This window comes from Taurulus bubalis (assembly GCF_910589615.1).
Source record: "Taurulus bubalis genome assembly, chromosome: 9".
In the NCBI taxonomy this organism is placed as follows: domain Eukaryota; kingdom Metazoa; phylum Chordata; class Actinopteri; order Perciformes; family Cottidae; genus Taurulus; species Taurulus bubalis.
The window spans coordinates 15,735,336-15,807,424 of NC_136597.1; the positions used below are offsets into that span (position 1 = coordinate 15,735,336).

The window sequence follows — 72,089 nt, forward strand, 5'->3', positions numbered from 1 at the left end:
AGAATTATTGCATTTTTCTGTATTTTCCTCTAATTTCATAGCCCAAACAATTACTCAATATAAATAATGGGCAGATGCATTGTATCTGCCTGTTAATTTGATATGAAGGCTCTTTGATTTCAAGTATAACAATAGTTTATGAATAAACCCCATCTAATAACATCAACTCTTTCAGGTTGAAAGGTTCCTGAGGACAAAATCTCAGCGGGAGTCCAGCAGTCTATAACAATATTTTCTGGGGTGGTCTCTCACTTGGAAAAAGTTTTGCAGTAACCTCTCCTGCCTGCCTGCTCGGCCTGGGGGAAGCTGTCAGGCTGTGTGAGCTCTGGAGTTTACTCTGCTTCACAGACCAATGAGCTGCGGAGCTGGGCGGGCTTCCAGGCGTGGAAAGGGCAAAAAACAATAATACACAAGAGCTCAGCGACAACTTGTCGAGCTCTGCCACCGAGCCCAGTGCAGACTATACAGCAGAGTCTCATATCCAGGGCTTTATTTTCATTGTGGCAACACGTATTTGTTTTAAAAAAACAAACTAAAAACTATAACAAATGAACGTCTGACTGCAGTCATAACTGTGGGACTTAACTGATTTACGGAGCACTGCTCTGGGAAAGACCATTTGGAGAGACTAAATTATCTTGGTCTAATCTAATGGACCATAAAGCAATAAAACAGTCTCCTGATTCAGAGCAGTCGAATAATTTGCTTGATAGCTTGTTCATTAATTTATTCCCGTTTGGAAAACGAGCTAAAAACAGCCTCTTTCTTCTTCTTCTTCTTCTTTTTTTTTATACATAAAATGACTGACAATAGTCGCCAATACTCTAAATAATGAGTTTCAGATGTTATGTATGTTTAGAAAAGCAGAGAAAACGGCAAGCTTCTAAAGCTCAGGTCATAATCTCGAATCTGTCATATGGGAACTTTAATACCGTTTGGGGTTTTCGGGAGATTACGCTTTGGTAAACAAGTAGACATGCACAATTGAAAATAGCCTCAGCCTCTCCTTTCTCATAACAAATTGTACTCAGGGCTTACAGGGGAATTTAATGAAATCCTTTCATTCATCAAAGCCCATTGAATTTGCCTGTTATGATCATAATTAATAAAGCTTAGCCCTCCACTGTATAACAACCGCAATCATTTATCAGTCACCAACGCTTCTGTCGAAGTGATCTGAGTTGCCGGACAGTTTAAACTTTACTTTTTATCTGACAAAAGAGAAGAACAAACAGCATTTCCAAAATCGGGATTTTACAGTTCACGGAGTTGGGAGGCGATTCAAGAAAATGAAAATATAGCTGAGAAAACACACACAAGCTCCAAAGTTCAACACGATCATTGTGCCTACCTTCAGGTTCTGGTAGCCTTCGAGGGTCCGGATGGCAGTGTCAGTGAGTTTGACGTGATAAAGAGTTTGATTCGGGTTGTTTTTGTTGATTTGGCCACAGGAGAGCCCATACCGATGCTCCTGTCTCAGCGCTGCCATTTCTACAACTGAAGACTATTGGCGACATACTGCCTGCTACGTCACGGAGGAGAGAGGCTGTGGGCGGGGCTCACAGACACATACACACAAACACGCACACGCATACGCATACACACACGCGCAGTCACACAAACACGCACGCACGCACACGCACGCACGCACGCACACACATAATAAGTACGAAATAAACGAAACTATTTAACTTTCGCTTCCAAGACACACTCGTTGGTTATTTGTGCCCTCTGAGTTTTCTTTTTATTTATCTTTGTTCAGAGAGTATTTAAATCGTCTTTTATCTATTTCTGGTCCAAGTTGCAATCCAAGTCCAAGCAGTGTTTGGTAAATACACTCCATGTGTTTCCGCAGCACACACAAGAGGAAGTATTAAATCACCTGCATGAAAATGTATGAGAGATAAATTGATGCCACTTTGGAAACAACACTCCGATTTATTTGTTTGTGCAGAGAAACTTTGTGTTTTAAATGTAATTTAACCAAAACCAATTAAACACTTTATATATTACTGAAAGATGTCAGTGGTGGAAGAAGTGGAAAAAGGTATCTTTTTAATAAAAAGGCTCTATTACATGTAACAAAACATTTGTTAAAGGGGTATTCACAAGACAACTTTTAGTATCAAAAGTGCAAAGTGCTTATTATATTATCTAAATGTATTTTCATCATTGATTTAGCTCCCGATTACTTTCTCAATTGATGAGATCACAAATGATTTGATTCTTGTCTTTAAGATGTAAAAAAAACATCACACACAACTTCCCAGAGTCAAAAGAGACAATGCAATATGTCTTGCTTTCTCTTATTAGCAGTTCACAACCTAAAGATATTCAGTTGACTTTTTTTTTAAAGACAGCACATCTTCACATTTTAGAAATTTCTATGGATCTTTTTTTATTTTACATTTTTGCTTGAAATATTACTAAAATTATGAATCAATGTAATTAGAATAATGTGTAAACAGCATTTTAGTGTTTTAGACAAGTATGCATACACTGTATTTTACTTTTAAATGTAGGGGGAAAGAACTAAAAAACAAACAGTTTAATAAAAGTACTCAAGTATGGTAAAAGTATCCGCTTTACTTGCGGTTTGTGAATTATTTTTCTGTCAGGGAAATTGAAAGACAAATATGGATTTGGGATTAATTTAATCCCTGATGGACAACATGCTGTGGCTGTGGATTAAAGAGTAGCCTCACAGTCAGTAATGCAGTGTTCATTTACAATATTGCTCGGGGGATGTTTTTTGTCTAAATTAGTCTACTGCTTCACAGAGACATGACAGACAAATACTTGATATAATGTGTCAAGGTTTGATATTTTTATAATTTCCTTTAGTAAAACGTGCAGTGAGGAATAACTGCAGTGGTGCTCCAATGTAACAACTGTGTAACATTTTTCTTCTACTAATGCCTTAATAACAGTCTTGTGACACTTCAATCAATGTCTCAATCCCATTTTCACCCTGTGAACAAGTGGATGTTTTTAGGTAACACATCTGGCTTTGGGGCCAGATGACTTCAGATTTTAGATTAATGTATGTGCTTAATTATGGGATACAACTCATTAGAAGTTCCAAACATAAATCTCCCTTTTCCTCCTCCCGCAATTTTTACACTTTAAAAAACGTGTATTTAATCCGTAATCTAGTGCCAGTTTTACAGCCTGCAGGTTATTAGTGTGGTGGCACTTCCTAAAAAGTGAAAATAAAAATCTCCCAACATAACTCAAAGCAAATTATGTTTGAGTTTATATTTCCTGAGATCCTATTGGTCGACTGCATTCATGGAAACTGCGTTGTGGGGCACGACGGTGAAGTCATTAAGAAGCTTACAGACGTTCTGGCAGATTAGGTTTTTCTCTTCTAATCCTGCAGATTACCAATGCACAAGCCTGCCGGCTGGGAGTGATTTGTTGCGCTGCACAGTTTCTTTACATTGATCATTTTTGGTTGCCGCCACATCACAGGACTATTTAGACTAAGGTGGACAAAAGCAGAAGTGAGAAGAGATCAAGGTGCAACAGAACGGCAGAAACTACGAAGCTGCAGGCGAGATACAGTTTATTTTAAAATCTGTAGATGAAGGCAGGGTTTAGGCATGCCTTCTGAGTTGGATTTAATGAAACACAACATGGATTTTTACATCATGGAGATATTCTTTTTGTTTTGACAGTGAAGGTGGCAGAAGTTGGTTTACAACAGAACTACTAACCTTCACCAAGTGGAGCATTGGCTCGGACAAGGAGGATCATCACTTTTGGAGGCTATTGCAGGTGGTGTCCATCGCTCTCTGCAGTGAAATGGAGACAGAGCCAAGTTGTGAAGACCATCAACACCCTGCAGTGCCTGAGGTAAGAGAGGCCATTTCCAAGCTAGCTTCTGGGGATAGTCACACCGAGCTACCTTGTGGGCCTGCAGAGGAAGGCAAGGAGCTGGGTGGGATAGAGCTGGCTGAAACAGAGAGCTGTGCAGGTGAGAGTAAAAGCGCCGAGGTAAAAACCCCCTCTGATCCCAAGAAAAGTGGAGACACAGGATGCAAAGAGCGAAGGAAACTGAGAAAAACCAACAGCTGGAAGATGGTGAGATTTCAAGAGCCATCAACAGAGGATGATGTGGTGGAGAGAGACAGCTTAGCAGAGAGTCTCTTTCCAGAATATGTGATGACCGAGTGGACTTCCTCCACCTTTGAGGAGCTGTTTGTGGCAGACGATTGGCAGGAGATCACAGGTGAGGATGCATCATTGAAGTGGGTAAAGACACAGACTTGGATTTAGTAGCGAAGCTTGCATAGTAGCTAGTGCTTCTTTTTTAATAAAATCTAACCTTTATATTTGATTTTGGATGAAAACCAGAAAAGAAGTAAAATGCCCAAAATGTGACTGAAGTCAAGCTTGACATGTTTGTGGTCGTTTTTCTGAGGTTTGTTGATTTTTACCACCAACATACAGCTTAACCCTGCTTCCTCCTGCATGACCTTCACTTCTTTTCTCACGCAGAGGACCGGCTGTTGAGAAAGAAGGTGGTGGAGTTCGGGGCCCCGCACACTCTGAGCCCCACCTGGGGCCAAGCGGTTACTGTGAAGATGCAGTGTGTCCTGGAGGACCGCACTGTGGTGGAGAAGGACTGCAAGCTGCTCTTTGTTATTGGAGAGGGAGATGTAAACCAGGTAAACCCCTTAGTTTTCTCGGACAGTGTAGTTGATTGTGTCACACCAATAGTGACTGTGAACAATAGTGACTGTGAAAATAAGAGTCTGCAGACGAATCTCCATTAACATATTTTGGTATCTGAAGCGTTCTGGTTTCCTTTTGTAGACAAAGTACTATTGACCAATCAGGTTCGAGCAGCCTTTGGTTGAATGCAGGTTAACAATGTGTTTGGAAAGCAAAAGAGGCAGAACGCAGTGGGCGTATGATCTTGGAACTCATCGGCTATCGTCTAATGGTTCGATTTTTAATTTTTCTATGATTAGCTAGTAAACTGGCTACTTGTGAAACAATCCGGTCGTACAGGTCATGTCTCAACTATAACTCCAGTTTCTTATCTCAAGTTGCTAATCACACTTTAAACAACAAGCATAGCTCGTAAAAGTAAGTCTTTGCTGTAAATTATGTCATCCATTAGCTTGTGGACTGCTGTTCTGAAGCGTACCCTGTTGTATAATCTGTTTTACTCTTATAGAACCATAACCTACCAAATGGACATGTTGTATTGGAGAAGACTTGAAACTACAGAATAAGACAAACAAGTGGGAAGTAGGGTCATTTTTTTATAGACTTCTATACGGTTTGACTTTTTTTTTTGCAACCAGAGAAGTTGCCCCTGATGGTCAATTGAAATAATGCAAATTTAGGGCACTTCTCCAATGACTTCACTTTTCAGACTAGGAGGTTGCCTAGGTACAACAGTGCTTCGAGCCAAATGCTAACATTCACATGCTAACATTGCAATGACAATGCTAACACGCTGATGTAAGCAGGTGCAATGTTTAGCATGTTCGCCATCTTAACTTAGCGTGGTAGCATGCTAACATTTGCTAGTTAGTACAGAAAGTGCATGTTGGGAATGTTATTAACAACATGTCGACCTCATGGTGGTATAGCTGAAAAGTTAGAGGATCACCAACATCATTATGATTGATCTTGTGGGAACCACAAATATATGCACCACATGTTATGATGGTTCAATAGTTGTTGAGGTATTCAGTCTGAACCAACTGACCTACACTGTCGTCATTAGAGCTAGCAGGGCTAAAGAGATGGTCCACATGCTTGAATATTTTTTATTAATCAATAAAGGACATAGAAAAGCACAAAACAAAGTGTTTGGTATAATTCTGTAAAAAGCTATGTCAGTCCTCTCAGTAACATGTTGTGTTTTGACACCTGTAGGCCCTGGAGGAGTGTGTCATGTCCATGCAGAAGGGTGAGATCACATTACTCCTGGCAGATTCACTGTATGCATATGGACTTCTGGGAAGGTAAGGATTTTCCAGTTATTGTTGTTTAATGGTGAACTGTTGAATTAATTAAGGAGCAGGTTGAAGCAGAAACCAGACATGGTCAGTTATAGGTTTCTGTATTCAAGTTGGCTTCTTGTACCTGTTGCTGTGTGGGCAGCCTGCTTAACCAGGGGTAGCGGGGTTAATGAACCATAAACAGGAGCAGATGGCTACCTCCAAACACCATTCACAGGCAGCCTATCAATGACGTGCTTGTAACCTCACAACCTATGGGAGGACACCACTTATATTATGGCCAATGGCTCAGGTTTATGACCTTTACGCCATTAAAGAGCCAGTATAAACACAGAGGAGATTGGTGTCACTGAAGAAAACCCATTGTTTATAGTTTAATGTTTACTTTAGATAACCTGAACACGTGAGAAGGGGACATTAATGTATAACAGTGATTTGATCAGATTGCGTATACTAACATATCCAGGAAAATATTAGTTTTTTCAAAAAGGCAAATGTGTTAAATGTGATATAATTGGTTTACTGGTTTGTAATGTTGGAGCAAATTAATTTCTTTAGTTATCGCTATTAAAATACTTTTTAAGCAAATGGTAATATTCTGTATGTTAAGCTCTTTCATAAACAACAGAATTGTAGCCAATAATTTAATTCTGAAAGTGAATAGATATATATTTCATATCAGTGTTTGTGTAAGCCCACACCCATTAGAGTAAATTAAACATAGATACTTCTAACTTGGAGTCATGTGAGCTCTGTGAGTAAACAGCACAACATGTTGTAAATATAAAACGCCAGGGAAAAATACAATAATAAAGAATCTACTGGCTGACGTTTGCTGTGCGTCCATTCAGCTGCATTTAGGACATGCTGTGAAGCGTCGCTGTACAGAAGAGTAATGCATAAAAACAAACATGCACCCAGATTTATCATGTGGCTGTAAAAGCCATAAAAGGGTGAAGGATTCAGAGCTAAATTCATAATTGGAATCCATTTTTACAGGCTGAGAGTAAAACACAGTCCATTTGAACGTTGTTGACAACATAATGTGCAAATGTGCTGAACATTGTGTTGTGAAAGTGTGTTAGTGTGTACTATACTGTTTCAGTCTCCTGTGTGTGAGGTCCTGTTAAGGGGATGATGGGACATGGGGTGTGCGAGGTGAGAGCGAGGAGTCTCTTAGGTGTTGTCTAGACTCTCGCCCTCTGTTGTGTGTTAGACAAGGAGTCAGAGAAAAAGACGGAGGCCACGGGAGGTTAGTTAATGATTGTTTTGATGCAGCTGATTAGGGTTGTGTGCTGTGGAGTCAGATTTAGCCGAACCAGAAGGTAGACAATCAGAGCTTCATGCCGACTGCTTAAACTTGATTCTGTTACAGAGGTTGCTGGTGACTCTGAATGTTATTTTCACTGGTCACTGGAATTAAATGCATTTGTTAATGATTTGATATGGCGAGTGGAAAAATCAAAAACATACGTAATAATACAGCATGTTACAAACTCAACTAAACTCCAAGATAAAAACAGGTAATCCGATGGAAACCTTTTGGGACATAGATTTATTTTCTTTCTTGCCGATAATTAGATGAGAAAATCAATACCACGTTCATGTCTGTATGCTAGCTTAGCTTAGCATAATGAGTGGAAACGGCCTACAAGCACATCTACTAATGTTGTATCTTGTTTGTTTAATCTTGTTCAATATATTATATATTGAACAAGATTAAACAAACAAGATCTACAAATACAAATTGTGTTATACATATTATAATACCTATAAAACCACATTTTTTATTTGTATTAGAGTTATCTGCAAACCTATTTATTTTCTCTGAGCAGCTAAAACAGTGTTTACACTTTGATTTTTGTTAAGATTTAACAGAGGTGCCATTAGCAGAATTTGTTACCTTTGGACCGAGTTAGTCTTGCTCTTTCCCGCTGTCTCCAGTCCTTTAAGTTAAGATAGGTTGACGGGCTGCTGGCTGTAGGTTAATTTACCATAAAGACATGAGACAGGTATGGATCTTTTCATCTAACTCATGGAGAGAACGTGTTTTTCCCATAATGTCACTGAGCTACCTTTTCAATCATGGCATGCTGCCAGACCTGCTTCTTGAAGTTAATTTAAAACATATCTAATGAAACAATTATTTGAGCAAATAAGCTGACGCATATAAGTATCTCGAGCATAAACAGACATCATGTTTCAGGGTAGATTTGACAGCCACAGCGTGCCTGTGCTGTAAAATCAGAGACAATGAGGGAAAATCTCATTAGCTTCTCTGTTTTCTCTGGCATAGGCATTGATTGAACTCTCTCAGTCGCACAGTGGAGTGGTCTGTAGCTCGGTGTGTGGGTGATGGGCTGAGCGGCAACTCCTTAAAAATGTGACTACAAAGACAATAAGTCCCCAGAAAAGTCTGGAGCTTTTACCTGATTGATTACCACAGAAAAGCTTGTCGGGACTCAATCGACAGTAAGAATCTCTGACGAGTTTCCTGTGACATTAAAGCCTTTTAAAGTGGAGAGGTGACGAAAGACATCACACTCGCCTTTTCGAGGGAACCGCAGCACACGTCATAGCTATTCCCCAACTGAGGCATGCACAAGCTGCCTCCCCTCAGCAGACAAGTTAATATTAGAGAGCAGTGGTGGCTAACATCTTTTGATTTCTGGACAGACCCCACTCATAAACACTCATGAACCCTCCAGGTCGTCTGCCTCATCAGCTCTGCACTACCACAAAGTCATCAACATTTAGTGTCAATGGCAGATGCTTTATATTGTGAATAATGTGTTTCTAGCCGTATGTGAAACGCCACACAAGCCATTTAAAGACCTGAAATGGTGTGCCGTTGGGATTGCTTTGGCCGGCTGTCAGCAAACATAAACAGAGGCTTAAATCCCACTGCTGGCAGCGAAGGTGTTGGTGTACTTTAAATCTTGGCACAAATGAGAACTACCTCAGTGGCACATGTTGAACTGAAGTTGATTTGACCACTGGGATGTGTCGTTGTTAAATTACTAGTTTTACCCAGGCCCAGATGTACTGTGTCAGCCAGTTAATCCTTCTACTGTTGCATTCATGTGTCACAATGAGATTGGGTCAAATGTATGAATAAACCTGAAGTTTAGCCAAGGCTCCATTTAGTATAAATCAACCACAAATGACGTATTGGTAAATTGAAACGAACACAAATGAAATAAAAGGTAAAGCAGAGTATTGTACAATAAGACATCAACATATGTGAATTGGACAATTTGCTCCATAGTCTATTAGTAACATCTACAGAAAGAACTGTACGGGACCCAAAATGAAATCCTGGTGTATACCACAAGGAGTAAAACAGGTAATTAATTACTAGTGACTGTGAAAACAAGGCCACAGGAAGAGCTCCAGGCTTTGAAGCAAATTCTACATGGTGACCAAATCGTAGAATTTCCGTGTCCGTCACATGATGCCAAAAACACTTTGCCCCATAGCATTACATGGGGCACCAACAGATCTGTGTTTGCCTCCAACTTCCTCCGCCACCCCATTTGGAGGTGTCGTGAACGTCGTGTGGGTAGATGAAACCAGACTGGGTTAGATTTGTATGAAGTATTAATATTTTTTTGCTAGCAGAACTTATTTACACAGACACCATATTTAGTATTACAAATATTATTTGCCTATGGCGTTCAGAAATGTAAGTGGCAATATCTTGTGAGTGTCACTGAGACTGAGAAAAGTCTCAAACAAAGTACATTTCCTTCTGATTTGTCTGTCTGGAAAATGCCATTATTGTGTCAGAATTATTTGAAGATATGTGGCTTGTGACAAATGGTACAAATTGTCAGAATTCATGCTCATTTTCATTTCACCCTTCAGAGTTATTAGACTCAATGGTCCGGTAGTCTTTAAGGAGCACGGTAGTAGAAAAAACCCACGTGACATAGATTCAGGAAACTGACTCTCAGGACCGTCTCCTTTCTGAATCGTCTGAGTGAACCACAACATGCAGGTATAGATAATCACATACTAAGCAAACAAAAATTAATAGAAAAGTAGAGACACTTTGGAGACACACCAGATGGCAATTATTGCCAGTTTCGGAACAAACACGCCCTGATGTGGGAGGAGAGAGAGAGGAATCTCCCTCTCTTTGACCCCAGGCAAGGTGGGTCTGATGGCTGTTCGAGCCTTGATTACTTCAGGCTTACTGATGTGGCAGAACAGTGGCAGGTTGGAGCAAGTTACGTGAAGCTTTATAGTTCATGGGAAAATACTCTAACAGTTCAATGATTGGCAGTTATTGCATAATATTCATCATCTGTTAGTAGGCAGTAAAGTTTAATGTGATCTTGTGGATTTTGTCTTTTGTCTGACTGCCAGGCTATCGTAGTGTGCAGGTAAATGTGGTCTGATGTTTAAAATAGTGTACGTGTAAATACATCCAGATGTGTACTTGATTTCGTGATTTGGTTTGGTTTATTGTCAATAAGAGTAGATTGACATTTGTTACTAACCACAAAGTACAGCTGATACTGATGGAAATGCCATTAGATCCAGCTTTCCAGCTTTTTTGATGAAGCTAGAGGAAATGTAATTTGTGGTGCCTGAGGAAAAGCCATGGGATCAATACCCCAGAAGGATTAATCCTCTGGGGAACATGAATGTCTTTACAAACTTTAAAGGCAATCTATCCAACGGTTGTTGAGATATAGTTACAACCAAAGAGATGAGCAAACTCAAAAATGTTGTTTCAGGAAGCAGACAATGTACAACATATGTTTTACAATTGTACAGTTAATACAAATTAGCATGACAGAACACAAATAGTGTTTCCCAATCATTATATTGGACAATGTTTTCATCCAGACTGGAATGTCGTAAGGGCAATTATATTCAGTCTGCATCAAAACTAATTGTTAAATAAAACATATTACATTGGAATTTGTGTGCAAGCGTTATTTTGTTACACACACAGTATTAAATATTTACCCTGAACTAATAGGTAACATTATTATTAACTAGTGAAGCGTCTTCCAGTGAATGTGCTCAAGGGGAAGCTTTGTTGACACTCTTGAAGAAGTTGGCAAGTGTGGAAGTCTCTCTCCTCAGCGGCACACCCGTATCCTGCAGGGAATGCAGTTGAAAAAGGCAACAGTGACATTTGTCAGGGCAGAAAGGCACGCAGGCTGAGAGATTCACAGAGCAAAGAGGCATTGTGAGACTGTGTTAAGCTGGAAATGTGATCAATGGGATCAAGACTGCTGATGAGTAAGGATACTTATAGGCTGAGGTTGAAAAGTATGATTAATGCCAAAGTGATTTACTTGACAGAAGTTTGGGCGATCTATATTTGTCATTATTGTGTATTCTTCCTCTACTGTGCACCATTCTCTCCTCTTATCACCCAATTGTAACACGATACAGCAAAGAACGGCAAAAAGCAAAGTTCTGCTTTTCATTACATGGATCACTCGCCAGCAGACAGGTACAGTGACTCACTCGCCACAGAATCGTACTGGTGTCTGTCATTTTAATGCACTTGAGCCATCCTCCCCTGTCTCCAAATACGTAAGCATGTTGTCCACACATAAAATCTTCGAGGCGAAGCTCATCTCTGTGCTGGTGGTAGTGTGAGTCACTCTGCATCACCACCTGGGTCAAATGAAAAATGTGACCTTTGAGAACTGCGGAAAACACACTGATGACTCTGAAGCCTTCTTCCCCACATTGCTGTTTCCTCTCTTTATGCAACTTTACTGTTTTGGAGTAAGTATTTGTCATCAATCACGAATTCAAGCAACAGCTTGTCGCATGGTCATGTGACCTAAACAAGTTTGACTGTAGCTTTTGGCCTCTGTGTGTCTCTTTCCCGACACAGCAGGCTGACAAGAAACCACACCCAGATCTCACACTCCAGAAGCAGGCCGGCAAGCAGCGACAGCTGTAGCACGCTCCAGATCAAATCAGGTTTAGGCTCTCATTGCTCTCCTGTTTGCCAAAACCACTGCCACATTAGTTTGGAGCTTCATGTGTTGACCTAAAGCTTTAAAGAAATGTATGAATTACATCTGATCTTTGTTTTAAATTCTGAAAACTAGATGGTAGGTTGTTTTGGCATCGCAGCATTATTTCGCCACTAAGACCGATGTTTGAACTGTGCATGTCCCTCATCTAATCTCCCTGGATGTTTACCTTTTTCCCTTACTGCTAGCTTATCTTTCTCATCGACACAGCCTCGGTCATATTACAGCACTGTCCTCAGTTATATCTACTTCTGCTTTCCGTGGTCAGGGGGTATTTAGCGGGACAGTAAATCTCCTCAACTTAAATGTGCTTTTATTGATTTTAAGGTAGTTAGTGTATTTTTAAGAGAAGATAACATTTTACTGTTAGAGTAAAGTGGATAACCACTACACTGGTTCGAGCTCTGTATGCGTGGTTTTTTAATTTGACATTTATTTTTGTCACTCTTTGGATCACCAAATTACCTTTTACATTGCAGTACTTGTCCTTTACACACGATGTTTGATTTTATTCAAATTAAACCCCTCAATATTGCCAATATACCGCAGTTAAATGTAAACACCCCACTACATAAAGCAACAGATGAGAGCGAGCAGGACATCAGTCAGCGTAATCCCCCATTGGGATTAACATGGCAACAAAAACAACAAAGCATTTCCTCAGTCCCCCCGTACACTGACACCTTTTCACCTGCCAGACGTGAGCTTCATCACAAGACTTTTGTTGGCTTCCCACCTGCGAAGCCAATAACTTGACCCTTTCTCCAGTTCTTTTATTTTAGTTGTAAACAAACACAAGTTACACTTACATTCAGTACATGTGTGCTTGAGGCCAAGTGTTTAATAATGCATTTCCTTCCTCTTAAAGCAGTTGCAGAGACAATTTTTGAAGTATTGTGAATACATTTAGTTACATATGTGTTTACTAGCTAGCCCTCTCCTGCTTCACTCTACCTCTTTGTTTCTTTACACACACATTTAGTGTCCCCCTCAGGATGATTTTCACTTATTTTGTCCTAGCCCCATCATCAAGCCTAATATTTTGGTTTATGACCAGGTCTAAAGCTTTCCCAAAAGTGTGCCTTGAGGCCAATTTGTACACTTGCGTCACACCCCTCTGTACGACAACAACAGCTACAGACACTTTTGCCTTCAACATGTTGTATGAGTTAGTTTGTTTCAAGCATAGACCGGCCTTGACTCTCCTGTTTTATTTATGTACCTATGGCTTTGTATTCATAGCTGCTTTCAATCCCCCTCGTCATTGCTCAAAAACAGAAGCTGCGTCTGGCAATCTTTGACTTCCAGGACCACCCAGTCCCACTCGTCATTTGTGGCTCCACAACATCACTTCTTATTATGATTTTTTAAATTCTTGGATACACATTTCAAACTACAAAAGAATGCAACTTTCTGCTACATGAGCTTAGGGAGACTGTCTGGGCAACTCGTGAACCCAATTCATAATTTTTTCCCAGTGGAATTGGAGCAGATGGGATAGTAGTGTGGGAAGACACAGTGATGCACTGTGAACACACATGCAGTTTAAAAAAGTCTGCATTGATGCTAAATGTATCATGTAATAAGTAGTGACAACTCTGTATCTGAGAAAATAAGCGTATGTGTCTGTACAGCAGTGTGATGCCGCTACTGTGGAGGGATGTGAGGCGGCGGGTGCTGCCTGCAAGCCAGAGGAAGGATATCTGTAACAAGTGGCACTGTGTGTGTGTGTGTGTGTGTGTGTGTGTGTGTGTGTGTGTGCGTGTGCGTGTGCGTGTGCGTGCGTGTGTGTGTGAACGTGTTTGTGTTAGGCTGATGAAGAGGTACCGTCAGTGGGGACGTGGCGTGTGAGTCATCTCACAGAGACGTCACTGCTCCGTCATCAGTCGTCTGCAGCAGTCTAGCACACACACACACACACACACACACACACACACACACACACACACACACACACACACACACACACGCACACACACAAAGCTTTCAAAATATTCCTCTCAAAGTTAATGGCTGGCAGACTCCCACTGACGTCCTCACTGGAAAAAAAAAAGAAATGTGCAGCAATTAAGCTGAAGTGATTTACTAAGTATATTCCATTATATATGAAACCATCTCAGTTGTTTCATAGCACTAATGGGATTAGGTGCACTGTGGTTATGTTTCACATTGTCATTCCAGATGGAGGGAAGGACAATACATGTAAGCTCATGTATAGCAAAAGACGGCATTATCTACCAGAAAACAAATCGGTTTGTAAATAAAACCAGAGCAAAAACAGAAAGAAATGTCTTGTAAATGGGCTGCTTGTTTTTGCTTTCAAAGCTCTCCATAATGAGAGTGACCTATGCCATTGCTACTGGCTATGGACAAGTAAAATCAAGCCTGTTCTTAAGACATGTGGCTCTTTAAGAAGACTGGTACTCCAGGGCTCATTGCACTGCTTAGCTATCACAGAGAGAGACTAAAGGATCGTGCTAATGGCCCTGCTACATATGCTTTACTCGGCCGGCAGACGCCGCCTGGTCCTCCGTGACATCCTGACTAATAAGTCAGGAGTTCAGTGGGCTGCTATTGATTCACATGCCGCACAGGAGGTAAAGCCGGCTGCTGCTGAAAGGAAGCTGGATCTTTATTGGTTAGATAACAAACACACACACAGAGGCAGTCCTATTTCTCGTGTACAGCGATATGACAGTGAATGATAATGATGGTGTTTTTGTTTGATGTACACACCGTCAGAAAGTCAACATGTGCACATAATGTACGTCCTTGTAAATTACTCCTCACATATGTCCGACATGAAGGCCAGGTGTGTCTGTACAGGCGCAAATGCTGCTTTAAAGCTACATCTCATTAAATTACCAGTCAGGGAGGCGCTGTCTGTTGTGTGCTCAATTTGCAAAACAATATCTGAGACACAGTGACATTTTCTCGGTGGGAGTTATCTGGTTTCGGCACATGCATATGTGACAGCTTGGTCTTAGAAGGGAAATTAATTTCTGATCGATATCTCGTTATGACATTTATTCCTCGACCTGAATGTAATAAACAAAGCAATGAGCAGCTCGTGATCACAAACGTTAATGTTCAAAACTCTGCAACCTCAGAGGGAGGAAAACAGCAACCTTGTAGGATGATAAGGAATGCATGTTTAATGCCAAAATCTAATTTCTGTGGGAAAAATATATTTTTGATCTGAGTGCAAATTAAATTGCTCATCTGAACAGAAAGCACAAAATAATGTTCAGGGATTCATTTGTCCGCTGAAGTCGACAGACATTTTGTGTGAAGTATAAACGTAATGGAAGAGGAATGACTTTCATCTTTCAAAGAGCAGGATTTTTGGCTCCTCGCTCAGAATTTGTAGGAACTTAAAGCTTTGAAGTTCACAAGTGAAACCTAAAACTGGCAGAGATTCAGTTTATGTAATCAGTAGACATAACGTCTGTGCAAAGAAAGATCCGAGCTGTCATGGCCGTTCACTACAGCTTCACATTTACCTCGCTAAGAATCCATTCAAACTAAACCTCCCTCTAAACCTCCGGCTGCATGAGAAACGGCCACTTGACCGCACCGTGCACACCTCAGAGGCATCTGCTTGTTCGTATTGATTGATTATGGATTTAGAGTCAATCCCAGGATAAGATATCTTCCACAGTTAACAGCGAGGCTGGTATTCTAGATAATGACCTCAGGTGATGTGTTTCTGTGTAAGACAGATTGCTTTCATCCAACATAATGCAGACCATAAAGCTTTGATCTTTTGTTTTTTGAGGAAGTATTCATCTTGATTCTGCCACAGATCAGAGCCCAAACCTGTGAGAGATTTCAGATCGTTGCATGAGGTAGAAACTGAAACTTTTCCTTCTCACCTGTGAGTCAGGGTAAAGCTTTTGTTTTGTTTAAACACTTTTAACTACCCTCAATCATTCAATCACTAACTTTTTCACTGCAGTGAGGTGGAGCTCACAGTTGATATCACTCTAATTAAATTGATAAATTAGCTCTTAGATTTTAATTGAGTTGAGACAAGACTTGAATACATGATAAAAACAAGCTTGATCTGATGGATAAACATTTGTATCATTCATCGCACTGGAGATTTTTCAGATGAGTTGGTGGAGACAAAATCTGAGCTAAAATCTGATCTGTTTAATCAAACACATGCAAGCATGTTTTCCTTGTGGATTATTTTTTACCATAAGCGAAGTGCCTCTAATATTTGCCTCGCAATTATCGTGAAAAAGATAAATTGCTGCTCTGGTAGCTCTCCAGAGTTATTGTCTCATAATATTATAAACTGCGTTGTAAGGTTTTGGTGCCTGATGATGTTATTGGTCTTCCAACTGGACTTCCTGAATCATATTGCTTCATCTCACTGATACCTGAAGCAACACGCCCCTGCCAACACAGCACCGTGTGTTGTTCTAACACAGGCTGCTTTTGTTCTGAATGCAGAGCACTCTGTATGCAATTGTAAGCCGTAATGACTTGTCACTGAACCAAAAGTGATACTTATCTATGCTCTCTTCAGAGCCACAAAACCAGTATAAGTTTCACTTTAACTTCCGTTTCATGTCAGAAAATATTCTAAATATAGCATATACACTTAAACTGATATAGATTTTTTTCCACAGCAATGCATTACTTTGCTCCCGTGATGGTACTTCTCTCTGTTTCTCCAAACACCATCTATTGTGGGTACCACACTGACTATGGACCACATACAACTCCACTTCAAGACACATGAACTGTCCCTTTAATGGTGTTCTCACATGTTTTCTTTACTCACACCTTCATGTTTCAAATAGTCCCATTTACACACTGGTACTGGCTTTTACCCTGCCTACTGCAGATAACTATTGTACGTTAAAGCTGGTTAAAGTCGTGTGACCAACGAGTCTCTCTGAAATGGACTGGAAACTGCACATCCCTGCTATTTAAACAGCCACTATATACCCTGCAGGTAGGCCAGGGCTGAGATTGGATTCATTTTAACAGGCTAAGGAAACCTGCTGTAGATTATATGGGGACTTTTGAGGAGCTCAGCAGCCAGGATGTAGGCAGGAGCTGCCCTTGATCCCTGCGAGCACAGTTTCATTGGTTCATTGCCGGAGGAGGAAATAAAGACAAAAAGGAGAGCAGAGCACATGCAGCAGGCACAGCTAAAAGGTCTTACACTGTTAGTTTCTAGATATTCCACTGTACCAGGCTATTTTTGCTGCAAATTAACTGGAATGGCAGCAAGCGAGAAAAAACAGCTGTGACGTCTCATCAATGCCTGGATTAAAGCTAAGCTCCTTTGCACGACTGTATTGGTCCTGTGTGTCCATCCAAGAGTCAAAACAGACACAACACTGAACGTCAGCAGCAGACCTGTTTTTCTCTGCTGTAAAAAAATAAACAACCTCATAAATCCTCTTGGATTTAGTATTATCATACAAGCTGCACACCACATTTATCACAGTATATTAATGCACAATCTGAGGTTGTAACCATAGAAACCAGTTTGAGGTGCATCACTGGCCTTTCCATCATTTGAAAGCGTGACGTCAAAGTGACCACAGTTTTCCCTCTGTGGGAGTTTTTCCTTTCATTCAGAGCGACGAGGGGCATGCTTGACAGATAACAGGGTGAGTCATCAGCACCATCATACACCTTGATGAGGAAGTTTGCTAAGCCACAACACATGGATCAAATTCATCTGTAATGAACGCATATCTTCCCGTGACACAGGACGGAACAGCTTCTTGTCCTTATCACCACATTCATACAAACGAGGGAAGATGAGGGAAACATTCCCTCTTTTAATGGGAACTGTTCAGTCAGTCATAATGTGAAAAATAAAACCACGCCACACAAACGTCAGACAATATAAGCTTGGTGGGCCTCGTGAATGTAGATTAAATGTAGATTTGTTTAATCTCTGTAGTTTGTTATTGAAAGTTGTGGAAGTAGGTCACAGTGAAATGTGAAAGAAAATACACCTGACGGTACGAGTTTTGAGGGTGTATATAAAACAATATTGTATTTTAAATTACTATATATATCATTATTATATTATATCATTTCTCACATTTTTCCAGCAGTATAAAGAGGTCCGGTGTTGTGCTCATTGACAATTAAAATTGAAGAAACAATAAAGTAAATCGCAGGTTTGTAGGCAGGATTAAAAAAATTATGACTTCCTGTGCCATAGCCAAGATCAATAGAGACTAAAAACATTCACAAAAATTGTCACAAAGGTGAGATCCACAAGTTGACTTTCAGAAATAACAGAGACTCAGATGCAGACAGCAAATGTCTCGTATATTCAGCCCTCAGGCTTCGTCCTCCTGCTGAAGGCTCAGAGCCTCGAAAAAAACCTTTGTGTCTCTTCTCACTGACCTTTTCTCTGGTTTGGGTCACGAGACAACTGTCAAGGTAATTTGGTTGGAAACTGAGGAAAAATCACCCCAGTGCTTTCAACCTACAATACCAACTCACAGCTCACTGTGATTTGATCATTCTAAATGCAATATTATTGCAGGGGAATGTGGGGTTTCTAAACTGTCTAATTAATCAAACACAATGTTAGAGTAGTGTAGTTGGTCTGTGCAGCATTTCGGTCAACATTGTAATATCTTGGCTTGTGTTTGATTAATTTTTGTGAAATGTTGTAGATGTTAGTGTTCCTCAGAGGATGAATCCTATGATGACTTTGCTGATGCCTAGACTTTTCATGTAGTAGCATCAGATGGTTGACATTTTTGGTTCAAACTGAAATATCTCAACAACTATTAAATGGTACACACATTCATGTCACCCTCAGGATGAGTTGGAATGATTACTAAGAAGTGTCCAATACAACTGATCAATCCATCGTGATACATCTCATCTCATTATGGTTGCTAGACAACAAATTGACACATTTTTTAAATACACTTTGCTGCGTGACATAGGACCAAGGCTTGTTTACCCTAAATATCAGTGGCGGGCCGTCAGGGCCTGCTAAGACTTCTCTGCTGGCCTAAACAGAATCACAAAGGTATAGCTATTTCATCATTTTAATTAAATTTTTTGTAATTAAATTATATTATATCAATTTTATAATGTAATTGTTTTTCACAAATAAACATGAATGTTAAGGGTTTTAAACTGGTTTTAAGTTTTCTCTCATCTATTATAATTATTTTTCCCTTTTAGCTTATTTTTTATTAGCGCCGAACAGCATCCCGTCATGCGCGTATTTATGTATACGATATCAGACAGCAGGCCTAAGTATAAAATGCACGGCCCACCACTGCTAAATATCAATACACTTTAATCAGAATCAGTTTTATTGGCCACAGTTCACAAACCAAGAATTTGACTGGTTATTTTTTGCTGACATTGTATATAGACAGAAATAGAAATCCGTACTGTTTCAGTAATGCAATTGAGCAAATATGCTGCAATAAATATTACAAATAATATCTTATTTGATATCAATCATGAACATGTGATTAACAAATGTTTGCATGCTAACAATTTTGCTAAACTTAAACATGTTGGCATTGTGATCTTGTTAGCATGCTGATGTTAGCCTTTAGCTCAAAGCACCAGTGATGCATAAATCCATCGTTATGCAATTTTGTGTTTTGAGTGAATGAGTCTCTTTAAGAGCAGCAGAAAGAGGCTGGTAGGAGGCTGGTTCTGCAGCGCAGTGTTAGGGAAAAGGTGGACCCGGGCTTAAGTTGCAGGTTCAGGTTTCACTGGGATCTTGTGGAGGTAACTCACCCTGCTGACCAGCCTCTGCTTCCTGTTTGCACTAATAAGGCCCTGGGGGCTCATTGGCTGAGCTCAGCGCAGCAGCACACTGGTGTGGCGCTAATCACCAATGACCCACATGACACTGTAAACCTCATAGATCTGTTAGCGCACTGCATTCTCAGATTGCTTTCGACAGCTCGACAAGTCATACCCATTTTTTTTAAAGCTTGTGAAGGATGCTCAACTCTCAGTGATTCACATTATTTCTCATTGTTCTGTATACTGTGATGGTATTCTGCTCACTGCGTGTGCATTAGCTACTGAGCTTAATGAAATAATGCTGCAAAGGTCACCTGTTGATTCCTGCATGTGAAGAATTGTCAGGCAGTGAGCAGGCAGTGTGTGTGTGTGTGTGTGTGTGTGTGTGTGTGTGTGTGTGTGTGTGTGTGTGTGTGTGTGTGTGTGTGTGTGTGTGTCTGACTTGTGTTTCCCTTGCAGGATAACACATTATTTGGGATTCATGAAGTTTTGATGTGACACATTAGGATTGAGCAGTTAGCACCGAAGCAGCTGCGCTTGCATTGATGAATAAGAAATGACTCATCACTTCTCATCTAATGTATCCTGATCTGTGTGAGTCATGAGCAATGAAGTGGGTGTTTCCTTTGCATGAAAAAAAAAAAAGTTATTATCTAATGATGATAATGAGAAAGGGTTTTTGCTGCTGAGTTACAATTTACAAAGCACGCACTGTCCCGATTTCAGACACCGATTATAAAACTGTATTTGGGACTTTTTCCGGGAACTGACATACTAGAGAGCCAGGTTTCTCATTCCATTGCATCTGCTCTGGTTAAGACATCAAGCTCAGTATAAACATGTTTCAAAGCGCAGACATTTAGTTTGCATTATTCAGAAACTTAAAAAAGAAGTGGGTCTAGAGGTGAATTCTCAGAAGTCCATATCAGTATAGCAGGCACTGTGTGTGATTGTTATACGTTGTTACTTAACACGCAGCCCTCAGAATATTGTGTAATATTTTCCGATAAGGGGAGAGAAAAGCATGCAAGGACAACACATTGCTACAGTATGTCCATGTGCTGCACAGGCTGTGCAGTGGATCATTTGGTGATGGTGTCACATTCTTAGTACGCCAGCAAAACGAATGACATGAGCAGACTAATCGGCAGCGTCAGGCCCGTTTTTGAAAGACTATTACCTGGTGCGACCCGAGCCACGCAGGCTGTATGTTCTTTATAAATGGATCAACTGTCTTCTTCTGTGCTGCTGTGTAACGCCTGTTACACAACGCGTCTTTGATTCTTCCTAAACATGCAGCTTAAAACAAGTCGGCAGGACTACATGCTTCTGTCAAAAATGGTTCTGATCAGCTTCTAAAAGACCTGCGTCTACTTATTGATGGCCCTAAATGCGAGTGTCTCTGAACACTACTTCCTCCGGCTCAGGTTTCTGAGGCCTCGGCTCAGCTGCTGGTTTCACACTCCTGTGACAGTGGACAAGGTCTCCAGAGAGGAGAGTAGAAAGGGTAATCTGATCCCACAGTCTCACAGTAACTGGGGATACAACTAATTCTGTTCGACAGACATAAATTGTTTCATTGACACAACCAGTATGAATAATTCATGCCCTGGCACAACTCCCAGTACTATCACACTCAAACAGTCACTGGGCAGGTCTGCAGCGGGCTGAACTTCCTTTTGCAGGATTCTTGATGAGTTCATTAAACTTACAGGATCCACTTTAATAGTGGATGTTGCTTTTTATAGTTAAAATTGTTATGTTTTATTACAGTGTAAAAACAACTAATCAGGTTTCTGTTTTTAAACACGAAACATGCAATATTTTGTAATTGTTTTTCTCTTTTTTTACAATCAATAATGTAGGCCAATTAAAAATCAGCAAAAATCTACTCACGGCCAGTCCATTGAATTAATCATCTCACTGACTCTTTCTCTCGCACACACACACACACACACACACACACACACACACACACACACACACACACACACACACACACACACACACACACACACCTTTGGAACCAGAGCCTTCACAGAGTAACTGATAATGGACCATTGTGTGCCATGTGGTCACAGGAGCCAGATGATTGAAAACCAAATTAACTTTCCTTCTGAGTGACTCTCGAGTAAGCTGAAGCCTTCGCCGGCTCACACCGGTTCATACCGATTTCAAATTTGTGTCTGCTTTAAATGAGCCGGAGTCACTCAGACGTCTTTTATAGGTGTTGATTTTAAGGTGTGAGTGAACTGTTGGATACGGTGAAATGTAATAAATACAGGGAGCAACTAAAAAATACACAAGTGTACTTACAGTTTGCACTTTGTATTCTGATCTCTTAGTTTTTGATACAAACCACAGCAGATGCATCTATATGGCCACCTTTAAACACAATATTGTATGATGAGCACAATTATCAAATTTCATGCACAAGTTACAAAGCCGTGAGTTTCTTCTGCAGGATGTTGACCAGCTTGTTTCTGCTTTTCTTGAAGCTGGCAGCGATCAGATTGATTTCCTGATTGTTTTAAATAATCTTTTAAGATCTTAACTCTTTTACTCTTTGCCCTGTGGGATATTGATTATGTGTGGTTGTTGTTTTTGTCTTTGTTTACATGCAGGGAGCCTGATATTCCAGCCTGGGCTCCTTTACTCTACCAGCTCCAGCTGCTGGATGTCAGAGAGAAGCAGGATCCGTTGACTCTGCCCATCGCAGACTGCATCCGCATTGGCAACCAGAAACGAGAGCGAGGAAACTTTCATTTCCAGAGGGAAGAATACAGCATGGCTGTCAGAGCCTATTCTATGGCTCTGGATGTGCTAACCACACGCAGAGGTAATCGCCAAAAACTGAATTTATTCATAGAAAATATTTCCATACTGTCGTCTGTACCAGCAATGTGTTGTAGTAATAGATATGAGCATTATCTTCACAGAAAAAAAGGGGGAAATGGAAATAGAAAACAGATAAAAATGAACACACACATTCATTAGAAATATTCAAATGCAGGATCTGATAGAGACCTTAAACACAACATGTCTACATCAATCTGAGCCCATAATGACATAACAGTTTAGTGATCTCCTGCAGTCTGCCAACACACTAATCACACCGTCACCATGCAGAGCCACATCTATCTGAGCCCGGCACCATGATAAATGTTTTTGCTTAATTCTTTTTTGCATAATCAAAGCTAATCAACGTTCATATTATTTCCACCTCCTTAATCGTTCTAATCATTGACGAGGCAGGGGGGGCCCGAGAGAGAAATGTGACTGAACAATGAGGAGAAAAACATGGATTGCTTCATAATGCATCAATGACAGTGAACCAGAGAGTGAACTCACTGTGGCACTGAAGAGAGGAGTTTATCGGGGCATCGAGATCGCGTAATTAGTGGATGAGAAGATCACCAGAAAAATAATAACAACAATAATAAAGCAGAAATATCAACATTTTAACTCTTTTTGGGTCATTTTGGGCCCATCAGACTTATTTTACAAATACAATTCATGGCACGTGGAAATTATAAATCACTCTAATTGATTAACCTGTAATCAAAGGCAACTAAACATGCACTCACATAAACATTAGACTTCTAAACACTCCTAAACACTCAATCGACTTAGCAATGTATAATAATAGTTATAAGCAACCATAAATATATTGCATTACAAAAAACACCTTATAAAACATAATGACTATTTAATGACTGTCAAGTATCATAATGTTTTTTTATGTTATAATAATTTTATAATGCATTAAAAGTGAAAAATATAATTAAATCTATGCAAGAACAACATGCAAAACGTTGTAAAACTAATTTATTTAAGGTTATAACAGACACCCCCCCCCAAAAAAAACACTCTCAAGACAAAAGATACTGTCTCAAAATAGATAATATATACTGTTTCTACTCGACCTGAACCTGTATATAACAGGTATTCATTTGAGTCAATAGAGCGTTTAGAGTGAGTTTTTTGGCGAAACATTACATTAATGAAACGTAAATGTCCTTACCAGTTTAACTCAGTTTATTATATTATGATCCCTCACTTTAGTTAAAGCAAATAATGACCATTTATGGTAACTTATAATCACATTATAGTGCATTATGGGAATTATAATACACAATAGAGTTACCAGCAGTTATGTATAATGTGTTATGATTATTGTTATAAAGCATTAATAATATTAAAATATTAATGAATATTAATGATATTAACATGTATGTTGCTCTGTATCTGCTGGATGTGTTAATAGGCAAAAGGTTAACAACTTTGCCTAATCAACTGAAAAGGCGATCATGTTTGAGTGCCGTTGCCTTTTAAGTGGCCAAAAATCTGTTAATGCTGCTTTAAAGAATCCCACCTGGAACCGTATCATAAAATAATTTACCTAATTCAACCGTGAATTTGAGATTTAAAAAAAGTGTAATAAAAAGCATGTTCATCCACACGGATGTAGTCCCAGAGCGGCTGACATTTATCACCCATCATACTCAGCGCCAAGCGCAAAAATTCCTTTGTAGGAGCTAGTGCTCATTACTGGAGTCACTACTGTATTCAGCTGGACAGTCTCGGGTCTAATGATGAAACCATAAAGTTGTTACCGCAGGGACAGTAATACAATATCCATCTGAATAAAATAACTGACCGTTAACTATACTTATAATGACACCCGATGGGAGTTTCTAAATATTTCCATATTCTGTAAAACTTCAGAATAAATCCCTTCCAAGATTAGATAACTAAACTCTGTCGAGGTGTTTTTGTGTCACCAATTAAGAGATTCACATGAGAATGTCCACAGCAGAGCAGAAGTCAGAGGTTGTGTGTCTCTGTCTTTGCACAGATGGTGGCAACCGTGTTGTGGAGGCTGAGGAGGAGGAGGTGCGGGACTACCGGGTGAAGTGTTTGAACAACCTGGCCACCGCTCAGCTCAAACTGGAGCGGTACGACGAGGCGCTGCACACCAGCCGGGACGTTCTGACCCTCGAGCCAAACAACGTCAAGTCCCTTTTCAGGGTGGGAAAGGTGAGGGCCCATGCTGTCGTGTTGTTACTGAGAGACAACATCACTGCATCTCATTTGATCTTTATCAAGCTATACATGACGGGGGGAGTTCCTGGAAGAAAGGGGGATTTGTTTGATAATGGGATTAGATTTTTTAATAGCTGCTTTATTATTGCCATCTGTTCTCTGCCTGTTTTGATTCATGGGTCCAACGGATCTCCTCACACTGTCCGGTTTTCTATTCTCCTCCAGCTCCAGTCAGATATGGGTGAATACACAGAGGCAATGGAGGTGCTAAAAAGGGCCTTGAAACTGGAGCCGGCCACCAAGGTGAGATTAAGTGGGTGTGCTGTTCAATCCCCCTCGCCACCTTTCTTACAAATCTACCTGTGAATTCCACCCATCCCCCACAGAGCAAAGGTCACTCCAAAATTATTATTACAGCCACCGCATGTACCAATCACCACAAATTAATGGGGGCTGACGCTTTTATTCTAAAATTCTCAAATATGTTGTGGTAAAAGATTTTTTTTTTATGCAATTGTTGAAAATAATTTTACTTTTGTGTGTGGTCATTTACCTGATGCAATTATTCGGACAAATTAATCAATGCAAAGTAAACATTTTAATATATATAACCAACCAGCTTCTGACAATATACTTAACTTATATGTATATGTATAATGAAATATATTTGACAGCCATGCTTATGGCTCTGTGAACGTCAGCAGCAGCAACGACGATGCTTAAATGTTGATATGGCCGATGGAAAGGTCACTCATTTTGCAGGTAATTGTTCTACTTGAAATATTGTATATTGACTGATGACTAGATGCAAAGTTAGAGGATCACCAAACATAACTCAAAATATTCCTTCATGCACCAATTTATGGTGCATAAAAATGCAAAACAAATGCAAAAAAATAACCATTATTTTTGATTCAACAAATGTTGAAATTCATAACACAAACGAAAGATGACAATTAAATACATTTAACTTACAGCCTCATTGAGTTCACAAAAGTTCATAGAATTTCAAAAGAAAGTTGTTGACACATCAAGAAAAGAGAAGATCCCAGTGAACCTCTTCTGCTGAAGGCCTGTTCTGTTGCCTGTGTGGTTTGTCTAATCTGCCAAACTGCACATCTGGCAGTATACAGATGTGACCACACTGGTCAGAGTTGTTTGGCAAAGTTTATACAAAAAAAACACATGCTAAATATTGTCACTGTTAAGTTAAAAAAACGAGCCAGTCAAGCTTGCAACTACAACATAGACTCCGCTACATACTTGTACACCGTTAACTACCACAAGAATGAACAATAATCTTGTTTATGAACATTACTTTACTCCAGTGCAACCCTGGTTTGATTTAGATTTAGTTTATGAAGTGTGAGAAGTACATTTCAATTGGCTGTTCACAACACAGTGACCTAAAGAGAACGGCATCACATATGTCTGGTCCTGTTGAGGCGAAACAGAAGTATCTGTTGTTTTGGTAATCATACTCTCCTCTCAATGCTGGCTTAGATACTTATGAGAGAACTGATTTAGCTTCTCTGTTGTTCTGCAGTTTGTTAAATTATCACAAAAACAAAGTGCACAAAATGATGAATCGCAAACAAGAATGCATGCATTGCTTCTTTCATTTTATGACAATTTTTCTCTAATTACGAATCTAATGGAAGTATTTATAAAATACTTCTTAAAGTCATTTGCATGGACATTTGGGATACAGTTTAAAGTGCATAAAGCATAACTAAAAAATATGTTGAGGTCTACTTTGTAAGGCACCGTGTTTCAGATCTCTGCTCACACCTAGTGGACATTTTCAAAACTGCACCATTTTGCTCAAGATAAAATAGTTCATGTCTCCTTTACAATATCTACAGAGTGCAGCTTTTCCACAGCTTCTTAAGATGTTGTCTTTGTTTTCAGGCGATCCACATTGAGTTATCTAAACTCGTCAAAAGGCAATCAGGAGGAAAAGATATGCAGGAATGGAAAGCTAAACCAGCGGAGGTGCTTGGAGAAAATATTGCACCTTTTCTGATTCCTGCAAAGAAGAAATCATCTGTAAGAACAGAAATATCTCCGATGCTTTATTCTGATAACCAACAGACTGGATTTCGATTGACTGTTTTCTTCTGTTTTAGGGAATTTCCTGGAAGTTTATACTCGGAGCGCTGGTTGTGGCCTTGAGCAGCTTAGTGACGTCAATGATCCTGACTGCAAGAAACTGAAGTCCTCTGCCGGAAGCACTTTGAAAAATCTTCCTCCTCCTCCTTCCCGTCATCATCATCATCATCATCATGTGCAGAGTTTGGTCTCAAGTCCTCATTAATTCATTTGTAATGAGTTTTCTACTGTGAAGACATGAGCAGGTGCAACACAACAGCCTGAAGTTGTATTTATTGTAGAAAAAAAAAAAGTTTCACCGAAAGGTATACAGTATTTATGAAAATGAAGATAGCACAGCATCAAGTAAATACCAGCAGAGATCTCATCTTTCCAGTTATGTCTGTTTTATTTGGAAAAGGGATTTAAAAAAAAGCTTCCTGGAACTTTTGTAAAGAACGTAACCAAACTGCAAAAGGTAATTTTAATAAACGAATAACACTTTCAACATTACAATTCGTAGAACTATTTGATCAGTGCTCCCATAATTGAAGGCATTGAAACTGTGATGTAAGATGAATTACACTGATGCTTAATAAAAATGTTTCAAAATAGTTGTACTCGATTTTTTTAATAAGAACCGAGTTTGGTCTCAAAGGGGAAAAAGATACATTAATTTAAAAATAAAATTTTTCTGGCTGACAAAATCTAATCTTGAGTCTTAATCGAAACATCCTTATTTATTTACTTCATAAAATGACTACCGAATAAATACAAAATCTAAGAAAAGTAAACATGACTACATTAAGTACATATATATTTAAATGTGCAATCTTCCAACAACATAAATCTTTATTTTGATCAGATAATTAAGATTTATGAAAATATATTAATGCCTTTGAGGGTTAAATATTCCAATGATTAAAACATGTGAGCAAAATGACATCTTTGTCACAGAATATAAATCACTTGGTGTCCTTCGTTGTTCCATCGTATCTACCGACACCAACCATCTACAGTCCACAGCAGGCGTTGAGAGACTTCTTTGGGTTGGATTGACTCAGTTTGACCTGAGAATCTGACTGCCGTCTCAGTTTGACATTTTTCTTTACCTCTCTGCGGGAATGGAAAACAAGTCTAAGTGTTGCCATGGTTTGTGAAGAATAACTCAAACTATTTCTCTCTCTGGCCTCCTACCTCGCTAGATGAAGCACAGTCTCCACAACGTTGGTTCCCTCCTTGGCACTCGTTTCGCAGAACAAGGCGCCGTATGCCTGCAGGGTAAAGCATCGACATACCTGACTTTAAGTCAGTTTATTTAGACACCTGGGAGGCCGGGCGTCTGCATAAACACTTTTCTATCAGATGGAATGAAAGGTCACTACTCACCTTGGCCAACTTCTCTCCGTGCAGACTGCTCACACAGCTCCCTTCTGGAAGCTGCTCTCGCAGGTCCACCTTGTTTCCAATAACACACATGGGGATTTTCTCCTCCGTTGAATCCTGGATGAAGACAAAAGGACATTGTAAAGTAAGTTACTGCTTTTAGGTGCTGTATTTTTTATTTGCCATTAATTCAACATTTATCAAATCAGCATTTCCACAGTTACCTGAATCTGATCCACCCATGCTCTGACGTTAAGGAAGCTGCTTTCTGAAGTGACATCGTAGAGAAGCAGGACTCCGTGAGCTTTACGGAAATAAGACCTGGCGATACTACGAAACCTACAATTAAAACAAAAATTATATATATATATATATATATATATATATATATATATATATATATATATATATATATATATATATATATATATATATATATATATATATATATATATATTTTCAATTATCATTATCCAAAGAACATGTTTCAAGTTTTAATTGTCATGTTGCTACTTCCTTGATAAACACAGAGTCGGTTCAATACCTCTCCTGCCCAGCGGTGTCCCATATCTGCAGGCTCGTCTTCTCTCCATCCACAAGCATCCTCTTTATTTGGAAATCCACTCCTGACCCAAAAAGCCGATTTAAACATCTGAACTCCAGAATGTGTCAGTGTTTGGTAAAATGCAATGTGTTTTCTGTGGCACTTACCGAGTGTTGTCTGAATGTCTCCCCTAAACTCATTGAGCGTCAGTCTCAGTAGGAAGCTGGACTTTCCAGCTCCTGCGTCTCCGGCTAAAACCAGACGGTACATTGGAGCCAGTTCCTCAGTTTCTTCTATGTTGGCTTCTAAAGGCTTTGGAAATGCAACAAAACAAAACATAACAATACAACACATGTTTTGGGGGAAAATCTTTCAGTTTGTGGTGTTTGTTAAAAAGAAAAACAGTAAAAATGCATTTAGTTGACAGTGAATGATTACTCTTAAACTAAGTGTTTGCCTAAACTCATAGATCCAGATTATTTCTCTACCGGAGCTTTCCAGCACATCTGTCAGTCTTTGCCATTATAACGCTATCACATGATCTAGGCTCCATACTCCACTTCATGGCAACTGAACACACTGCTGATGAAAACTATGAGATGTGGTGGAAACCTCCAGAAAAACCTAGTTCTGAAATGAATTGAGTGAACAGCATGTCAATAGACAACTGAACTAAATTCAGTTGAAAATAATATGTTATGTAATATATAACAACTATGTATCTATCTAAATCTGAAGGGTTGAGAGATGATTAGCACGGGAGTGATCAGAAAAAACATTTCCGCAACACAAACTTTTAAAACTTTCCTCTGATTCTTCTTTGGGGCTACAAATCGCTATGCATTAAAAAGCCATTGTACCTTTGTGGAAAATGCAGACAAACGTCTTCGTAGAGATGACGCAATAGAGATCGTCTTGCTGGGAGCCATCGACACTGCAGCTTCAGATTTCATTTCCGATATCTATCACAGACAGAGTACAATTAAAAGTCATCACAGCTCGACAGCACTGGCATTAACGTGGCCCACTATTTAGACCCGATGCGTGTTCTGACCTCCACATCAGACGGGACACACGAGTAGCTGTGGTGCACCGTCTCCAACGAGTCCCTGCTGTCGTCGCTGTCATAATCACTGCCTGAGCTCTCAGCTGTATCCATCGGCAGCGAGACTCCACTGTCCAGGTACTTATCAGCCCAGGTGGCCACGTGAGAGTAGGTTGTTTTGCCGGGATCCCGCTCCGGGCTGCAAGCACCGACACACTTGCTTTAGCTTTGACGATTTAATTCAAAGACAGATCAATCCTCAGATTCATAGAAGTGTGTGAAAAACTTTATATACCTGCTATGGTTGAGTGTGCTCTGTCGAAGGGGCTTCATTCTTCGGGCTGGGATTTCATTTTGGGGAGGCAGCTGTTGAGCGGATTATGAAAGTCAGGGAGGAAACCTTTTCCACACTTGAACTAGTAAAAGGAATTTACTGCAATTTTCTATTTGATGTAGATAGTAGGTATGAGGAAATATGTCTTCATCAAACAAAGGACTCACCCTCCTTTTAGCTGCAACTGCTTCACTGGCCAACGCAGAGCGCAGCCCGTCGTTACTGTCATACAGCTTTTTGTTTGTTTGCCTAATGATGTGTTCAAGGAAATACAAGACTGAGTCGTGTTTATTTTTGGCAAATCTTGTTTGGTAAAGATGTTGTAATGACAATGCAGGGAGTATAATTTGTATATAATCTGGATGGTATTTTACAGACTGGATAACGCAGAGCAAGAAAACATTTACACAAAACAAAAAGGACCACAAAAGTATTCACAAGACAATTTAGTTTACCTTCCTTGTTTTACTATGCACCTCATGCACTCTGCATTGGACCGTAAACACACTAAAGCCAGTTATTCTGGTAATCCAAGTATGTTAATATGGTGGTTCACACATTGCCTTATTTAACTTTAGTAAGCATATTATTTAAAACACTATAATGTAGCTGGACAGAGAAGACAACTTCTTTCAATATATTATAAAAACTGTCTTACTAATCGTCATTGATTATTTGTTTGTAAATAACAACAACCCACAAGAGTTCAATATCATTATACTAACAAAATTCCCCCTGGGGATGAATAAAGTATCTATCTATCTATTTATCTATCTCGGTTTACAACTCGTTACAGTGTGTTATAAACCATTTATTAAGTGTTTAAATATCGCTTATAAATGCACAAGAATATTTGTAGATGTACCTCTTTAGGTATATTTTGTGTGTCAATATTTTGAATGAGCCCCAAAAATGTGTTCACTTCCATCCACTGTATCTTGGTGGCAATAGAAATCTCAGAAAAAAAAATAAAAATCACTTCCTAAATGTCCACATTAGACAGCTTTATCAAGTGAAAGACTTACTGGAGAACCTGAATCTGATTGGAATACGACTGGTATTCCATAACCATCCTCTTCAATTCATCTGTTTCTCTGTAAAGGAACACAAGCCACATGTAACGCTGGTGTTGTACTGAAAGCCGGATCATATTTTGCGTAAACAGATGATAATATAAATCCTTATATTCTGCAGATATTCTCCATTACTCTTCATGCCTATTAAAGTTCAGGTCAGCGAGGTCAGTATAACACAGCTATGCAGCTGGAGTTGGTTGTGTCTATGAAAGGTCCAGTTCTCAAGGGAAGTCAGTCACACGCCTGCGCACTTCAACACTCACAACTGTTTATCAGTATGTTGACATTAGTGAAGCAGACGGGTCGTTGCACGGTCCAGTCTTGTGAGAAAAGATGAGAACACGGGATTCTCCTCCTCTTGACAGGATAGAGCCAATCAGATGTTAGGACGAGGCGAGACGAACCTGTGACGATAACCTGTGTATGAAAGGCCCCACTTCCGTTTGGGGGGCAGTTGTTCTTGACCCAACCTGCGTGTTGGCTGTACCACTCACTGCTTTTGCAATTGCAGCGCTGACTACTTTGCTTGTGATCATTTAGTAAATAAATATAGAGAACGAGAGAAGTTGTTGAACTGAGTTCTTCTGGAGGCTACACCAGGCATCCAATAATTAGCACGCATTAACACAGACGTGAGCTGAGCTGAGCTTAAAGACACTGCCTCACCTTTTATGTTGAGCTTTCTGGTCTGCATACATGTTCTTCAGCTTGTCCAGCTCTGAGTGCAGGACGGAGATGTCCGTCTGGGCTTGCAGCAGAGAAGTCCGCAGGTCCTCATTTTCCTGTGAGAAGATTAAGTGAATAACTGGAACAATTCTACACAACATACACGTGACTCTGTGAGACAGCTAATACATGAAGTACCTGAGAGAGATCCTTGATCTGTCTGTTCAGTCTGTCCACCTCCTCCTTGGGATGGTTGAAGTCAGTGTCTTTTTGGCTCTAGAGAATAGACATTTTACACAAGCATTTTTAAGCCAATGTGTTTTAATTTAAAAAAAAGACAATTTTCAGACATTCAGTTTTGTTTACATGGTTTTATTTACTCTATAATGTAGAGACAAAGAGGAAGGTTTGCTTAATCTAAGTATTGAATAGAAGACTACTGCCACACAATCAATAGCTTAAGTAATTGTGTTTACACTCTCTGTGGAAACGTGTTTTCAAGAGGTGTACATTTCTGGAAAAGAGAAGATTGCTTTGCCTTTCTTTAAACTGCTCGATATTGGTCTTTGCAATCTGCAACTATGTATCAGAGAATGGTGTTCCATTTTTACTATGTGTATCGTTTTATGAGCACTTGGTTCAAGTGTTGAACCTAAAACCTCAAACACAGCCCACCCTCTCAAATTTTGCTTAGTGATGTGTGGGCTGGGGTGGAAAAGCAGTCATGATAAGACATTACATGTAGCTGGATTGTAAGCATACACTATAGGAGCTAGCATGGCTAGCAAGCTAATAACAGCATTGTTGTTTACATTCAGCATCTTATCAAACATGACCCTCTATGCTTGTCCTTGCACTAATTGCATCTACGCAGCATCCCTAATTCCTCAATCTGACTCCCTCTCTCATATTGACTGGACATTAGATACCAGGGATTTAAAGGTGCTCTTTGAAAAGGTGACAAAAATGGGAAAAAATTGGAAAACACTTTCTCTGTCTTTCAGGTGCAGCTGCATATGCAAGAGCTGCTGTGTTATTTTTCAGTGACTTTCCTCTCTCTTTTTCATGATCAAAATCATCTTCATTCAATCGGTTTACCGTGGAAGAACAAAGTAAATGCATGTGTGGAAAAACCTACCTTCAACAATTTGTCCACAGTTGCATGTAGATCTGTGACCTCGTTCTTGTGCTTCCTCTGCATGGCCGCCATAACTCCTTCCATTTTTTTACACTCCTACAAACATTAAACCAAAGTAGTGAGAGGTGCAGACCGGCTCAGGCCTTGAAGAGGGGCTTTCATTTGCCTATACAGAGGCTCTTTGTGAGCAGACATGTAACCTGCTGCTATGTGCTGCACCACAAATATGCAGGTAGCTCACAAGAACCAGTGAAGTGGAATCACTTTGAACAATTTTTTCTTCTTCTATTTCTCAGTGTACTGTTAAAAATGCATGTTTTTACAGCAGCCCCTTCATTTGCTTTGGTATATTTCACTTTCCATAAGTATGAGAGTAAATCACAGGAGCAATCGTCCACTACAGTGCACTCAGACTTACCTCGTCTCTCACCCTTGCCTCGGTTTTGACAAGCTGCTGCTGTATATCGTCCTCCAGTTCTGTCAGCTGACTGTTGTTCATTTCCTCAGCTCTGTTTGAACAGAAGAGTATGTTCAAGTGTGTGCTGGCAGTTGCAGATTATCAAACAGTAGTCAAAGAGATGAATACAGCAGGAATAAGAAGGAGAATCCATTCACCTACTCTGCATTTGTCAATTCTACCTGACGGGTTTGACTTCAAACGTGCTGCAGTTGCCACTGCTCTGCTCTCGTCACACAACACATGAACCAACCAGAGTCGAGGGAGGAACAGGCTCCACAGGTGTGCTCAATGTCTGTGAGATTTCTCAACAAGATAACAACATGATCTATTTAGTTTAGTGTAAGTTTTATGCCAATATTTCAAAGGTCTGTTAATTTCAACATAGTGGAAATATAGGTACAGCTAGCTGTATATCCAGTCTTAAAAAGGACTAAAAGAACAAAGCAGAGCAGCACATTTATGTCTTCCTACTTCCTTGAAGAAGGAACTACCTTTCTCATGACGTGTAGTTACTGAACCACAGAAAGTCTAACAAAAACAGCTTAGACACGGTGTATTCCTATGACGAGGAGTGAAATTCAATAGTCGATTAAAAAGGTACTATGTGAGGCGTCACTTCCCAGATTTACTGTAAGGGAAGTTATTAAAAGACTTAAATAATAAAACCTATAATATATGCAATCATTGTTCAGTTTGAACATCAGTAACACTGTGATTACAGTCATTATAGTATTATTTTCCCTGCTGATAACTACTTCTACTAATACTAGGTGTGACTTCAGGACAATATTCTTGAATACTGTTCCTACATTATTGAGTTCATACAATTTGCCAGCTGACAAACTAATTTACAGCAACGGCAGAAGGGCCCAATGACAGTTAGATTTGAAACGGATATTTACATCGACTCAAATAACTCATGAGTATGCTCGTAGTCACAGAGAATTTGTAAATATGCCTGTTTTCATTTTGAGTTGATCTCAATCTCCAAGACAAAAGAACAACTCTGATAAACCCACTCGATGCTTCTTGCACCAAACGGCAGTCAGGAAAAGTCAACGATTAGCTGGTAAAACGGTTGACGCGCTCGTAGCTGAAAACTCATTGTTCTCACTAGTTGGTGGAGACCAAAACAGAGATAAAAAGGAGTGAACATTGGATTTACGTTTGTCTGGTGGCCCGAAACATGGCATGACATTTTTTTGCAATAATGTCAGTTGTGTACCAGTCTGCTTGTTTTTAGGTTGTTCTGTCCTCTAGTCTAATGTGCTACAATCAATGAGTGCAGTTTTAAGTCAAACAGTTAATCCTGTAGCTGCAGTAGACTCGAGGGAATCAAGTGACAAGATTTGTCCACCATTTCTATTTACAGCCAGAAGAGGGCAGCAGTTCACCACTGCTCTATAATCCAAATACATTGCAGTGAGAACAGTTATGATTATTTAATAAATTCAAATAAACTAAAAACTATCCGTCCAACAAGTTTAATTTTAAACATTCACTTTAAAATGCTAATGTCACTGCTCACAATATAGCCACATGAGCTGAGTGTTTCTCATCATTAACACCTGTGATGTGGCTTATTGTTTACATAATGGGTCTTTATTTGATAATAATTCTATTTTACCGGTCATATGTTCTGAAGTGTTCTGACCTTACATAGTCAAAAGGCTGACAGTTACCCTCACCGCTTTATACTGGTCTCCAGCTGTTCACACTCGAGTCTGTAGTCCTGGCTTTGGTTGATCAGAGACTGGATTATTTCCTCATACTGCTGCAGCAGATTTGTGTTTGAGGAAGAGTGAATGGCCTGGTAAAGATCAGCCAGCTGCTCCCTGAGACTGTGGGAGGAGAACAAATAGTTACTTCTAGCAATGAGCAGGTCAGTAGCATTTTCTCTGCATCATACCCAAAATCGATCTTCCTAGAATCAAATATTAAACCCCCGCGGGCCTGGAGGTGGATGTTAAAGGTGTACGTTTCAAAGTGGGAGAAAATTATCAAATATCAACATAAACATCTCCCACCAATCATGCAACAAAGTCCACTTTCAATCTTCACTCAACAATATGGCTGAGGGCTCAACCCTGTTGGACACAGTTGGACATGCGAAATACAGATTTTTATTTGATAACCACTAATAAGTAAAACATTTTTTATAGAGGCATCTACATTTCTATGAATAAGATTTTCTTTTTTATAATAATAAACAAAATTTTTTTTGAACCCAGCATAGAATGATTTGTTATGCCATCTTTTACAACATACTATAATGTGACATTTTAATGACATACTAGGAATGTATGACATATTATTATATACTTTTTTACATTCTATAATTCTTGATGACCTACTGTACAATGGCATTTTCATGTCATAAAAAATAGAATGTTATGTCTTTTTTTTTTTTAAAAAGGTATACTACATTACATAATTTTTTTATGAAATCTTTAGGACATGACATTTTTATTAAATTATTTGTATAGCCCAATATCACAAATTTGTATCAGACGTCTTTACGATCTGTACAGAATGCAACATCCTCTGTCCTTTGACCCTCGCATGGGAAAAGGAAACATGTATGACATATTATACAATGCCATTTTGTGATTTTTTTTTCTCCAGATATGACAGTTTTTTACCACATACTATACACTTGTAATGAAAATGTCTACAACACACTATACTGTGACATTCTTTATGACAGTGTAGTCCACAATAAAAACATCATAGTATAGTACGTCTTAAAAATTGTAAGGTATGCCAAACTATATATGATCTATAACTATTTTACAACAGCTTTTAAGAAATACTATATCATGATATTTTTATGGCAATATACTATGGCTCTATTAATTTCATTACATTCTATCACATGTGTTATGGCATACTATACTACTGCATTTTATGACATTCTATGATGTAATCATGTCATACAATGTTTTATGCTTTTTTTTTACATTAAATCATCATGACAATTTCATGACATTACATGTCGTATGAGGTACTATACCATTATGTGTTTAAACATACCATAATGACAGACTGTACCATGACAATCCCAATGCCATTTATTAAGACACTATACAATTATATATTTAGGATGTTTTTCACAGCTAACAGAACAATGCAATTTTTTCTATACATTTTATGACTATAATATTTATGCCACATGATATGACTTCTCTGTAACATGCCACCGCCCGCTCCATGTGTTTAACTCTCCTTGTAGTGTTTCTATTGCACGTTGAGTAGGATATGTGTTCCCCTGCAAGTGATTGGCACCTTCCAGTCCGGGATCCTGATTGAAGCAGTACCTGGTCCGATCCGCCAATTCAAAGGGTGCACTCTGGAGACTGAATCAACAAATGCCTGGCCAGCTTGAAAGTCTTAGCCGCTGAGGTTTCCAGTGCACCAACTTAAATCTTCATTGTCATTCTTTCAGAGCTAGTTGCTAGATGTGACGTCGCCTCTGTGATTTGATACTGAGGAGGCCAGGCAGAGTTTTAACGACTAATTACACAAACAAAACACAGACATTCTTTTGTTTAAGAAACTAGGCACAGGTGTTTTTTGGGGTGAGGATTACACTTACTTTGAGAGTCCTCTTTTTTTTTATCGTTAATGTTCGAATTTCCTAAACTCGATAAGTAACCTAATTTTAGCTTAACACATCTGGTACAATGTTGCTTTCTTTTCCTTTTATGGCTATACAAAAATACTATACCATGAAGATCACTTTTGTATGGCAATATTTTACAAAGTAATATAATATTACTTTTTCATTTTATTTATAACTTTTACAATGTTATTCTTTATGACGATGATGTTATTTGATATAAAACTAAGAAATAAAACAATTTGTAAACTGACTTTGGAAAAGTACATTTCTGACCCACTGTAATGTTGAGCCTGCTATATTTACATCCAGTAAATGATTAAAAAGAGATCAAACAAACAGAAGCAGTGTGCTCAGGCCTATTTTAGCAAGATGTAGGAGTAAGACATTGTATACACATCTTCAAACGTATACCTAAACAGGAAAAACATTTTATAAAAAACATAAAAGGCAGTGTGTTAAAATCCCTCATGGATCATGATAGCATCACACCACTTGGCTCAGCAACAGCCGAAAAAAACTCAATCATTTTACAGCGATAACTGTTAAAATACATTTCATGACCTGAACAGCCAGGTAGAAATACAACTAAAATCACGAGCTCATCAGTATATTACTTCTAATGTGGTAAGCTCCGCCAAAACAACTAGAGATCTATTTACAAATCTGTCTCTTCCAAATTTCCACTTGGAGCTCTTTGTCATCATAGCTACCTTTGATACACTTCCATACAGGATGAATACAAACGACATCTATCCATCTGAACTCTAGGATGGTTTCATTCTCCAAATATTAACTGTTTGATCATCAACTGTTGTTTATGGATAATAGAGGAAGTATTGTTGTCTGTAGTTGTTTCTCCTCCTAATTGCTTGTCTTGATGATATCACATAACTTGAACACCTGTTAATGGAGCCACATGATGACAACTGAAACTCAATAAAAAGCCTGGAGTTAAGATTTGTCATTGCAATTTATTTTGTTTCTCAAACTTTGACTTGTGAGAAAGTGTTAATAACAGACTGCTGTAATTGAGTAACACAATGTAGCTTTAGTGTTAAACTGGCGTTGGCTTCTGCTTCCATTACCGATAGGTCTTTACAGTTAAACTAATATTATGACTAACGTTATTATGTGCGTTGCTGCAGGGCAGAGCCCTTACAGTCATATCAAATTAAACATTGACGCGTATCTTTTGTATATGGGTTCATGAGTCACCAGTAAAGTCAATCCCACAGGCTTAAAAGAATAATTAAACAAATCCTTGTTTTCGCTGGTTAAAAAAATAAGGAAATAGGACCAGGAACAGGTTCCAGATCAGCTGTTACGCAGCAGCCGAGCGCAAAACGCTCCAGAAGCAGCGACAGCAGTCGGCTACAGCTTTTTTTCTGGTTAATTACGGTTCAGCCGGATGTGGGTTTACCTTTCAGAGAGGACGGACTCAGAATCTATCCTGTCTTCAAACTCGTCCCACGGGCAGCCTTGGTTCCGGGACGACCCGGTGGCACCGAAAGACGCAAAGTCCAGAGTCTCCGAAACCTCCTGAAACCTGGAGGAGAACCTGCTGTAGTCGATGCATCCGTCCGCGTCCGCGTCGAACTTGTCGAACAGAGTTTTGACCTCGGTTTCGGACACGTTGAGCTCCCGACACACAACGGTGAAGTCATCGTACTCTATTTTACCGGACTTGTTCACATCGCAAGCAGAAAATAACCTCCGAAGACTGGGTGGGTCCATATTTGAATGAATAAAAACACATGCAAAGCATATAAAATGTCAAGTTAAAAATTCAACCGGGCTTCTCTCACGACCCGACTTCGGCTGCGTGCCAGACAAAATAAAAGCCTCCGTTAAAATCTCACAGAGGTACTTTTACAGCCACTCATTGGTCCAAATCTCAGTGGAGGCGGGTATCATCCGAATCAATGGATCCAATGTGCCACTTCCTACCTGGAATATATCCGATTACCGCAGCAGCAACCTGCGTTATAATTATTTGGCTTCATCAGGAGTTAATGTCCTCCTTGCTTGCAGCTGTACAACACACACGCACGCACGCACTTGCTAGCCTCTATTTACCTTTAAGGTGTGTGGTGCATGAGAGTTTTATCAGAGACACTCCTCTTTGTTTGCAGTGTTTCTGACTCCACCCTGATTTATGAAATCAGCAGGAGCATAATATTAAAACCTTCAAAATCTTTCAAAAGCATTGTGGTCATTTATGGAGATGATTAAATAGGGAAATGTTTGACATCATATAATAATGGGACATTCAAATAGAAAAAAAAATGATCTATTTGATCTTTATTTGAAAAATTAAAATAAAGTGCTTTTTATATACAATACAAAAAAGAAAAAACAAACAGTAGTGATGTATGGTACAAAAAATACAATTCACAATATATTTTACATTGGCAGCTGAATTTACAAAACAACTTTACATTAAAAAAAACTATTTTTTACTTACATGTTGACAAGAGTCTGCGCGACTTGTACGGCCGCAAATAAAAGGCCAGACTATAGTGGTTGTTTAAGAGATAGCAGACGATACTTTCACTGTGGCATTAATAGTTTAGGCTTGTATTCAATAAAAGCATGTTCAGTACCTGCACATAATACTAAGTCACTGCCACATTGTATTTGTTCTGCAATTTTATATTGTTCTGACGACAGCCACTTCACCAAAAGCTGCCATTTGTTTGTGTTTAAATAACAGTCTAAGCATGAATCTTTATAGTTGACCAGTCTTTGAGTATTTTTTGCAGTGCCATTTACAAGAAATGTAACATAATACTTCAATAACTCAGTATTTTAAAATCAGCCAGTGGTTATTCATGTGCTACAGTTTTAGAATAAAATTTAGTCCCTGACTAAAGTTGAAGCCACTGTGACAGAAATTAAATAATAACAAAACAAAACACCTCATGAGCACAAACTGTACAAACTTGACAGTATTAAATCACACGTATTCAATGTTTTCAGTCTCGTGTCTGCGCATGGCCAGTCCTGTCACACCTACAGTGTAGCGTTTGGCTCTACAGCACTACTACCTGGTTAGTTTATCATTCCAAGAGGCACGTCTCTTGATTATTGTTTCAGAAGGCATTATCCGTTTCAGATTTGTTATCAAATCCATAACCTGCAATATACTAAGGCTTTTCAACATTGTGTGCAAATCCTATGCATTCTGAATCAAGCAGAACGCCTTCCTGCATTTTTGTGAAATTCTAATTTTGCTGGCCGCATTAAAATATTAGAGCTCAACTCAAGTAAGACTTAAATAATATTGTAGAAAAATTCTTTCAAGTTACTCCAACATCTGACTCACACATTTGTTGGATCATATGGTTCATCATTAATTAGTTCTGAATAAGGTAAATGACTAATCAAGATCATTAAAATACACAATTATAATGTTTATTATTGGATGCGAATGAAAATGATTGCTTTTATGGTTGCCTTTAAAACCATTTAAGCAAGCAGTGGCCATTTTCTTCCATTCATTAACACTCAATGAATGTATATCAAAGTTGAGGCTATATAGATGTGTCATTTAAATCAGATTATGTGTATTATTTAAATATTTTTTATTATTTCCCTTTGAGAATAGTGATAGTTATTTGTAAAATGAATGAATATGAACAATTTGGGCAATATTCTGCACTAAAATACTCCAAAATAGCTCAAATCTCTTGCATACCTAGAGTTAGTGTAATGACAGCATGAGTCTATGTGTGTGTGTGTGGGTGTGTGTGTGGGTGTGTGTTTGCAGTGCTGGCGATCCTAAAGTAATTAACAGTGCCAACTCCTTTGTGCTAACTCAGTCTCGAGGTGACGTTTTCTTGGTGTTCACCCCACTTCACATTATTAGCTTTGCATAGACTGCTCATGACGAACAGCATGATAATACCTGGAATTTTTCCCTTTATCACATTTGGTGAAAGAAAACCCTGTTGAAAGTCAGGCTTCCACAGAAGAATATTTGTATCCACGGTTAATACCAAACCTATTATAACATGTCTTCATTTATGACTATAAATATTCATGTTTTTGTTGTGCAGTGATTGAGGTGGTAAGAGTTCCTACAATGTTTCCACTGAGGTGACTCCTTTTTTGTGTTCGCTTTATAAATAATTGTGTTTTATTTTTTATCAACCTTTCCAGTCTCTTAGAACAACTCTTCTACTCTTAATTCTTTCTCTGTTGCTGTGTTATATTCAAGCCTAAACAATGAGTATACTTCTGTGAATGCGCACTAGCTATCTAAAAAATCTATGACAGGACTTTTTTCTTTTTTCTTTCTCGTCTGCCATTGCTCATGTATATTCTGGTGTGAGTGTTTACCTTGCTACAGTACAGTACATAGTGCATAGCCTCAGAGAAGGGTAGGCCCCTACCAGATGACAGAATGCAAATAAAACATTAAACGCTATAAGTCGTTAGTGGGAACATTTTTGAATATCGCTCGGCCTTTCAAAGCATTACCAGAAGATTATATGGACGGACTGAGTGGCAATGCTATGAAATGAAATCACTGAATCTTAGTCGTGACGCCGCCTCTTCGCTTGTTACATTCCTGTGAGCCGTAGTGAAAGCATCATAAGTCTGAAGGCAAACTGGAACGTTGTCAGTGTGCTTCAAATGCACTTGAATAAGAGGGAGTGAGGGGAAAATAAAATGAAATGAACATGGACCACAGGGACAGAACAAAAAGTGCAAAATCTGTGTAATGAAATGTCTCTCCGTGAAGAGTCGAATGATCCTCAGTTTTCCCTCTCATAGGGCGTTGTCTCTCTCAGCAAGCGCACTCTTTCCTCTCAGTTTAAAATGAGTCCCTCCACACAACATAAAGCAGGCCTCACACTATAGAGTCTTTAATCTCGGAGCCCAGTCTGACTCTCGGCCGTGGGCAAGTGGGAGAAATCTCTACATGACTCTCTTTCAAGTTCAGAGGCCTCTTCTCTGATTCTGAGAAGCTCCTGCTGTTGTCGGGCGATGAGCACTCGTGCGGGGGAGTGCTGCAGATGTAGTTGTCGTTAAGGGTCTGGTAGCCCTTGTGATCTGACGCGGACGCTGTGACTGTGTTGCCGTTAAGCGGCAAGTTCTCAGCCGGTTTCCCCACTATTCTGGGCTTCTTTTGCTGCATGTTGGGACACTCTCCCTCCTTGAGCATGGACTTCATGTCGCCGCGGTTCCTGTAGACCACAAATAGAGAGAAGACCACCAGGGAAAACGCTAGGAGCGAACACACCACAATCAGCTCGTTCCAGTAGGTCTTAGTGTTGATCTGCGGTGAGCGGGCCTCTCCTGGCAGGATGATGAACTCCTCCTGGGAGATCTGTGGCGTACGTGAGCGCCCTCTCAGGGTGGTGCTCTCGTGCTTGGCCTCGCCCCTCACACAGTAGTTAGCCAGCAGCTGTCTGAAGCCTTCCTCCACTGACCAGCACTCGTAGGTTTCCTGCCTGTCAGCTTGAGCTACCACTACCAATCCCCCCTCTGGGCTGGGATAATGGAAGTGACCTGCACTCTCACTGAACTCCCACCTTCTCTCAGCCAAATTAGAGCGCAGCTTGCAAGGGAGTACTTTGAACGTGTTGGCTGGGATAATGATCACCTGGCATGAAGACATTCCTGTGGAAAGGTGAAGCATAGATCCAGTGAGAAATGGCATGAAATAAGCTCTACACCTTATAGTGTAGAATTCAAAATAATAAATAAACACATTTGAAATCAAGACTCAAATTGAAAGGCAAAGCATGGAAAAAAAACAGATTGTTGCTCTGTAAATCTGACTATGAGAGGAATTAACTTACGTGTAGGTGGAGGTTTAGCAAACCGTGGGTTTGGCACTGTCTTGTTGCAAATAGCTGATGTGTCAGCTTCATCTATATCCTGCTGCAAGGCACTGAGAGACATATATTTAATCAGAAACCATTTTATATGTACACATGATAGACATGTTTGTCTCAAAAGCTGTAGCTGTAAAATGGTTTGTAGATTATTGTGCAGAGGGATGCATACCTGCTTGGTGGAGCCTGTCTGATATCCACACACTGCCTCCCGTTCCAAGCACAGTAAGGATCCCGAGAGAGGATGCACTCCCCGCAACTCTGATAATTAGTGCAGTTAGCAACTGGGACCTCTGCCAGTTCAGAGAAAGAGGAAACATAAAGCTGACCCTGTGGAGGAAAGATGATAAAGCAGGGGACGGGAAAGAAGTGCCCCAAATAAATAATTGAATCTAGAATCGTCTGTCTGTCCCTGATCTAAATACAGCACATTTAGCTTTTCTTAACACCAGCTTAATAGGAATTTCTTTGCCCAAATTTACAAATCTGAGTATCAAAGACATGCCAGGATTTAAGAAGTGTCACTATTCCAGCTGTCAAAACACCAGCTGTTTGCAGATCCCCTGAGAAAACGTTGCATGTAATTAGCTCATTGAACATGAGGTCTGCTTTAGGCTGCCGCTCTTCATGGTTCATGTAATTTGCAAACTGCCAATAAATGCATTTACTGAGCATATTATTAGTTCACACCATGAGGAAGCTCTGCCAAACAAGCTGTGGTTGTTTTCTCTCACTCATATCTCTCTCCACTATACCTTTTCAGTGTCCAGCTCAATGTGTTGCACTGGTTGGGAATTACGGAAGAGAACCATCTCCTCAATGATGTGCATCTTGTTGTTGACATTAATGGCTTTATGAAGTCTCCCATCATCTAGACACAGTATAATTTGAGATTGGATTAAACTCTTCGTGATTATTGACAAATAATAAACAATGATAAACAATCAAACAATAGAATAGTTTGTGTGGGTGAGGAGTCTTTTACCTGTTCCAATGAAGATCACATTATACACTTTTTTTGCTGCCTGGACTCGGTGGACAGCGATCTGCGTGTAGCGAACATTTCGTTTTAGCAGGAGAGGCTGGCTGCGGATCACGCTGTCCATAAGGAAGTGGTCTTTGACGAAATTCAACACCTTGTCCGGCATGTGCAGCGAGGAGGAGATGCCCTGTTCCCTGGCAGCATTTGTGATGCACTGTGAAGACAACATTTTGAGTAATTTACAAACACATACAGCAGCCGTGCAGCACCTCAATGTTTCTTTTCACTGTGATAAGCCTGCCAGGAAATTAAACAACAGTAATTTGATGTTTAGGAAGAGAGGTGGGTCACTACGAGAGATCAACAGATATCAGTTTGAGCCTTAATCAGCCCAGACCTTGCTTTAGTGACAGGCTTTTGCCAACATTAGCCTAACAAGGAATACTGTAATGGATAGGATTCCAGATCTTTCAGCAGATGTGGATAGCCAAAAGAAGCATAAAGTAAAGACATTTGTAGCATTTTCAGTTCCAATCGATGAGAGCACTGACTTTACAGATGTTGCTCAACTGGCCATATTCATTCGTGGTGTTGATGAGATTTTAGCGGTCATTGAGGAGTTCCTTGAGTTGATACCCATGACAGACACCACTACAGCGAATTACATCTTTAGCGCTCTCGTTGAAGTGCTGGACCGGGTCAGAGTGGAATGGACCCGTGCCGTCAGTGGGGCTACAGACGGCGCACCATCAATGATCGGGAGGAAAACAGGCAATTCCGGGAGAAAGTACAAGCTGCAAATGGAGGATAACGTTTTGGGGCATTTCACTGTATTTTTCACCGCAAGGCATTGTGTTGCAAGTCGTTAAAAATGGATCACGTCATGAAAGTGGCGTCACAAACGCGTCACAGAGGAGAGCCCTGGCAGATAAACAGTGGGCTGATGTCTGAATTTTTGGTCTTTATGTTTCTAGTTTATTGTAGAAATACCTTAAAATAGGGTTTATCATCCAAAAACCTTCACCAATGATTTAAACATAGATAAATATTGTCGTTATTATGCTGTGATTTTACTGGTCTGGCCCACTTGAGATAAAAATGGACAGTATGTGGCCCCTTAACTAAAATGAGTTTGACACCCTTGGTCTACAGGTTCTCCAGTAGAGGGCAGTAGGTGTTTACTCACCACACCAGGCCGGGGCTCTGGGACTGGATGATTGTATGTGTACCACTGTTGAGTCTCTCTGTTGACCTCACGGTACCGCCCATTGAACGCCTTTTCCACCTGGTCCATAGTGAAGGAACACACTGCAGAGCTTCCTGATGCACCTTTATACCTTAAAAGACATACACAAACAACTTAACAACACTGATTGATCATTTATTACATTCTGATCTTGTTTAATCTTTAAGACATTAAAGAGGAGATATTTTACACTGAAAACCTAAACAAGTCCATATAGAGACTAACTGATTTTAGAAACACTGTGGTCATGCTTAACTGCCCAGGAAGTGAAGGTGGACAGCAACTAGCAGCTGAATCTGATACAAAGCATCTCCTCTCTTCTCCTGAATTTTGGTTTCGATCAGACATTTTTTTCATGTGTCATATTTGCACAACATATCTGAAGGTATAACTACATTAGTTTGGCGATGTATTAATCAAAGTACAGAAAGTCGGTCGGTCCTCACCACTGAGATGTGAAGACTCCATAAAACACAGCATTCTTCCAGTCCTCTGGGCTGGGTGTCAGCACAAACATGTCTTGGATTATGTTGAAAGGGAAGCCATCATCAGGCAGAGAGCACAAGAGTTGAGCCTTCAGGAAGGTCGTCCATTTCTTCTGCAGAACCCTCTCTCCTCCCATGTCCCCCTGCAACATAAATATTGAAGGTTTGGAGCTGTTTAATATGTGGCCAGTAGAGGGCGCAATGATATAAGATTGACACCTGTCTGAGGAGATGGACCATGCTTCTATAAAAAAACATGGTTTGATACTGAAGTGTGATATGATGGGATGTGACAGGCTTGTAAAAACCATGAAATAATAATGTGCACCATATGGTGTGTGGCTCACATACCATAACATATAAATGTCCAACTATGTCCAAATGTAAAGCTGTTTGAATTAATGTAATTAAAACAACATTAACCTCATATTGTAAAATCATAATGAGCTGAAGCGATTGTGCCCGTAACACCGATATACCCAGAGGCAGCAGACTTCTAGGTCATGAAAACAATACACATCATCACAACTGCTTAGATACAAAAAAAGAAAAGAATCACTCAGGGCTTTGATGGGGGCAAACGCTTTTCAATGAAAAAGAAAAAGAGGCTTTGCTTCCTGGAAATCCTTTTTCACTGACACTACTGCTGTGATTCAGCGCCTTTGGCTTTAGCCTTCAAAGTGATGTGTGGCACGGGACCTCCTTGACATGCTGACTAATTTGACTACACCGAGTGTACAACAGGATATCTGCGCAAATTGGAGAGCAATTATATCTTTGAACCTCAATGTGAAAATGTTTTACAGTGTGATGTATAACTAAAACAGAATATAATCCACAGGGAGTTACGGGCCTCCTAAAGATGGCTACTGATGCTTTGCCTACAGAGACCAGGAGACTACTTCTGCAAAAAGACCTGGCATTTAAAGCTGGAGGGTGATGTCCTGCACCAACCAGACTGTCTGTTTGCATTCAGTCCATGGCAACAATTATTCCAGTTGTCTCACAGTCTTAGATCTTACAAGTTGAAAGTTGGCTGCTGGAAGCAGTATTAAAAATGTGCAGAGGACCAAAGAGAAATACTAAATGATCTAAACCACGTAAAACCCTTTAAACATGAACCTTCTATCGAGTCCACTTTAGTATTACATTAATCAGAGGAAATGGCAGCGCTGGATCGGAGAGGAAATGACACATGACCAATGCTGAGCTTCTGAGCAAGTACTTATTGCAGTAAACCAGGCAGATAATGAGCAACATACAGTACAGTCTTTGGTCCTCCTGGCTGAACCTAGTTTTATAATTTAATGCCACTCTGTGCTTAAACTGACTTCTGAATAATTGAAGCAAATGCATCCCATTCATTAATCCCTATTGAAAGCATCCCTTGTTCAAAGGGCCGTTCAGAAAGCATGAACATGGCATGCAGTAATGGCTTCTTTCTGGAAAAAAAATGAAAATGAAAACATGCTTTACTTTGTTTGTTTCAAGCAAAACATGTTTTATAATTCCATAGTTAGCCTCTATGAAGTGGAACATTTGCACTAAACACTTGAATAAACAACAAAGATGGAAAAGTGCTCCCGACATAAGTTAAATAAAGTGACAATTTATTTAAAAATAAATCACTATATGGTATTTATAAGAACAAACACAATCTAGCTTGAGAGCTTTTACCTCATTTTAAAGCTTTGTTATTTTCTACTTTTTTGGGGGGAGAACAAATTCCCTGTTAGGTAATCTGTACTTTATATTTAACACATATTTTAACCATATGTGAGAAAACGTATCATCAACATGAACCATTAATCAATATTTATAAAACAGTTTATTTTTAATTAGATGCTTGGAAAAACTAAGTGGATGATTGCTATAAGATGAAGAAAATCCCGTAGGCAGAATCTGACTGAAACTAAAACAGCTTTCTATAAAATATTAAGAAAAAAATGAATTTATAAAGTTTTGATACAAAAATAAATAATGAATTATTTTTCGTTGATAATTGACATTTTAGATAATGTCACAGGACAAGTTTGAAATACAAACAAATGTCCTTGTACACCAACGTTTCTCTGATGTTAACGTCAAACTGTCAGCTAGAAGTTTTCATTCTCCTTGGACTGTGGTACACATGATTATTTTCACAGAGAAAAGCAGTAGTCTGATCTGGAGAACTGGTTTGTGGTATTAATAATGTTTATAGAACTGACAAGACCTGAAAATATATGAAATACTGTGTGAGGTCTGCAGTTTAGTTCAAAAGCCCTGGGTTTAAGTATTTCAGAAGGTGATAATGCAATTCTGCGCATGGATCTGGTGCTACAGTGTGCTACATTTGAGTCCTGTTTGAACACAAATATTTGGTGAAACACGATAAGAATTGAGGGAGGAGAGCATCTGGAGGAAAATAATCAAACAGAGGGAAACATGCAAGAGGAATGTTTTTCTGTAACAAGAGATCCTGCCCAGAAAGACTCTATCCATCATATGTAGGCTGTAAGAAGCTTTCAGAAGACTACATTTATGTCTGTATAGGAACACAAAAACATGAAACAAACAAATACACAAACAAACCCCCTCCCTGGTCTGATAGATCCCTGTCGTGCTGTCAGGGGCGCGTCAGGATATTTAGCTAAAGGGGAAAAAGGCCCCTTTAAATGGACTGTGTGCCTCCAAGCCACCACTCACCTTACACACGCGAGCGATGCGTGACACAATGGTGTTGTCAAAGAAATCAAACTCCTTTCCTGCTTCACTGAAGAAGAAGTAAATCTTATCGTCATCGCCCACTGGGTTGCCCTTGGGCAGGCTCTCCTGTATGTAGGCAGAGCCAACAAAGGCTGGGTCTGAAAGAAAGACGACGTGAACAATACTTTCAACCTGCAGTGTATGAAATTCAGGCATCATGGGACAGATGTCCTGATTCCCTTTGACACTAAACAGAAAATTTAATTGAAAAAGGGAATCTTGACATTCTCATACAGCATATCTGGCTCAAATGGTTTTGGACGGTCATATATCTTATATAATATGAGATATCTAATAATACATATCATTTTTTTTCAACATGAAGATTTTATGAAAATCATTGCATTCCAGCCAAAGCGAGTTACCTTGAAGCCAGTTGAGTGAGTTTTCTGTTTTTAGAGCAGTTCCTTGGCTTAGACTCTTGTAAATGATGGGTTCATTTCCTTGGAAATTACTGACTGTACCGGCATACAGCTCTCCATCTGCAACACAATGAAAAAGACCAGCATAATCACAGTGTTTACCACGAGGGTATGGGTTTATGCGTCATACGCAGTAATGAAATCCAGAGATTATGCCCCGAGTCGTCTCCATATCAACCACCTGTATCTCGTTACATTGCTGAATCCAACAGTGGCTTCTTCATTCAAGGTCAAGATGAAATGAAAAACTCGTTGTTAACCCTTTTAGATAACATATAAGATAGTGTACACTTATCAAAAGTCTAAATATTCTCTTTGTCTAATAGAAAATATGAAATATGATTTGATTTATATCCCTCTTTTACCAGCAAACCACTCACATGTTCTGTTTCCCTGGGAAATACGTTGCAGAACCCTAAGCACTAACTTCTGCTTCACTGGGACTTTAAACAAAGCTTGATTTAACTGACAGACGTTCTGGTACCTACCAGCCATGATAGCAGTGGACTTGTATTCAGGGTTAAAGGGGCAGCGGCTCCGTCCATCTTCTGTAACAATCTCACCACTATCATCCTTGACAAGGGAGAAGTCTGCAGTGTTCTGGAGAGCACAAACACACACATCGCATGTCACACTCAGTTGAAAACTGGAGCTGTAACCTGCTCTGACAGTGACCGCTGTCCGTCTGTCCCACAGTGAAAAGCTGGTCAGTCAGTCTTTGGGTAAAGTTGAAGCACAGGTCATCCCTGTATGTTTGTAGATAGTTTTAAAAGGCTTTAACATATTTGTATATAATCTGCTTTCATGCATTAAATATTTGGATCTGTCGACACAGGAGATAATAAAATAATGTCCATCGAGTATAGTGTGTCTAGGTGTGGATGGGCCTCAGCCAGACTGCTAAGTGAGCTGAGAGGAAGGAAGCAGCATGCACTCAATATTAGATGCTCTTCCTCTAGATTTAATAAACAAACACCACATATAAAGTCATGCACTAGGACAACTTCTTTACAAAACAAAACAAGGAATGACAGCTTTTTAGATCCTCAATAAATGCACAGGTTGCACACAGCAGGTGTGACTGGTTCATGTAAACACTTACTATGTAAGCACAAGTGGGGCTGAAGGCGTATGTTCCACACACATACAGATGAGTGCTGTTCATACGGAGTAAAATCTTGATGTAGTTGAAGCAATCCGTCTGCATTAGAAACACAGAAAAGAATTTCATGAAAGCATACTTTAAAGGATATATACAATTAAGCTGTAATTATAAAGATAAACACAGCTGACCCTAACCCTGTCTCTAATCACATACTTAGAAAGTGAAGATACAAATGTAAAGGAAACACAAATAATCTGCAGACTTCACCACATCCAGCAGAGCAGTTTAGAAATACTAAAAAGTGTCATAGTGGAGTGTTTTTACTCTAAATTGTATTATTAAAATCCACTTTCCACTCATTTCTTTCATCTGGCAATTCACTTTCAATATTATTAAAAACATTCCTTCTACGTGCATCCCCTTCACAAATATGTAATCAGAAATCCACAAGGTCCTGGCATGTTTGCGTATGAAAGTGGGAGAGGAGTAAGATGACAAAAGAAAGAACGCAATAGAGGAAAAGTTTCTTTGAAAGGAAGGAAAGAATCCTTTGTTGTAGAATGGAAAGTTACAACTTGACAGGAAATTTCCAGGGTTTTTGCCCTTGGCCAGCCTCAAAGCGCCTTGCAACAATGGTCAACTTGAAGAGTGAGGTAAACCTGCAGTCATGTAAATGCAGTTTTGGGCCGTTTGAGTTGAGCTAATTGAGCTTTTACATAAACACTTCACTTGCCTGCAGGTCTTTGCCTTTGAAACTGCACTCATCTCTCTTCGTTCCTGGAGTTTTCCACGTGAGCTGCAGAAGAGAAACACGGTCAGACTCATACTGGAGGTTCAATACAGTGAGGTGGGTTGTATTCACATTGGACTTCTGGGACCTAATCATATCCATATTGTACCTCTGGGATCCTATAACTACATTCATATTGATACAATATACTGCATACAACACAGACGTCTTACATTTCTTTGTAGCTTGACAGCACTGATGTCAGCGAGGTTGAGAGCAAAGAGGATCTCCCGAGCGCCAACGTACAGTGTGTTGTCTTCTTTACTGAGGAGGAGAGAGGTGAAGTTGAAGACTCCACTGACGGAGAAACCTCTGGTTGTCCTCTCCTTCGCATCTGGGCAGAAACAGACAGAGGAGAAAACATTAGGTGTATTTCATGGATGAGCCATTAGAAGCTACTGAGGACAGAAAGTACTAAAAGACACTTGAATATGCAAATTAGGTCATTTTGATGGTTTGAGTGTATTCATAAAATGTGATGTACACCACAGACTTTAGATATTCTGTTTTAATTAGACACACTAGCCCAACGTGTCATCCCTGACAAGCCTCACTGAGTTGCCTTGTTTCCCATGACAACTACACAGCCAGGAAACGTTTTCTGTGTTTTAATGTTGATGAAATAGTTTGACGAGAATTTCATGAAATACTAAATACACCCATGAATCGTCTTTATACCATCTACTTATTTAGAAAACATTTTAAGCATTTCTTCAGACATTTCTTGCTTAATCTGACAGTAGACAGTTGAGAGGAAACGAGGTGAGCAAGGTGGACGGCACACAATGAAGGTCCCAGACTCAAATTGGGGATCTGCCACTACGTGGTCAGCGTCTCAGACCTCTAGGCCCCCAGGATGCTCCAGAAAAATATTTTTTGTTGGATATCAAGGCTATTTCACTCCTCTCCACTACTCAAACTGTTCCTGGACTTTGACTTTGTAGGGCTACATACCTATGACATGAGCTCTACAGCGCAGCTAAAGGTCTGGGCCTCATGCAGTATTCAATACAGCAAGAGAAAGAACAAAACTGATGTATGATGAATATAAATCAACGTGCCTGTGTTTCTGCGTGCAACTGCAACTTCTAAATCCTGTCAGCTCCTCATCAGGGAGAGACAATATCTCATATTTCGCCTACAGGAAGTAAATGATTTGCTCCAACCACATTAACACCCCACAACTAAAGCCAGGGGTTAAATCATCAACCCTCCTAATCACTGCTTTAAAGGCCCATGTGTATCTCAGATTTGCTTCAGCCTGGAGGCTTTCACTGCTGGCCCAGCTTGAAAAACTTGCCTTAATTGCATGCCAGCATAAACAGAAGCAGGGAGCTGTTGGAAACTTGAAGTGTACTGAAGCTCTGATACAGGACTTTTAAAAATAACAGACCAAAGCACTCCATTTATTCTATTGAAGAAGGTCCTCAAATATGTTTTTCTCAATGATGTGATTTCATGTTTGCAGAGGAATTTTGTTTTCTGTGATATATTACTCTTCTCCTCTCTTCTCTTCTCTGGCTCAGAAGAAAACTACAAAATCCTCCTCCCAAAACCTCAAACTAATGTGAGGAATTGATTCAACTTGATTAAATCACCAAAAGAGACAAATTTCAGAATTGTATATGGTGTACACCAATATAACACTAATATCTTAATGGGACAATGCAGCTAATTAAAAAATAAATAAAAAATCAGACCATTATGAATTATGCAAAGAAAAGATAACGCATTGTTATAATAATCAAAAGTCAGTTTACTATAGTTACCATTATTTTCACTTTCCAGAATCACAGGCTTGGTGGATTCATACTGGATTGCAACCACAGATGCTGGTGGTAATAATTACGATTAGGGCACTTCCTGGCATACAACGAATCCAGTCCAGAGAGGGTAAGGTGTCATTAAGTTGTATAATAAGCACACCATGTGGTCTGTACCCTGCGGTACATGTGACCTGGTATAACCTCACCTCAGAGGGTAGGTACAGGAGGTTGAGACTTCCTCTCCCTCTGGAAAACATTGTGTTAATAGCAGTCCATCGCCGCAGCAACAGATAGCCATATTGTAGTTAAATCTGTCCGTAAAACCACAAGAGGCTCTGGTGTACTGTAGTACATGGACCCATTGGGAACATTCTCTCTCTCTCACTATCATCACAGGATAAATGGAGTTCTTCCCCTTACTCCCTTCCCCCTCCCAACTGAGTCTTGAGAAGCTTAACAGTGATTTACAAAGAGAGAAAGACAAAGGCCAAACCTGAACCAAAATAAAAGCTTTGAGGGATTTCAACAGAGGTGGATATCTACACAATTATACTCTGGAGTCAGATCACGACTGTCATACTTAACGACCACAGCCGACTAAGAAAAACAATAGAGCCCCTAATTGAGTATCATTAAAGAGATCCAGGAGGGTTGGCAACCACACAAAACTTTCCATTCACAGTTTTAGGAAAACATTCATCATCTTCAGTACTAACCTATTGGTTTACAATGCTTTCCTCCTCTGAGGGGTAGGTAATTGATAAATGTTATATGTTTAGCATCCTCTTTGCCCGTGTTCTCTATAAAAATGTGTGCTTAAAGAAACAACAAGTCCGTCTTCAAGCGGCAGGACCAAATTGCAGCAATATCTTAAAAGCTGCTCTCATTAATATTTTACCGCCTCATCGTATTGTCGTGAAGAGAGAGGCCTTCAGTGGTCTCACCTTTCTCATGTTCGAGACAACACGTCGGCAAAGTTTCAAACTCGCTAACTGCCTTCTTCAACTTTAACAATATTTACTTTTAACAGTAACTGAACTGTGATTTGAACTCTTGACAGCATTAAATGTAGACTTGGAACATACCTATAAGACAGATGATCTATTCATCAATGTAGTCAGTTATCAAGCAAATATGTCAAACAGTTCCAGCTTCTGAAATGTGAGGCTTTGCTGCTTTTATCTATTTATATTCTAATGAATAGAAAAGTGTGGGCTTTAGGACTTTTACATTTTCTGGACATGAGTGGTGGTCATGAGCAGCAACACAGACCACAAACCCCAGACAGAATAACTGCTCGAGGTCGAACACTGTTCAGACACTAAAGCAATATCACTATCAAAAGCTAATGAGCGTTCCCTTTTTGAACTTGTCCTCCTCTCCCCTCTACATACGCCACAGTCTCTTGAATAATCCCCTCCATTGTTGTTTGACTGTCTGAGGTTTATTCTTGAGGGCCCATTTCATGACAATGCAGCCCCAGAAATGTTGTGGTGTATCAGAAAGAGGGGAAACAGACAGGATGTTTAGAGGAAAGCACTTAAGAGAGGAAGAGCAGCTTTTATCTGCTGCAGCCACAGAGAGAGAAGGTGTCAGAAAGAGCAGCACCTTCATGTCAACTCCTAAAGAGGTACAACGTACAGTAACGTACGCCGTAGTTCATCTTCACTCCATTAGACCTCTTGTCCATCTTGCTTTTTGTCTTGGAAGGGAACCTTTTTAGAAAGCTTTGTTAGTAACTATAGATGTTCAGCACTTTCAGGATGCCACATGAGCCTTTTCACAGTGACCAGACAGGATATAAGTTCTGTGAACTACTTTTGAACTAGGAACCTATGCTATGAACACCACGGTCACCCGATCTCGACCCAACTGAACATGTACAGCGTGAGAGATTTTGGACAAAGGTTTTAAGACAGCGGTCTCCACCACCATCATCAAATCACAAAATTAGGGAGCATCTTTGGAAGAAAGTCTTTCATCTTTCTAGAAGCTACAGATATTTGGGGAATCAATGCAGAGGCACAATGGTGCTGTTGATGGCCCAATATCTGGCCCAATATCTTACTGATACTTTTTTCACCCATCTTTTTACTTACCCTGACTGGTGGGTGATTTTTATTCTTTGGTGCGTTTATAAATTACAATTGAAAAACTCAACAAGAGTCGGGAACAATGGCTCTTTATTGGACAATCTGACTTCGCTGTCAACATTTTTCACCTGAACTATTTTTCACAAAAGAAGAAGTCCCAGTGTTCTGTGACTTGTGAATTGTCTTTAGTATCTGGGACATATGTCTGTTGAGTCTTTCAATTGTAACTTTTTCAATTCTTTGAACACCACCTCCATTGTTGTTTGGGAGGTCAAGGTCAGGAGTTTTTCAATTATTTACAGGGCTATGTTTTGTTTTATAATCTATTGCCTATAGTCTATATATATATTTGTCTTTCTATATTTTTGTAATTTGGATGAACTCATCTTTAAAGTAACTAACGCTACATGTTCACATTTCTCAAATAATGTAACTTAAGTACAGACAACTTAACTCCTCTCCACTTTGCAGTCTCTGCTTGATTGATGATGGAAACAAAGGTCAAAGGTTAAGCAGGTCTATGACCCTATGTTCACACTTCACAAAGAGGAAACCAGCAGGCAGAGCAGGAGGACTTTTCACCCTACTGTATGGCCATTACTAGACCTCTGATCCAGAGACAGCAGCTGTGTGTGGTTTAGACTTTAGAGTACTTCATTGACCCTTTATTGAAGTACATGAACAGCAGAATCAGAAGTTCAACCTCTGGCAGCTGGAAGCAATGTGAGATTATTGCCATTATTATGTAATTAAAAGTAATTTCTACAAATGACACTGCTAAATGGATTTAAATACTTGCCTAGACTGGCATGCTAATCTATTTAGGGGGGAACTAATTATATTGGGCTTAAAGGAATCCTTCTACATTTTTACAGCTGATTTCCTGATGGGTCTGTGTCCAAAAAAAAGTAGAAGGATAATTAAATGCTTGGAACATCCCCTCTAGAGGGGAACTGTGGAGTAATTTGTCCTTTGGTGACAGAGATCTAAGTGCCTTCTATTGTAGGGCAACTATAACAGGCGGATTCAATCAGTGCCCTGTCTTATGAGGGAGCTGCCTTTATCGGCTATTCCAGCTGTATGTTCAGGAGATCAGACGACTGCATACCTCATTTAAAGCACCCGTTCTTGTTTACTTTCTGCAAGATGACAAGAAAATACAGTGCCAATATACTGTGTATGAGCAGCAAATTACTCTGCAACATACTCTCCGTACAACTGGATCTGTTCATTAGAAAACTTGTCCTTGCAAATGAGATATACAACAATTATTGTCAACATAAAACATCTGAAACAGTTCCTGACTTTGAGGAAAGACATTCTAAATAGTTTATAATTTCATATAGATTAGTGTTGGTCGTAGTTTACAAGTAGATAACCCTTAAATAATGGCCGCCTCTCTATATTGAGATCAAGCGTAAGCAATAGACTCATGATGGATCATCTTTAAGGGACGTCAGCTGCTCCATTTACAGTCTTCTGACCATGAACATGACCTACATTCTCATCTCTAGAGGAATATAAGAAGAATGCTGGCAAGCAAGAACATAAACTGGTGCATAATCTGTTGCATACACCTTAACAAGATGAAGCATTTCTTAATTATTTGTAATTAAACCGATACACCTAGGAATCTAAAGATGATGCCTTGCAATGTATCTTCTAGACATTCCTGAGATGTGGAGTTGACGAGAATAGACTGGATGGACGGACAACATGAATCATGAAGCCTCTGGCCACGGCCGATGCTGGCAAGAAGGCATGAAAAGTAAAATATTGTCACACGACAGCATACATTTTAAGATTGCTACAGTCTATTAAAGAATACTATCGAGCAACGGTCATTATTTAGCCTTTGACTTGAAGGAAGTTGGATTTGATTCTTCCTTAACCCTAGAACACATCACGTTAGTGATGATGTAACGTTAGTAACACCATCACGAACGTTGGGTATATTTTACCCGACATAATGTACCTGATAAAAAGTACTTCTCATCAAAATATATTAAAATACAACCATACAGGCAAATTGAACAGTCTCCATGCAATGATAATATCCACCCAAATTTCTTTTACCCTCTATCACTAACGTCGGGTGAAAATCACTCGAACACGTGCCTGTTGAATAAAACAGGGATCGGAGCAGAGAGACACGCCTACCTTCGATAACGTCAGTGAGCAGCATGAAGCTACACAAGGACCCACACAACTCAGAAAAAAGCAACACAATGACAATTACGTAACCACAATCGCACTGTTAAAAATCACTCAACGTTAGTGTTCTAGGGTTAATTAAAGGAAGATTGCTTATTTCATTCAGTGGCATTCTGACACCAGGGCTAAATCTCTTTTCTTGGTCTGCATGTGTCCACTGTACTTGTTCAAGGAATTTGCTGAAGACAGAACAGATGAACCCTCATCGTAAATCCAATTCTTCAATTTGAAGAAGAAGTGATTACGACCCTTTGCCGAGAAGGAAGCAATGACCGCTGCAACAGGAAGCTGCAGTGCAAACAGAGTCCCACTGGGTCAGTGTTAGAGCCCCGCCAGAACTCTCACTACTGTTGTATTGTCTGGTGACATCAAGACAGAAAACAGGCCACTGTGGAGTGCTAACTAAATTATCCCCAAGTCATTTAAAACTAGCTATTAAGAGCTGCTGCTGAATGGGTAATTGTGTGGGAGAGTATCCCTGGGAAGCTGAAGGACGAAGACTGAAGCATCTGGAAGGCTTTAAGACAACAGGCCAAGAGGGTCAATTCACCAGGAGATTCATTAGGCAAGCTGTGAGCCTGCTGTTTGTATTGGTAACTTTTAGGACCGCATCTTGTTAGCAGGATTTTGTCTCCGCTGCACCATGCTGATGCTGAGATTAGTGGCAATTTTGATCACAGCTTCAGGAAACAGAGGCTGGAAAGTCATATTGTAAATGCTGCACATACTGTAAATGCCTATAACATTCTCAAGTGTAGAGACAAAGCCTGCGCATTACATATCCACACAGCAGTGATGAGCTATAACATGCTTTGGAGGTGCAATTTATTGAGTATATTGTATCTGTTAAACCTGTACTTTAGCTCTAAAGAATATATTTTCCCATGAAAAAATGTTGGTCAAGGAGCAACACAAGCTGACCCTGGATTAACCACAATAATGTAAACCAGCTGCTGGTTTATCAGGAACTCCCCATGACCCCCTACTCTGAACAAGACTGGAGCATCAGCAACAAAGAGGCTACATGGGGTCATGACATGTTTCTAACTGTACAGCAGCACTCTGACCGACTCCATGCTGTGTATTTACAGTAGGAGCAGAAACCCAGTGTCCTCGCAACACCTTGAAAATTAACATACGATGAGAGTGCTTTCACAGGGTCTGATGGGTTTGATTTATATCCTGCTCCCTGGTGGATTAGACAGGGTGGGTGTCATAAACATCTGCAATATCAGGATCAATGATCTGTCATTTTATGATGGATTGGAAACGATCACTGAGCTTGGAGACTGGTCAGTCACAAAAACGGTGCATTACTGAGTATTAGATATTACAGCATCATAAAAGCACCATCTGTTGTACTTAATGTTGTATGTTTAAATACAAATAAATCACAGAACATTACTCTGACGCAGGTTGAATGTATAAACAGGATAATAACCAAGAAAAGTGAAAAGAGAGCCCAAAGCGATGCTTTCAAATTGCTTGTTTTGTCTGTTCAATGATCTAAAACCCAAAGATATTACAAGTATGACCATATGTAAAAAAAGTTAAAGCTGGAGTTACATTTTTTGCTGTTGTTATAACATCACTTGGGTTAAAAGTTTGATGAGTCCTGCTGAAAAGTGATCTCCTCCCAACTCATAATTTTTCAAAAGCATTTTGCGTAGTATTGCGACGCACACAGTTTGCACGCAGTTTATGTGAAACTTGGTTATGCTAAGAAAAAATGTCATGTTGGGGCTTCAAATAAGTAAGCTACGAACGTGACATCAAGTGACATGACGTAACGGCATCTTTAAATATTACTCAACTTTTGGGTCACGCCGGACCAGAACGTCGGTGCCCAGAGTAAAAGTCCTGTGTTTGACCTATGCTACTTTGAACGTCAAATAATGGTTTACATTGAAATTAGTTGAAAGCCTGGTGCGTCGGTATCGAGATGCCAAGGGCCTCATCAGTATTTGAAGTCCTGGAAGTTAGACCAAGCTGCCTGGTCACTATTCTTTCCATTTTCCATTAAACTACAATATTATTCAGTTAATTAAAACAACACAAAACAATCTGTGTAATAGTTGATCTGATTTTCCACTTAAATAAGTCTTTACGTGATCTAGTATAGTGTTTAAGCATTCATAACATTAACAGCTGCTGTTCAGCTCTGTGGCACCAACACAGTATTGAAAAGCTGTTATCTCACTTGACACTGCTGTCATTTTGAATGACTTGAAATTGGTGGATTCTACTGGTCTAGACAAGACAGCTTTTGAATAATTAACAATGCTTTACTCCCACTGTGGCTGTGGGCATGGCCCCTAAATACAATGAAAGTACGACTGCCCATACGCATGATGTCTAACAGAAGGCTAAACAGATCAACAGGCAAAGACAGGCAACATAAACAGCTTATAGGTGTGCCTTTAAATAGTGTTCCAACCCACTAAGCCATTCATGGTCTGCATTAAAGCCTGGAACAAAAGCACAGAGAAAAGCAGATGTAGGCTCTACTTGAACCCATGATCCGGCCTGATAGGCGCATAATGAGAACCAGAAAAGCGTTCACACCATAACACATACAAATCCTCATTCATTATTCATGGTAGATTACCCTCTTCATTAAGGCAGAGGCGGGGATCAGGGGGACAGAGGGAGCAAGAGAGAAGAGGAGGGGAAGTCGCTATACAAAAGTGTTACAGAATGAGAAGCAGCTAAGCAGCTCCAGCCTGCTTACACTACTGAGGTTAAGGCATGCAAACCGTCAAGCTAACTGGCATCCAGATAGGATAGAGGACCAGAAACCATGACGAGACCAGACGGTTTCTGCTGTATAAAGTTCAGGTCCCTGGGGCCCGCAGCTCTGCATTCTGCTTTGATACTGTAAACACAATGTGACAAAGCCTTTCTGCACGAGGCTGGAAAATGTCAGTGTAGCAGAACCGACATTAAAATAGCACGACAACTTCTACCACCAGGCCCAGCTAACTGTCATCAGCAGGATGAAGCTTCTTCTTAGTTTTACGTCACAAATGAAAACCCTAAAATTTGGTATTTTAAACATCGAGCTAAAAATCAAAACCGGAGATCAATCTTTTTAGACATCCTTTGTCGGTCTTACTGCATAGGCCAGCTAGTAAATTTAAAGTAACTGAGCCCCTTCCTTGCTTCGCCTCATACTGAATCCATAAGCACATCAATATAGTCTAGTCTTCTAGGCTTCTGACATGTGGGTTTTGCATGTTTTATGGTGGTGTTTAACAACAGCTGCACGCCCGAAAAGCAAATATTTCCATCAGAACAGGGAGAAGTGTGAACGTGAAGCTTCTTTTCAGTGAGTGATTGATGGCGTGCTGTTGTGAAACGCTCCGCCAGGGCCAGAGCTGTGGGCTTTGTTGAGGGTGGCAGGTGAGAGAGATTACCTGTTGGTATAGAGGTCCTACATGAGGGAGAGCACAGGCTCAGGCAGGCAAGATGGATAACCTCTTTGAAAGCTTGCCTGGCTCAAAATGAGCCCCACACTAGAAATGTTAACCATGTCTATAATAGATTAGTAAGAGATCTATCAACACAATCCTGACAATAAGACTCCTATGATGCCTGAACGTTAGTTTCTAACCGCAGTTCAATCATTGAAAGCCTGCATTGAGCTCATAATCCATCATTTTGTTTATCATTTTCTATAGAGATACTAAAGCACAATACATGTATAAAATCCAACTTGTCATCTCAAGTGCACTAGTAGAACGTTTGAATAATTACATCAGTGATGATACAATCCCTCATGGCACCATCTTCCAAGAGAGCACATCCAATCCAATCATACTGCACTAAAAACATATTTTAAGGGTGAAATATTTTAGTTGTTATGTTTCTAAGATTTCTGGATGGAATGACATCCTGCAAGAAAACCACAGCAGTGCACATTATATAAGAGCAATAACTCTCAGTGCGTGTGAGACTCCATGTCAGAGTGCCCTCAGTAAGTTGCAGCACAATAGGCCTGTTCATTTTGTAATTATGTCTGACCTGTCGGCACTCAACAGAGCACTCTGATGGAGCTGCCGTTCACAGTGCGGATTTACATGGATTTGAAATCATTATGGTGTAGACAAACACCATTTCACCCATCTAAATCCTTTTAGCTCTTACAATGGACACATATGAAGTGTATTGATTCATTTCACTGAACCGAGTTAATGAACAGGGACACCACTGGGAATTACATAATTAGTTCTGTAGGCAGGATGTGAGAGTAAAAAAAGGTTTACTTTGTTATATACTAGAACTACTAAATAGTAAATAGTTTAGAAAACAGCTGCGAGCTGCCAGTTCCCAGATATCCAGATGTGATTTGTAGAAGCTTCACTTCACGGACCAAGAGAAAGCAACTTTGCAAAGTGCTGCTGTTAATGCAAAATGTTCTCACAAAGCCCCAACTGAAGCCCCGGGCACCCTCGAGGCTCACATCATCCTTTCTTCACTGATAGATAACAGCTCGATGAGATTGAGAGATGTATAGGCCTACATGGTGCCAGAAAAGTTTGGCACTTAATAGTGAAAAAAACACACCATACAGTAGTACATTAGAGCATGTGTTTGTAATGCTAGAGTCAAGAAGCTAATAAAACTTACTGTAGGAGAAGGTGAGGCGTGGAGTGACATCGCTTTCCGTGACAGCTGTATGAAAGCAACCAACAAGGAAGACAGTATAGGCCGGGAGACAGAGCCAAGCCATACTTATTGTCCACATGCCTCCTCAGGACTGCCAGCCAACTTGCAGTATTTGCCTTTCAGGTTTTTGGAGAATTCATGAAGAGCGTCTTTTTAAAGCTGTATTTATTTTTCTCCTCTTCTCCCCCCTCTCTCTCTCTCTCTCTCTCTCTCTCTCTCTCTCTCTCTCTCTCTCTCTCTCTCTCTCTCTCTCTCTCTCTTTCCGCAGCTCAAGGCTCCTTGAATGGAAGGCCTATGCACTGTGGTGAAGTCGGTGCACTCTGCAGAAGAAGATGCTGGTTTGGAATGAAGATCTGAGCCCTCAGAACAAGAGAGAAAGTCTCCACCGATCAGCCTCCATGCGTACGTGGCAGAGATCTGTGAAGAATTAAGAAACAACATATAAATGAGTGCAAATGTGTTGGTTTCTTTACTGATGTGGAAAGAGATTAATGGATTTGCCAAAACTCATCTGCAACTAATTTGATAATTTGATAATGACATTTGAGGATTGCCCCTCCAATATATTAGCAATCTATAATGCTTTTTTCATTATTTGGTACAATTTGCAAAATGTACAATGAACAATTCATTAATCAATCAAAAGAATATTCGCAGATTGATAATGACAATTATCGTTGTACCATCATAAGCACCATCCTGTACAATAGCAGCTGAAGGGCTAATAGGGGCACTATGTTAAACACATATCTTTCCATGCGACAGTGTGCTGGGAGTCTTTCTCTTAACAAAATAAAAAACAATTTGACAGTTGGAGTGTGAAAGGACTAAATCAAGCTTTTTACATCTGTGGTGCTCAAGATGACCTTTAACCTCTCCAAAACCACAGATCTGAGGCTATGTAGAACTGATTTTAGTTTCTGTTCAGATAAATGAGCAACAGGTAGCAGTGTCATGATCATTAACAGAAAATACTATCTGAATGGGCTTTGCTGCAGAACGTGTTTGAGCACAATGCTCAGGTGAGGTTATTTGATAGTGTCGGCTTCTGACAAAACAACCTTACACTCCCATATCTCCTTATCTGAACTGCACGTACCTGCTGTATTGTGCACTGAGCAGGAAAGGGAAGAGCTTTCTCAGAAATCTTTGTTCGAGTTCAAAGACAATGAAGAGGTGTGCCACCCCAATACAGCTCATCATATGAAATAGGAGGAGTTTCTGTCTCACAGTTGTCCTTGGTTGAACCTTAGTTAAAATACTGAGTGTTGATACAAAATAACTACTGATACTGTAAGATGTTTTGACACCCACAGGTCATCCAGGGATTTAGTTTTGAATGCTTGCAGTTGCAAATAGGAATTTATGGAGATAAAGGTGTCCAAAGACAAAGGAAATTCGTTAAATATTTGTATAGGCCTGTTGTTCAGTTTTCCTCAAATCAATATAGATCACTGCAGATTAACTTTTAGGTTCGTTTTGACATGTAAATTGACACTGGCACACTCATGTATCCACGGCTTCTACACCAATTCTTAAGAAAACATCAGAACTAAGCCACAAGATAACTAGTATACCAATAATGCTGATTAAATGAACGAAGTGAGACGTGAAGGGGAACTCAATACAGACATCCCTGTTACAGTGGCAATCACTCCATAAGAGCTGCCAGAGGGAGCTCCTCATTAAATGCAACCAACAGGAGATTCAGTTTCATGTGAGGTATGGCAATCAATAGTGAAAGGTAGTGAGAGATGCTATTCCTAGATTCTATCACGGGGCTCCTGACTCTTAGTCAATAAGCAGTCTGACGCTTCCTGCAAAAACAGACATCTCCAAATCTGAGCTGGAATAATGACATTTGAAGGAGCAGGAAGGCCAGAGAACAGGACAGAAAGAGGGCTACGTCTACAGCAGTAGGGACACACAATATACTTGAATTTGAGAAACACAGACAGACATACTCTCTTCTGTCAATTTAATCTCCAAATGGACGAATAACACTTAGTGAAGCTGGGGACAAATTATGTCTTGTTCCTTTGAGTTATGTTGTTTGAAATAGGCTGCATTTAGTGTCTTTGTCAATGAGAGATCTAATGGATCAAAAGCCACCATTTATTTTTCCACTGGTGCACAGTCCAGATTTGTAAAAGCTGAAATATAATCAAGTATGTCTGGACATTGAAGAATTTCAACCTACAGCAGTGGGTATGTGAATCTTAATTGCCATGACGACCAAAGCAGACGAGGTTACAAGCTTCTGCTCTTAAAACGTTCGGCCACTGTCTGGAGTTTTTTTTGGGACAATGCCCCCTGCCAGCCGACGTGATGTCAGTGGACTGTAACGTATATTAGACAAGGAGGGTGGCCTTATGCATCATTAGAGTTCTTTGTGTGGAACAATTCAAAGTGAGATACCACTTGTGAAGCTAACATTAATTCTGGGTTTGTGTGACAGTCAGAAAACGAGGCCCGCATGCATCAAACTGAATCCAACTGAGGTACGTGGAGAGAGCTCGGCTGAGAGAACAAGGGCCCCTCTGACCGCACAGAAATCTATATGCAACTCTGCACTTCACTGCTTTCTCCTGCATGATGCATAAACTGAATCATCCCTTTCACTCTCGACACAGATGTGCTAGTGTGCTCTGGCTATGGATGATACTCTCCCATCTCTCTGTCAATGATCTCCTCTTAAATCGTTCCATGGTTTCTTTCTATATCCCCTCCAGCAACATATCTGCCTCCTCAGACCATTTTGACATAATCATTACCAATGTCAAACTTTTACCACAGATAATAAAACATTTAGGCTCTAATCAAAAGCACGGTTTTGGTTTTAGTAATTTTAAATCAATTCAAAGCTTTGATAGATGCTCAATGGTGACTTTACATTCGGGTAATACAATTGCGCATTGTCATCGTCAAATCACACAGATATGTCATATCTTTTTCCCAATATGCAATGGAGGGTGGACAGTTTTTTACGTTCTGAGGAAGGTTCACAGAGTTTCCCTATCAAGCTGTGACCAACCCCAACAACCTCCATCAATCAGAGGGTTTGGGCAGCCTGCATGTGCTGGAGAGGCAAAACCTGGGGCAAAGAAAGTTCATCAGGCACTCCCCTGCTCACAAAGCTTGTGTTGTGTAAGTGCAGGGTAATGATTGAAGAATGTATCAGCATTTATTTTATCAAATCAGGGCTTCACTCACTTGGAGTATCATATCTGGACAGTAGGTGTAAGTGGGGGTGAAGAATTAGGACTTTGACAAGTGAAAACAAAAAGTTTGAAACCGAATGTTTGGCTTTTGGATGGAAAATAAAGTTATTCCTTTCTAACTGACGGACCATCATCCATATAAGCAATAGTTTTGACCGTCCATGAGGTGAAAATAATTATCTGAAGAGGGGAAGAAAAACATTTAATGAAGCAATGACAGGCTCTGCTGGGAATAGGGAGCGAGTCACATGCAACAAAAGAATATGTGGTTGTAATGAGAATAAAACTCCCATAAATACGCAATCTTCATCAACATGAAACTGAGAGCTTACACAGAGCATTTCCTATACCAGATTAAACCATTGGACATTTAATTTGTTCACATTAGAGTGACCCAAAAAAGAGGAAATACGTTTTATATTTAACTAACCTCGGAAATTCCCAGCACCCTTTACCAGTCATTTCCTGTAATACAGCTCATGGTATCCAGTAACACTATCACTATATCACTGAATGGCAGAGACTGTCCAATGACAGCACTATTTATACGACTCTGAAAATGGTATAAATAGCAGCACTGCGTATTCCACTGAAACAGGTGGCACCAACATTAGCATCTACCATCAGAGTAGAGTGGGAGAGGTCAAGGTTCCCTGGATTCCACACACAGCCTGTTGACTGGAAAAGTGTTGACTGATAAATGCGACCTCTTGGCATGCCTGTCATCCCAAGAAGCCACCTGTACAGACACACACACACACACACACACACACACACACACACACACATACACACGCTGGCAACCTACGTCACAACCCACAGACAACCCAGGACACGTGCTCCCAGATGTGGCCTTCAACCTGTGATCAGCACTTTCCCTTGTTCCCCCTTGACACCTCCAGGCCGCTGAAGGGCTCTCGGATGTGTGAAGGAGCAGATGTGAGATGTGGAGGACATTATCTGTCAGGAGAGGTTTTAATGGAGGAACACGCCCGCACATATGGACAGGCTGGCTGATTCACCAGGTGAACGGTGTGGGAGTCCAGTGTTGACAGTTCTGCACAAGTCCCACTCTCAGGTTATATTGAAACTACTCATCCAGATCTCAAGATACCTGTCTATGAGTAAGACATTACAGCACTTCTGCCACATCATCGGGTCAAAGTGATAAAGTGACAATGTGACAAATCATAAAGGATACAAGGTATGCTCACATTACATAAACTAATTGAATCATTCCTAAACTCTAGAGAAGATGTTACTAATTGTTTACCAGTAACTTCCAGGTGTAACTTTTACATAGCTAAATAAACTTACTGTTAAAACAAACTTTAGTTTTCTAATATGATCTGTAAGGAGTAAAAGTCATCTATAATATATAGTCGACACAAAAGAACTGACACTTAATACAATTGTTTTGTAATGATGTAAACCGGGAAGATTTTGATTCACATTTCAACAAAACCTCTGAATACTTCAAGATACCATGCCAATAGCATTATAAAAAATGACCAAATGAACTACTCCACATTGCATGAATATGTATATATGTATATATGTATATATATGTATATATAATATATGTATAATAATGTATATATAATATATGCCTGTAAAACCATATCCTGTTTACATAGTTGATTGCTTTAGATTAGGCATGCTTCTAATGTTTCTTCGCAACCAATTTACACATTACTAAAGTCTTTATTAGTTGTTATGTTTCTGACATTTGAATGGTGCAACCTGATAGCTCTGAACAACTTATATGCACAAACTCAGTAATGGATTCACGAGTAGCTGGTGCAACCCAACCCGATTCCAACGTTAATGAAAATGTAAAGTCTGTATTTCTGATTAAGGAACTATGAAGTCTGAAAAATTACCCTTTTTTTCCAGCTCGAACCATTTTAAGTCCAATCCCCAGACCCAGCTAAGAGTAATTAAAGGCTCATTCATCCCTGAGTGAACCATACAGCTGTAATTATGACCATATGCTATTCCAAAGACTTTTAATTGCCTAATTAAAATCTTATTAAACTATTGAACAGAGATAGGGGACATTTTGAACTAAACAGTTCAGGGGAGTTAAATTCATCAAGCGTGCTTCTTCTCCTTTGGGGCTTGTGACACAGAGGTTGTGAATTTCATCACAAGCGCTGACTTCTTAAAACATCCCAAATTTGAAGCTATCAGGCACTAAGAATGTATTGATAGATTAGAGTAATATATGGCTGTGAAAGTGGATGAGCATATTTCATCACCTCTGTCTTTGAAACCTTTACAAGTGCCCAAATCAACCCAGTTTCAGAAGTGAAAATAATTGAAATGATATTCTATTTCATTCCATTCCCTCTCTGTGAAAATTTACATAACAGATGTGGAGCCAGCAGAAGCAGTTTGCTGATGAAATGTAAAGTAGTAGCAGAGCAGGGCCAGTCGTCGGGCCTGCTATCACTATCAAGGCCGAAGTGGGTGAAAGAAGAGCAGCAGGGGCTCTGCGACAGACAGAAAAGTGCATTAATACTCAAAAGGGGAAAGAACGACAGAGAAGCAACTGAAAGGTCAAAGAAACCTTTTTCATTTATAATGGTAATAATAGTTATTTCTAGGCACCTCATCAAACTCAACATGCATTTATTGGTACTTGTATATACATATGTCTATAAAGATGGAAATCACCTGAGAGTTACGAATCTCACATAGAACATACTAGATTCAATGAGATCTTTGCTACTGTGTGAGAGACATTTGCCTCTCTTGGCTTTGTGCCCTTTAATTCCTGGCACTCGAGGCAAATCTCCCTGTCAAAACACATCTGACAGGGCATAAACCTGGCTTAAAACTATTCATGTGTTGTCATTAATAAACCCCTGAACATGGTAAACACTGAGGGATTGAGGAGAAACTGGCAGACAATCTTACTTTACTCTCTCTCTCTCTCTCTCTGCAGTCTTTTCAGTTTTCAATAATCCAGTGTAAGATGATCCTCTTAGGAAGCAGCCTGCCCTGTTGATCTTGCTGAAATGGCCTATTTCTTTTCTACGGTCCGTTTTACTGTTGTCACACCCTTTGCTGAGAAAAGGGAGCACCTACATATTTAAGAGTATCAAGTGTTTAATCATATGATATTCCTTCCAGGCACTAACATTGAGTTGGCAACACATTTTAAAAGCCATTAGTGAATTACTGGAATGCTAAAAATTACTTCTCATTTTCTTCATCTATATGTGTAGCATTTTAACACTCAGTCTATCGACTCACAACATGATTCCTGAGCATATGACGTTTACAATAAGCTGTCCTAATAGACGACACATTTAGTGGTAAAAAGATGAAAGGTGAAATATTTTGAAGTTGACATTCAACAACTGCATCTGCAACTGATCCACATCTCCCATAGAAATACTTTGTTCTTTACTCTGAAACATAATATATCCTGACATTTGCTGCATTGGCAAAACAAGAGCCATATGAGTCACTTTTGCATACACCATATTTGTTTATACTATTGTTTACACTGCAATAAATATTTGTACTGTAATAAATATTACATGTAAAATGGTAAACATAAGGCTCTGCAAGCAATGCCAGAGCTTGAAACTTTCAATACTTTCTGGATTTTTTGTTAAAAATCCTAAATAAAACAACATTTCACTGGTAACAAAGTTGAAGAATTAAGGTTGTGACTTCATCTTTAGGTTCTTCCTCAAAGACTTGTTGCCCTTCTTTAGGCATTAATATACTGTATGTTAAGGAGGCAACAATCCAACTATTTCAGTTCCCATACCGATTCTTGTTTAATTATTAACCTGTGTGCTTCACTCTGTGAAAGTGACTGAGATCATGATTTTACTTAAACATTGCTTTCTTAACTTTGTAAAACAAAATGTAAGAAATAAATATATATAGATATAAATGTACTGCATGGTTATTTATTAAAATAAAAGCATCCGATACCTGATCTAACCTGATCAGTATCGGTATTGACGCATCAGTCGTATAATGTATGTATTTTCCAAGTACCAAGTATCCAAGTACATGTCAAATTTAATCGCAATGTTGCACCACAAGCTGATGAATCTGACATCACCTGCACATCAAAATTTGAGTCATCTCCACAAGCTGAGCAGAGTCTGCAATGAGTAAACTTAACAGTTACCGTCTCACGTGTAGTATTAGGATCGGGGGACATTTTTGTGGACTTTCCTATGTCAAAATCGTCTGCTGAAAATGAATACTATATTTATAACTGGCGGTAATGAGATATACATATGATGTCTTGCAATGAAATTACAGTATGAACCATTTCTCCATGACACACATGGAATAAATGCTTTCAGAGTGGTGAGACGGGTTGTCCTCTTTCTGTGAGCATTAGCTGAAACTAAACAGAGGTGTCACACACAGTAGTCCCTTGATAGCAAAAAAGTTGTGTAGCAGTTTGGACCAGCCAAAAAAAGTGTGATCGTATGCAGTCAAGTGCAGTAAACGGAAATATTTTATGAGAGAAATATAAATACATAATAAAATTGGATAAAAAATACAGTACAATACTGTTCGCTGCACCGTTTAAGATAGAGGGCCTGTGTTTTTATGAGGTGTCCTGGCATCTGCCAGACACAGGTGAGGAGCTGTTTCAGCTCTGGCTGCTGTAAGTAGGTCAGGCCTGTTGAAACACTCACTCCCATTTTAAATGTCTCCACTTGTTTGCCATAAATGTCTGTCTGCATTTACTGGAGTGAAATATTGACCCTGACAGAGCAAGTGCTGATAACACGGCAACAACCTGAGGTACTTTATCCCGCTTGTTCTTGTTTACCTTCACTATCTTCATTCACATTAGATAAGTCTATGACACACAACTATGCTATGCTGAGGTTGTTGTTTAAATACAATTTTATTTGAAAGTCTAACAATTACTCCAACAACTGAAGTAATTATACAATCAGAGCTGTGCTTAAATTAAAATTAAAATTTGAAAACTCACTTTCTATGTTTTTAATTCATCAGGAGAGTATTTATCACATTAACTAGAAATTAACTACTTGATAGATACATACATACAAAATAATTAATAAAAAAGAAAACTTACAAATGATACAAATGATAATGAAAATTTCTAAAAAATGCTCAGCGATCCTTGAGTTCAGAATATTCATATCACAAATACTGTGGAATTCTAGTTATTTCCTTCAGTTGACTTGTCGAAAAGATTATGTGCTACATGTATGGACCATTCAATCCCCAACAATGCATTGAAATATTTATCCTCTTTGAAATTGATTAGGCTGGTGTGGCATCCATGAAAGGCTATAAACAAAGTGGCGTGGCTGTTCTCCCTTGAAGTCCACAGCAAGAAGCTGTACGCATTCCAGTAGCTTAGAGGCTTAGGCAGCTCAGGCTATAGGCCATTGGGCAAAGAGCTGCACACATCCATCACTGCGCGAGACCGATAAAAAGCTCAGAAGTGCTGCTTCTCTACATGCCAATCAACGGCGCAAACCACAGACCCATCTTAAATACTACTGAAGAGTTTTTTGAGTCTAAGAAGCACATCGTAACCCTCAAGATGGAACCGGTGGGTGACTCGCTGCTCAAGGTTTCACAAGTCTCACTGCGGAGGTGTACAGTCATGTAAATAAATAAAAGTTGTTTACATTCAGTGTTACTCACCCAAACTCATTATGTGCATTCTTGAGATCTAACAAATGTGATGGGTGCAGTTCTTTCCCAATAAAACACTTGCAAGGCTAATTTTAGGTGGATCAGTGGAATAGTGCAACATCATTGGCTGGATTATGTATTGCGTCAACACCAAGCGAGTGTGCACGAATGTGCGTCCTCATGTGTGAGACAAACAAAACACGGACCCATTTCTCCATTGCCCTTCTAGATAAAAATACCAGATATCGGTCTGCTACCGACTCAAGTTGCTAATCGGTTAACCTGACAATAGGCTGATCTGGTAACTAATTTAATAAAGAACAATTAAGTATATTTCTAACTATGCATTCATGTTTTTAGTTTAACAAAGTGAGGAAAGTAATGTTTAAGCCAAGCCTTATATTGTTTGACACATTAAAAAATGACCCCACACTGAGATCCACAGCTGAGCAATAGGCTCGTTAAATTAAACACTTACATCAGATCGATACTGAAAGCCCAGGGTTCAGTTTCGGGCTTGTAAAAGTAGGATCGGTGCATCCCTGTCAAAAACAAAGTAGTAATACTGTTCTTGTCCATCCTTATTAAGCTGGATGGCTAAAAAACTATGAGGAGACGTTTGGATTTTGTTAATGCGCCTTCCTGCCTCTTGAAACTACCTCAACCAAGTGAAGATCTTTTCAAACAAGGTGTAACATGTACAACTGAAACACAATAGTGTTTATTCAAAGACCAATGTGAATGTGATTTCCAGATAGCTGTCATGTTTTTTTTAACCCTTTCTGAAAATCATAAATCAAGGAACAATGATATCCCAGGGAGTGGCGTGTTCATTCCAGCAGATGTAATCAGGTTCATGTTCAGTCTTCAATCATCTTTTGTACGGCCCATTTGAAATGACACCTATGAGAACTGTTTAAAGGCTAATCCAGTTGTGTGCAAAGTACATTTCATTAACGATGCCCCCAACTCATTGGCATTCTAACTTGGTTAGATTATTAGCAAATTCTCTCAACATGCTATTGAATGTATTCTTCCTTTATAGCCACATTGTACTCAGAAACATATAAGACATATTTCAATGGATTCAGATGCATGTATTGCTCTTTAAACACATTGAGGGAAATCAAAAATGTTATCATGTAAATACTGGCTGTTTGATATACTCGCTAAATCTAGTCCACGAGCTAAACTAAACAAATGATGAACAACAAATATAATGCAGACAATTAGCTTTCTAATGCCTGTTGTTGTACTGGTTCATCTGCTACTCAGCTCTGTTTACAATCCTCAATATTTACTAAAAGTTGCTATCGAGCTCAAGTCAAATCCTCTTTATTTGGCAGATAAGCCACATTAAAATATCTTTGTGGGAGTAGTCTGTCCCCTTTATGTGGGGTCTGGGAGTGGGGCAGCTGCCCCCCACATGCAGTGACCTCACTTAGTTAAGATCAATAGTGAGCTGCACATTCCTCACTCCAAGTCCTCAGGAGTCACTTAGGCCTTGGTATCCTAGTCATCCAAGCCATCTTGTGAATCTTTAACATAGATATTTTGGTTAAATTCCAATCATTGACATCCAACATCCAAGACGACCAGCTTTGACCTATGAGGGCAAAGTATCTGGTCGACTATACGGGGGAGGCGAGCTCTTGTCACT

General features: G+C 39.6%; 4 protein-coding genes across 4 annotated transcripts in view; 1 reads left to right on the plus strand and 3 right to left on the minus strand.

Moving 5' to 3' along the window:
- LOC306741862 (RNA polymerase II elongation factor ELL) overlaps positions 1-1,517 on the minus strand; it is a gene marked incomplete at both ends in the record, with an annotated part of 22,752 nt that extends 21,235 nt beyond the window's left edge. The window contains 2 exon segments of the mRNA XM_079224185.1: positions 1,352-1,505; positions 1,507-1,517. Of these exon segments, the coding sequence (XP_079080311.1) occupies positions 1,352-1,505; positions 1,507-1,517 (165 nt within the window).
- Positions 1,518-3,807: 2,290 nt separating this feature from the next.
- fkbp16 (FKBP prolyl isomerase 16) lies at positions 3,808-27,080 on the plus strand (the record flags this gene model as incomplete). Its single annotated transcript, XM_079223047.1, has 8 exons — positions 3,808-4,234; positions 4,504-4,673; positions 5,899-5,987; positions 22,396-22,610; positions 24,630-24,811; positions 25,043-25,120; positions 26,729-26,866; positions 26,947-27,080. The coding sequence occupies 8 exons, from the start codon at positions 3,808-3,810 to the stop codon at positions 27,031-27,033; spliced, it is 1,386 nt and encodes a 461-aa protein (XP_079079173.1). The 3' UTR covers positions 27,034-27,080.
- An 808-nt stretch (positions 27,081-27,888) lies between these two features.
- Positions 27,889-38,913, minus strand: rasef2 (RAS and EF-hand domain containing 2; the record flags this gene model as incomplete). The annotated part of the gene is made up of 17 exons (XM_079223046.1): positions 27,889-28,024; positions 28,106-28,182; positions 28,298-28,411; positions 28,519-28,633; positions 28,839-28,920; positions 29,006-29,150; positions 29,699-29,800; positions 29,893-30,082; positions 30,179-30,249; positions 30,385-30,466; positions 31,243-31,311; positions 31,960-32,075; positions 32,158-32,235; positions 33,098-33,193; positions 33,516-33,606; positions 35,246-35,398; positions 38,600-38,913. The coding sequence occupies 17 exons, from the start codon at positions 38,911-38,913 to the stop codon at positions 27,922-27,924; spliced, it is 1,998 nt and encodes a 665-aa protein (XP_079079172.1). The 3' UTR covers positions 27,889-27,921.
- Positions 38,914-42,034: 3,121 nt separating this feature from the next.
- Positions 42,035-61,642, minus strand: sema4ba (sema domain, immunoglobulin domain (Ig), transmembrane domain (TM) and short cytoplasmic domain, (semaphorin) 4Ba; the record flags this gene model as incomplete). The annotated part of the gene is made up of 14 exons (XM_079223189.1): positions 61,506-61,642; positions 50,977-51,137; positions 50,747-50,809; positions 50,011-50,109; positions 49,397-49,508; positions 48,852-48,968; positions 48,427-48,584; positions 45,700-45,881; positions 45,194-45,344; positions 44,011-44,221; positions 43,781-43,896; positions 43,198-43,355; positions 42,990-43,081; positions 42,035-42,807 (listed from the first exon to the last, which is right to left on the minus strand). The coding sequence occupies exons 1-14, from the start codon at positions 61,621-61,623 to the stop codon at positions 42,035-42,037; spliced, it is 2,511 nt and encodes an 836-aa protein (XP_079079315.1). The 5' UTR covers positions 61,624-61,642.
- Between the last annotated feature and the right edge of the window lie 10,447 nt (positions 61,643-72,089).